This window comes from Aedes aegypti, chromosome 1 (genome assembly GCF_002204515.2).
Source record: "Aedes aegypti strain LVP_AGWG chromosome 1, AaegL5.0 Primary Assembly, whole genome shotgun sequence".
Classification (NCBI taxonomy): Eukaryota; Metazoa; Arthropoda; class Insecta; order Diptera; family Culicidae; genus Aedes; species Aedes aegypti.
The window spans coordinates 157,453,683-157,516,296 of NC_035107.1; the positions used below are offsets into that span (position 1 = coordinate 157,453,683).

The following is a 62,614-nucleotide window of genomic DNA, read 5'->3' on the forward strand; positions in this document are numbered from 1 at the left end:
AAAATTTGCTAACCAAAGCCGAAAAGTTGAAACGTTTCCAGGCCACCATTCCATATGGATTATGGATGGTGCTAGAATACATTGCGACAAAAATATAATTTTGTATCTAAGATCGATTGGAATCTTACCAGTAATTCTTGCCAGCTTATAGTCCAATGTTCAATCCGATAGAAATTATTTTTGGCTTGTGCAAAAAACATATGAAGCGGCATTAGCAGGAAAATAACAAGAAACCGCTTTCCATAACAATTAACGAAACTTTTACATTATTCCGAAACTATTTATGTACCGTGCACCCCCGCTAATTTGAACGGTACCTCATGCAAACCATCGGGGTTCATTTTTAATTTGAACATCTAGTCACCCTAGAAACGTGTTTCTGGTTACCTCTTTCACTGTTTTGTTTTGATTCTGCGTTCCGTTCCACGGCGTTCCATCTCACTTCACTCCGTTCCATGAGCTAAATGACGTTTGAACCATTTTTAATCTGAACGATATATTTATGCAAATTAGCGGGGTACCTACATGTCTGCAGACTAAAATGTGTTCAGATTAAATGAGGTCAAACTAACGGGGGTACCCGGTATTACCATTTTCTCCGTGTGGTTGCGTGTTTTGTGTCAATTGACGGCATCGTCGTCATAAACGCAAAAAAAAAAGAAAAAATACAACAACAACACAACCGTCACTCCCTGTTTTCGCCAATGAAAATATTCTTGATACAGCAGCGATTTTTTGATACTCGTCAATTATAAGCAAAAGATTAGTGATTTACTGTGAAAAAACTACTTCGAAAGGATATTCCTTTGCCCGTTGGCGTCCGGGTTCGATATCGGTTCGGAATTCGTGTGAAACTAGCCGTATACGCCCACCAATAATTGCCCTGCAAAAACGATTTCCGTGGGTGAGTATTTTTTTTTTTGGTGTTTGATGGAAAATCGTCTGAGAAGGAATAATGAAAATTTCTTTGTGGCACAAAAAAAAAAAGAACGGGTCAGACCTCTATGGTGTACCAATTAACTGTTTTGTCCCCTCTTGGGCGATTTGCGATGACTATTAGCAAAGAGATAAATCGGAAAACGTGCGTCAGACGATTTTCTACATTAATTATTACAATTAGGGCGGTCAAATTGTAAGAAACCCCCTCCCATCTCTGACCTGCTAAATGGAAGTCTTGTTTTATTTGGTTAGGTGTCGTTCATAGAAATTTTTGTTTCAAATGTTGAGATTTTAAATTTCGGCTTGCAAATACCTATGTCCTCCGGGACCACCTGGCAAGAAGGGATTCCGTTTAAATGAGCAACTTTGTATTCAAAATTCGTCAACTATCTATTACAGTGGTTTTCCACCTTTTTCGTTTCCAGTACCTTTTTTTTTATTTTCTTAACCTACCGAAATTACATTGATTTTTTTTTGTAAATTTCAAGATTGATATTTTTGTGGTACTTGTTCGCTTGACAAATTGAATGATACTAATTGGTTGCCTAGCACGGCCTACTAAGCGATAAGCTAAACTACCACATATCCTATTCCATAGCAAGAAATAACCTTGTTTGACATAGTATCTATTTTTTCATCAATAATTAACGATGTGTTTTCCTGTTGTCCTTCTTTGTACAGATTTTCATCTGTCTTGGAAACGTCTTCCTCCCATGAGGCAAGACATTACCGTTTTCTCTAGCCGGATTTTCATCCGCAAAGCATCACTATTCAGGCAAAAATTTTCGCTTTTCCTCTGGTCTGATCCGATCAGATGTCATCCTTTGGAATTTCAGACGTTTTACCATTGATTTGAGATCTACTCAGATCCACCTTCCAAGTTGGAAGTTCCAACTGCTTTTCCGCAGTGTGGGTTCTTGATCGTCGCCAATGTGGTACTACTTGTTCGCTTGACAGATTGAATAATACTAATCGGTTTGCTTAGTATGGCCTACTCAGTGATATGCTAAACTGCACCACTGTATTTTTGAATTTTTGTCTTGGCATAGTGAAACGTGAAACTTGGTTTTCATGGCTACCTCGCCGAAAGTAGCCGAATGCAATTCCGTTCGAGTGACATTCGTGTTTGAGTGCTGATGAGCGTTCACTGACTGGCAATCCTCACCACGGAATGATTCAGTGAATGGGAATCCGCTCAGTCAGTTCAATGCATTCGGCGAATAGATGCTAAATGCATTCGTTCGTGCCTCGCAGATACAAGTGTATTGGTATTCACTTCTCTTCGTGTTCTTTCCGATTCTCGCTTTTACACTATCGGTAATCGGTTTCGAAGCTTTCATGATACACTTCACCCAGTACGGTTCAGCTATCACTGATTGTTCGATAGCAGCAGATTATTTGCTATTTTTTTTATCGGTGGCGTTCGGGTGAGTGAGTGAATTTTCCCATGCTTGCATGTGAGTTGATTTCATCTGCTGATACGAGAAAAAACTTGCAATTTACTTAACCTAGGGTGCCGGTACCAATGGTTGTAATGTACCAGTAGATTGGACTATGGAATAAAACGAACATTTTTCGATAAAAATGACATGTGCTATTTTTGGTGGATAGATCGTCTCTAGTTTAGTTGATTTGCCAAATTTCAGCTCTTTATTTTTTCAAAAATCATATACATAATTGAGTTGATGCAAAAAAATGGCTACCTTGCACCAGTAGTAGCCGTCGTGTTCCAGTAGTGGATCAACGGATGAAATCAGTTTTTAAAATGGATGTATAAAAATGAAGAAAAGCCCTAGATATGATCTTCATGCTTCATTCGAAAGATATTAATTGCTGTTCCGAGGGAAAAATGTTAAACTTGTGTAAACATTTACCATTTTGTTTAAAATTCCTTGTATCATTCCCGAACGTCTACTACTGGAGCACTAGCGCAACTACTGGAACACGTGTACCAATAGTGGCTCAAGCGATTTTATGTTAAAATATAAGTTTTATAACTCTTTTTATATTTTTCCCATATATTAGAAGTTGAAATCTTTCTGTTGACGTAAAAAGATCTCTTTTACGACTTTTCGTTATTTTGTTATGATTTTTTATAGCTTAGGTAGTCCACTGATGGCACCGGCACCCTAGATATATAACGCATTACTCATGGTAATTGTCTAATGCTACGTTCAGACTATAGCTGATATTACGTACTATTGGCTATCTTGATATAAAACATCATATTTCTTATTTCCAGTGAAAACTAGATATCAACAGATCAAGAGAGCCTATATTACATAATATCAGCTTTAGTCTGAACGTAGCATACAGTTATTAATTATAATAAATCTTCGAGCTGTTTAGTAGAATACCTGTCACGGTGCTTCAATTACCGTTATTATTAAATAAATTATACCATCAAAACGGTAGCCAGCAGTTGATTCCTGACGTTGCTCTGCACCTCTGGGCCGAATTTAAAAAAAATCCTTAGTCAGAATTTTGAGTTACGCTCTTTTGAAGTTTATATGATAAAAATCACATGAAATAGGCCACTTTAACTTGTTTCAAAAAACAGATTATACAGTGAAACCTCCATGAGTCGATATTGAAGGGACCATCGACTCATGGAAATATCGAGTCCTTTGGAAAGCTGCTTTTAGGGACCATCATAGTAACCATGAAATTTTGTTTTTAGTATGGTTCCATGAGTCGATATCGAGTCATGGAACATCGACTCATGGAGGTATCACTGTAATTAAATTTTATAGTTTTATTTTTTTATTTGGTTTTAGATATTGAATAACAAATTTTCCTAAAATTTCTCTAGACCAACATTTGAAAAGGGCCAATTCTATGGTTAGTTATTACTAATTAGCCAATAGACGAAAAATGATATCTACCAATCTAACGCCTGATAGTGATTTTAGGAAATTGTCCAAAGCATTCACATATGTATGAATAAATTCTTGGGCAGGATATGCAGATACGCCCTTTTGAAGTGTATGGAAAGAATATTGCATGGTGAATTCCATTCAATCTATAATCAACGCTTTGGTGCTTTACATACTCATTACACCTTTGCTGTTGTTCTTATTTCATTCAATTTAGCAAGTTAAAATAAAATTTTGACGTGCAAATATTGTCTAGACTGACATTATAAAAGGGCCAGAGTATAATTGAAATACATACAAATCAATATAGCTGAACAATGACTGTATCAAAGTTGATCGAAAAACTCGAACATCACATGTCTCTATCTTGATTATATATCTGTAATCTATTAAATTCTATTTAATTCTTTTCTATTCTAGTCTGTTCTATTCTATTCAATTCTACTCCACTTAAATTTATTATATTCTGATCCACCCTACTTGTTCTGATACATATTTTTACTAATGCCAATGTTGTAATCAACAACTGCGCGCAAATCATTTGAACGGTACAATTTCGATGTTTGTACGACTTTATAGCACTGACATGTTTGCGATAAAGCGCTATGCACAGACTCCGACACCTGCTCATTATTTTAGCCTAGTTCTCGACCAGTCGCCTTGCAGAAGTTCTCTACATGAAACTTGATGATATGATATTTCGGAGATTTCGGCAGACTCAGCTCTTCCCAGCTCTCGACAAACTTGTTCAAATTACCTTCAAAACTGAGATTTAGCTCGAATGCCAAGCATTTAATACAAAATGCTACAATTCCTTAAACCCTTATTTGAACTTACAGTGAAATAACCATTCAAATCTTCATTTTCTTGGAGCATATGAGAAGCATGGATTAGGAGTCAGAGACTGTGCATAGCAATTTTTCACAGACCTGGGAGCGCTATAAAGCCGTACAAACATCGAAAGTGTACCGTTCAAATATTTTGCGCGCAGTTGTTAATTAATACAGTGTCCATTTATTATTATTATTAGCTTTATTAGGGAGATTTTCAGCCCGTGGCTGGTTCATCTCCATATGGAAAAGTGTCCATTTGTGAAAATATGTATAAGAACAAGTAGAGTGGTTCGGAATAAATTTAAGTAGAGTAGAATTGAATAGAATAGAACAGACTAGAGAAGAAAAGAGTTAAATAGAATTGAATAAAATACACATATATAATATAGATAGATGTGATGTTTGAGTGTTTCGATCAACTTTGATGCAGTCATTGTTCAGCTATATTGATTTGTACACTGGAGCGTTGCAGTTGAAAATACTATATTAGAGGGTTAAATTAAATACACAACGCCATTTGATTTGTGCAGACTAAATTTGCATTTATTTCAAATATTTTGTGCATTCAATTTTACCATGGTACCATTTCGACAGTCAAAATTACTATATCATGGTTAAAAACTGGCAGCAAGCCTGAATCGAACCGAGGATCTTGCGATTGTCAAGCGCGAACGCTTACCGCTCGGCTATCGATGCGGATGGATTGAGAGGGACCAAAACGCAAATAAAAGACGATCTTGATAGCTCAATCGTGATTGGAATAGTAAATTTAAAAACTTGTTCATGGTTCTCATTACTTCAACGCTTGTTTCAGTGTATATATTTAAATTATACTTTGGACCTTTTGTAATGGCAGTCTAGACAATATGTGTATGTGTAAATTCAATATTAGCAACTTGCTAAATTGAAAGAATAATAACAACCGCATACACTCAATAAGATCCGCAAAGGTGCATGCACCTAACCGTTGATTATAGATGGAACGGAATTCAACGTACAATATTCTTTCCATACATTTCAAAAGGGCGTATCTGTATATCCTGCCCTAGAATTTATTCATATAATATATGTGAATGCTTTGGACAATTTCTTAAAATCACTATCAGGCGTTAAACTGGTAGATATCATTTTTCGAGTATTGGCTAATTAATAATAACCAAACATATCATTGGCCCTTTTCAAATGTTGGTCTAGAAACAAATTAGAAAAATATATTTTTTAATATCCAAAACCAGATATAAAACTACAAAATTGTATTATAATCTGTTTGTTTTAACTCAAAATTCTGACTAAGGATTTTTTCAAATTCGGCCCAGAGGTGCAGAACAATGTCAGAAATCAACTGCCGACTGCCGTTTGGATGGTATATATTTTTTTGATAATAACGGTAATTCGAGCACGGTGCTGTAAGTAGATGAAAAAAAAACGAATTTCGTACTATACCATTTAATTCCACTAGAGTTTGTATCCTTTGACTGTCCTTTGGTTCAGAAAGGGGTATGGGCGCGTTCTGCCAACTCGGTCGAGGCAGATTTCTTGTGTGAACAAGTTACAACATGGACGTTCTAAAGTTCCAGAATGAAGTGTTGTGCTTGTGGGGAGCACTTGAAGATGGGATGGAAGGTCATTACTTTGCGTTCAAGGTGCTTTACTTCTGCTTATCTAAAAAGTTATATACAATAACCGACCCTTAGCTTAACTATCTAAATTAACAGTTGCATATACAATAATCGTTCCGAACTTACTAACATGTCGTCGCGTTAATTTCATCATAATGATCTTTTATCTACATCCGTCGAACCATTCTGAATGGCCGTTGTGAGAATATCACCAAAAATTTCTCACATGCAATAAAGCTGGATTGTCCTACATTGGAACTTCAAGGATTTCACTCTTTCGGATTCATTTTTTGTTGGTTATCATTAGTTTCAGGGATTGTTATCGTGGGAATCCAAAGAGCGAATTCTGTATGACTTCAATGTAGGCCAATACTGCAATAAAGCATGTAACAATCACTAACATTCCTTCTCTTTTTATCCTTGTTTTCATATCTAACCCGCCATTAATATGAGGAACACCTTAACGGAGAGGACGAACATCCCTTATCATGGCAGCGTAATGGCCGAAGAAAAAGATGAGTATAAAGTTTTTATAATCATTCTTATTACTAAATTAATGGTAAATCAGACTATCTTATTATTTAAATAATAACACATTTGTTCCACAGAGCGATTTACAAAACACCACACAAAATCCCTCCATTTCCAAATCCTTAGGCAAAACACTTCACTGCCGCTATATGTATGACTGATTCATTTTCTTTTGATTTTGCATCATTCATACGTATAGTGGAAATCTACAGTAGAAGCAAAACTTAAAGAACCTTCTGGTCAAAGATGTTGCGTTGCCTATTTCCCATATTCCAAAATCCCCGGTGTATTATGGAAGGTGTGAGTTTTTAAACTTATGCTAGAGACTTGGCCCCTGACCCCCTTGTACATCAATAAAATAAAATAAAAAATGTTTCAACATTGAATATTCCATGTAACTCATTAGTACTATACCAGGAAGCTTCAGAATCATTTTCAAAACTTTATGTTGGATCCTCTGCATAGCTTTCTTCCTGGTATTACAATAGATAGTCCATATTGGTACAGCACAGAACATGGTTGGCCTGAAAATTTGTTTGGAAATCAAAAGCTTGTGACAGTCTCGATTTTCTATTAATAAGTGGATAAAGAAATTTTATATATTTGTTACATTTGGCTCGAATGCCCTCAATATGATTTTTGAATTTTCAACTTTTATCTAGCATGAACCTAGAAACTTAACTTCATCTGACCAATTTATTGGAACTCGTAACTCATCGTAACAACATGTCTACTTGAAGTTCCGAATAAAAAGCTTTTGGTTTATGTGGGAATATTATAAGTTGAGTTTAGGAAGCATTTCGAGAAATCATTTTTGCAAGTGTGAAGAAAAAATATCCAACCTTTTTTTTGTAAACTGCTATAGATGACACGTAGGCTTCGTCCTTTGGCGGAGAGTGTCATCATCAAACAAAGATTTTTGACATCCCTGAGGTAACTCAGGTAAGTCAGATGTGAAAATATTGTATAAATATGGTCCCAAAATGCTCCCTTGCGGAACACCAGCACGTACAGGAAGTCTTTCAGACTTGGCGTTTTGATAATTACGCGAAGTGTACGATTTGACAGATAACTTTGGATTATTTTAACAATGTATGTTGGTAAATTAGTAGAATTGCCTTCAGATTTGTTGGAACGTATCAAATTTGTTACACGTAACAGTTGGTAAGTGCTCGAATGACCATGTCGGAATCCGAATTGTTCATTGGCAAACATTGAATTTTCGTTGATGTGGACCATCATTCTGTTCAAAATTACCTTTTCAAAAAGTTTACTGATGGAGGAAAGCAAACTGATTGGGCGATAGCTATTAGCTTATGCAGGTTTTTTCTGGTTTTAAAATTGGTACAACTTTGGCATTTTTCCATTTGTCAGCTTGTCAACTGAAAACATTTGTTAAATATATCAACTATTTAACTTTCTGGAAGTTTCTTGATGAGGATTCCGTCATCGCCAAGGGGCTTTCATATTTTTAATTTATTTTTAATAATAGTTTTCACTTCTTTCAAATTATTCTCCCAGGAATTTTCGAAAACGTTCTCTTGATTGAGAATATTTTCGAAGTCCTGAGTACCGTAATCCTGGTTAACATTGATTAGTTTTTGGGATATTTTTATCTAGCTGATACGGGGTAACATTGATCACCCATGTAAACAACGTTCGGTAATATTGAAAATGTCGTTACTTACTTAAACCATGGCCCCTGAAGTCGAATTTCAAGACCAAACTTTTAGATGTCATTTATTTTTTGAGTTATTTTAAAAATTAAAACACTTCGAACCATGGAATACGCCAAAAGGTCGGCAATTTCCCGAGGAAATTCTGAATTCTTAATAGTATTTCGTTAATGTTGAATAAACTTATTAATGATTTGACGACGGAATGGTTTTCGGCGATGGCATAGTCAGTAACAGCCGCTATTTACTTGCTCATACCATTTGCAGAACTCATGTGAGACATGAATCTTTGGTGGTGTCGTCCAAAATGATAAAAATCATTCATTCAAAAATTTGACAGATATACGCATGAATTAAACGCAATTTTCGCAAAAACCCTAATTTTCATTAGCTAATGATTGTTAGAAAGAGAGGTATACCATTCATGCTTTGAAAATGTTCCACCAATAGATGATGATTCGAACTTTTGACGAGAAGGGTCACACCGATCAATGTTACCCCACTGATCAATGTTACCCCGGATTACGGTAACTTGATTTTCTACTGGACTAGAAAGTCCTAAATTTAAATTGTGCACGCTTTCAAACTGCATAGCAAGTTTTTGAGCTTTTCCGCAATTAATTAGTAACAATTTATAGTGACACATATTAAGCTTTTCGGTAATCCACATGTGCTATAAATTCCTTTGTTCTTTTGACTGTCGCGCATCCTGTTTAACAGACTGAGACCCCTCGACTAGTCCTTCGTCGGCGAATAACAAGCTGGTTTTCGTTGATGCCGCAAGACAACGGACCAGAGTATACCTGGATTACCGTTTTGATTCATATTCCGGACAGCTTCAAATTCCGGACTCTCAACTTTGTATGGGAAATGTTTCACTTGAAATGTTCCAATATTTTCCGTTCATAATTTCCCAACTTCCAGGCACGTTTCAATAAGCATTTTCCATAGCAATCCATGAAAATTTATAATGTGCAACTAGTTTTGACTGGGAAGCCTAATTATTAATTTAATTATTTTAGCTTTGCTTTTCGTGAGCTGTCCGGCGTTCGAAACAAAGTGTCCGTAATATGAAGCAAAAGTGAAGTTACGTCCGGAATAAGAATCAAGAAAAATCACTAATTTCTATTTATTTTAAGTAATTCAAGCAGTGGAATCCAAATATTCACCAACCCACAATGGTCGGGCTCCATATAAAGGGGCGGCGAAAACTACCAAAAACTTTTATTTTAGATTTTTATGTTTTTATCATTTCAAAATATACCTCATATATTATATTATTATGATCCTTAATTGACATTGACCTAAAATTTAAATTTCTATGACTTTTATGACGGCAAACTGGCTGAAGTCAAAAAATTGAAAAATGGTACAATAAAATAAAGCACAAAATTCATAATTTAGGAATGTAATATTTCCCCAAAGTTACGCACTAACTGAAAGCTTATGGTTCAACACTTTTATTGAGCATGAGGATGGAAAAAATATTTGGTTGAAGTTTTGATACTATTCAATATTACATTTTAGTAATTTTGATGATTTTTAACATGAGAAACAACTCTTGTTCCCATTTCGAATAGGGAAGGTGTACCAGTATTCGCCATGTTCCAGTTATTCGCCACCCCGGATTATATACCGTTTTACGACATATATGGCTGCCAATTGTTTAGTGTTCGCTAAATTGCTTTAACACTTCAGTCGTCGCGCTGTTGTATTTTGTACAACACTGTTGAAAAAACCTCGCTTTTTGTTCACAACAGCAGCGTGGTGGCTCTGACGGTGGCAAACCGCGTGACGACTGGAAGACGACTGCTCCAGAAACATTCTTGGAAACCGCAAAATTTTCTCAGAAAATAATAGAAAAAAAAACATTTTCCTTAAAATTGATGCTCCTTTGCACCTATTTTTCGCCATGGTGTTCCTGATTCGCCACCCTCCATAAGAAATCAACGTAGGTGGTGAATTTAGGAACCGAAATTGAAATCGTGGCAAATACTGGTGCAAGTGGTCCAGTATTCGCCATCCCCGTTTTTAATACAAAAATAGTTTCTGTTTAGTTTTTATATTTTCCCTACTGAGCTTGGATTGAAAGCTTTCGTTTAATGTATTGATAGTAACCAAAGGTCGTTTGATTTATGTATAAACAATATTTTTCCTTCGCAGAAGCGCGCGAGGCAGCCGTCAGGGGAGGAGCTACCCGGCGGCGCTCGCAAGGCCAGGCGGATATTAACCCCGAAAACCGGCAGAAGTGCCGGAAAATCGGACCCCAGCCAGGCGTCCCGGAAAGCCGAGAAGGGTGGGCCCGAAAAGGCTGGCCTCTCACGGAGTGATGGGAACAGGGGGTTGCGACCTTTGAGAGGTCCTCAATCACCACAGGTTAGGGCGGATCAGGGGGGGGGGGGACGCCCCCTGGACAACCGTAGTGAGAAAGAAGAAGAAGGAGAAGCAGGAAGTTCAGGAGCGCAGGGATACCAGGCCTAAGAAAAGTAGGAGGGTAGGTGCCATGCGCGAAAAGGGTGATGCGATCATCATCAAGACGGAAGAGTCCAAGTACTCGGGAGTCCTGAAGGCGATGCGCAGTGACGCGAAGCTCGCAGATCTTGGAGCCGACGTACGCAGTGTTAGACGCACTCGTTAAGGTGAAATGATTCTCGAGCTTAAGCGCGACAAGGAGCGCAAGGGCGCCGCCTACAAAAGTTTGGCGGAAGAGGTCCTTGGCGAGGGTGTCGAAGTGAGTGCTCTGACGCAGTCAGTGACTCTGAAGGTGATGAACCTTGACGAGATCACCAACGCAGAAGAGCTCGTCACAGCACTGCGGCAACAGTGCGAGATTCAGGTGCCCACCGCTGCCGTTCAGCTACGGAAAGGTCCGGCAGGTACTCAGGTGGCCTTAGTACACCTACCTGTGGCGGACGCAAATAAGTCCGCTAAGGTAGGCAAGATCAAGGTTGGTTGGTCAGTATGCTCACTGAACATACATGAGCAACCGGTGATCTGCTTTAGGTGTAGGGAACCAGGACACAAGTCCTGGGGCTGTAAAGGCCCTGATAGGACCAAGTTGTGTAGGCGTTGTGGTAAGGAAGGTCATAAGGCACTAGGCTGCAAGAACCCTCCCAAGTGCTTGATTTGTTCCGGCAAGTCCGTGAACAACAATCATCCAACGGGAGGCTCAAGGTGCCCGACCTTCAAACGAGCCATTAACGAAAAGTCACAGTGCAGGTAACGCAGCTGAACCTGAACCACTGTGACGCAGCTCAGCAACTGCTGTACCAGGCAGTTGCTGAGTGGGGGACGGACATCGCCATCATATCGGACCCATACCGAGTACCCGCCGGCAACGGCAACTGGGTCGTGGATGGATCCGGAAAAATGGCGGCGATATGGACGACGGGTAAATACCCCGTCCAGGAGTTGGTGTCTACTACCTATGAGGGCTTCGTGATCGCCAAGGTAAACGGGGTCCTCTTTTGTAGCTGCTATGCGCCTCCGAGTTAGTCGACCGAGCGGTTCACGCAGATGCTGGACTGCATGACGACCGTGTTGACAGGGCGAAGGCCAGTAGTAATAGCGGGTGACTTCAATGCCTGGGCCGTGGAATGGGGAAGCCGTATCACGAACCAGCGAGGTCAAATCCTACTAGAGGTACTGGCCGTGCTAGATGTCGATCTGGCTAATGTTGGTACCAAAAGTACCTTCAGCCGAAACGGAGCGGAGTCGATTATCGACGTTACTTTTTGTAGTCCTGGCCTAACGAGTAGTTCGAACTGGAGGGTAGACAATGCCTACACTCACAGCGACCACCTGGCGGTTCGCTACAGTATCGACTACAACAACAGCAGGCAGCGCGTAGAGGAAGCGGCTAGGTCACGGCCAAGCCCTCGTAGGTGGAAGACATCGTACTTCAATGACGAAGTACTTAGGGAGGCGCTCCGTCGTGAGCGTAACCTACTCGGCCTAAGCGGGGACGAACTGGTAGCGGTGCTTTCGCGTGCGTGCGATGCGACCATGCCTAGGAAAGTCCACCCTAGAAATGGGAGACCACCGACGTACTGGTGGACTCAAGCAATTGCGAACGTGCGCCGTGCCTGCCTACGGGCCAGGAGGCGGATGCAGCGAGCACGTACCGAGCAGGAGCGTGAAGAACGACGGGCGCTGTTCACCGCTGCCAAAGTCGCGCTGAAGTCCGAGATAAGGGCAAGCAAAAAGGCCTGCTTTGAGGGACTCTGTCAGAGTGCCAACGCGAACCCGTGGGGTGATGCCTACAGGATCGTTATGGCGAAGACAAGAGGTGCAATTGCTCCTACGGAGCAATCTCCACAGATGCTGGAGGGGATCATCGAGGGGCTCTTTCCGCGCCACAACCCTAGCCCATGGCCTCCTTTTGTAGGACAGCCGGGGATTGGGGCTGGCGATGAGGATAGAGTAACCGATGAGGAACTTGTAGGGATTGCAAAATCCCTAAGCATGGGAAAGGCACCAGGTCCGGACGGAGTTCCAAACCTGGCCCTCAAAGTCGCAATCTTGGAGGCTCCCGGTATATTCAGATCTGCTATGCAGATATGCCTGGACGAGGGAGTATTTCCAGATGCGTGGATGAGGCAGAGTCTGGTACTATTGCCAAAGGCGGGGAAACCACCTGGTGACCCGTCGGCGTATAGACCAATATGCTTGATTGACACGGCGGGGAAGGTGCTCGAGAAGATCATCCTCAACAGACTGTTAAGGTACACTGAGAGTGTAAATGGTCTCTCAAGCAACCAGTTCGGCTTCCGGAAAGGGAAGTCCACCGTAGACGCTATTCTGACGGTTAAGAAAACCGCTGAGATAGCACTCCAGCGTAAGAGGAGAGGGATTCGCTACTGCGCAGTAGTGACTCTGGATGTAAGGAACGCATTTAATAGTGCCAGTTGGGCGGCTATTGCCGATGCGCTCCTGCGTCTGGGGATACCCGAGTACCTGTACAAGATTCTCGGAAGTTACTTCCAGAATCGGGTATTAGTCTATGACACAGAGGTGGGTCGGAAGTGCTTTCACATAACCTCAGGAGTCCCGCAAGGTTCCATCCTGGGTCCGGTGTTATGGAATGTCATGTACGACGAGGTGTTGAGATTAAAATTCCCGGCGGGTGTGGTCATCGTTGGTTTTGCCGACGATATTACGCTGGAGGTCTACGGTGAATCGATCGAAGAAGTGGAATTGACTGCAGCCCACTCGATCGCAATTGTGGAGGAGTGGATGAGCTCCAGGAAACTGGAATTGGCTCACCACAAAACTGAGGCGGTTGTTGTCAACAACCGAAAGTCGGTGCAGCAAGCGGTGATCAGTGTAGGCGACTGCACGATCACTTCGAAGCGCTCCGTCAAACACTTGGGGGTGATGATCCACGATAAGCTTACCTTCGGTAGCCACGTCGATTATGCCTGCAAGAGAGCCTCCACAGCTATTGTGGCACTGTCCCGGATGATGTCCAATAGCTCTGCGGTGTACGCCAGCAAGCGAAAGCTTCTGGCCAGTGTCGCCTCGTCCATACTGAGGTATGGTGGCCCGGCTTGGGGCACGGCTTTAAGTACCAAGAGCTACCTTAGCAAGCTAGAGAGTACTTATAGGCTAATGTGCTTGAGGGTTGGGAGCGCGTACCGTACCGTGTCACACGATGCACTCTGCGTCATCACCGGTATGGTGCATATTGGTATCCTTATTATGGAAGACATAGAGTGCTTCGAAATGCGCGGCACAAGAGGCATACGCAGGACTGCCAGACTGGCCTCCATGGTCAAATGGCAGCGTGCGTGGGACAGTTCCACCAAGGGAGTGTGGACTCACAGGTTGATTCCGAGGTTAGATATCTGGGTCAATAGGCGTCATGGGGAACTAACATTCCACCTGACACAGGTCCTTTCGGGCCATGGTTGCTTTAGACAGTATCTACACCGTTTCGGTCATGCGGGTTCTCCCGAATGTCCAGTTTGTGCAGGTTTAGAGGAAACGGCGGAACACGTTTGGTTCGTGTGCCCGCGTTTCCGCACAATGCGTGACCGCATGTTAGCCACATGCGGTCGGGACACGACTCCGGACAATTTGGTCCAGAGGATGTGTGAAGACGAGTTTGGCTGGAATGCCGTTTCATCGGCTATCACCCACATCGTCTCGGAACTGCAAAGGAGGGGGCGAGTGGACTCGAGGAGTGGCTAGTGCAGACGCTAAACAACAGGTGGTCCAAGGGTTCGCAGTCGGCTACGTAGGTCATACCGGTGCCCTACGGTCGAAATCGAGCCTTACAGCGATTAAGTGGCCGCGGGGAGAACATCCTGGTAGCGCTGCTGTCGTAGCGCCGGCCTACTGGGTTGGTACGAGCCTCTGGTTGTTCGGGGCAGGTGGAGGCCCCTTCGTCAGCAATCCCAGCTGGTGCTAGCTGATAGGGCCTGAGCCTTCAGTAGGTCAAATTTTTTTATTTTTTTTTCTATCTTTGTTAACGAGATTTTTAGCCCTGGGCTAGTTCATCTCGGGACCAACGGCTTTACTTCCCTTCCGAAGGAAGTCGTCACTGAAATTTTTTAGTGACTATCTCGGGGATGGGATTCGATCCCAGGTCCTCGGCGTGAGAGGCGTGTGTTCTAACCACTACACCAGGTCCGTCCCCAGTAGGTCAAATTGCGAAGCCCGCAGTATCAGTTCTTGCGGTGCAGCTGGGCGCGGGCGTAGTGGTCGACCCTGCCCGCTTTCAGCGGACAACGGGAGGTGAGGACCACCTGGGAAGCTGGCAAAGCGCCAGCATGCTACCTTGGTGGACCCCCCTAAGCGTGTCATCGATGTTCGTTGCTGCATGGCTACGCAGCTAACCTGGAGGATGCGATGTGCAATAGCCCCTCTCCGAAGCAATGCCTTCTTGGTGGTCCCGGAGAGACGAAGGGTTTGGCGGCAATGGAAATGGTTTAGTGGGTCGGGGTGTAGTCCTGTTTACTGCTTGAATGTAGTAAATGGTCCCCAACCCCACACGGCGTCTGTTGAGCAGATTATCCCCCCATTGCTTAGAAGAAAAAAAAAAACATTAAAATGCATCCTTAGATCTTACAAAAAACGTTCACATTTTTTGCAGAAATTTGCTGATTTGCAAGTTAGAGCTATTTGAATAATTCAATATTTTCTTATATTTTGAAGATATTTTTCATACAAAGTTTATTTAAAATATATTTCACCACTGTTCATACACATTTTGATCAAACTAGGTCAAATACAAACAAAAAATGTGCTTTCAGTCCAGTTTGATAACATTTCTATAATGAGAAATTTTTTTTTCGAAAAAGTTACGTAATATGTGAATAACCCCTTCTGAAACAATAAAAACGCCAAATAACATATAAGGTTTACATATTTCATCGATTAAGGCAATAAAACTAGTTTTGACCAAACTTATTTTTTTTCCGACCATTGTGCCACCATTCGAAAGTAAAGTGTTTTAGTAGCTTGATAACGCATAGCTATCATACATAATGTTTCAATTGATATGCTTCTCGATCGGTTATACTTCACAGGGGCCTTAAGTGTCCGTTATATGAATCAAAACGGTAAAAACTCTTCTAAAAATTTCTCAAGGGTCTATGAGTTCTTCTAATAACCGTATTCATCAAGGGTGACTTTCAAACTTACACAAGTTTCATCGAAGAATACAGTCGAATTTCGTTCGTTGCACTACGTTTAACTGGCGATGTCTGAGTTAATTTCTGTGGTTATTTTTGCCAAAAACCAAGTTGTGTTTTTGAGATATCTAAAACAAAATTCTTTTACGAATTCCTTAGGAAAATTCTCGAAAGGATTCTATGGGAAAAAATCACTACATGAATTCCTGAGGTTGCCTCGGGCAGCAAATCTCTCAAAAAATGAAATCTATCCATCTATTGCAGCCTGAGTAAATCTTTGGAGTAATATCATCGGAGCATGTACTTTGTTTTCGACGCATTCACCATTAGCCCGACTCTTGTTGATTCGCGTTTAAGGAGGGTGAACAAATCTGCCACCGTTTCAAATTTTCTCCCAATGATAGGATATCCTTCCTTAGCCGAGTGGTTAGAGTCCGCGGCTACAAAGCAAAGCCATGCTGAAGGTGTCTGGGTTCGATTCCCGGTCGGTCCAGGATCTTTTCGTAATGGAAATTTCCTTGACTTCCCTGGGCATAGAGTATAATCGTATCTGCCACACGATACACGAATGCAAAAAGTGGCAACTTTGGCAAAGAAAGCTCTCAGTTAATAAATGTGGAAGTGCTCATAAGAACACTAAGCTGAGATGCAGCCTCTGTCCCAGTGAGGACGTTAATGCCAAGAAGAAGAAGAAGATATCCATGTCGTCCGCGAAGCAGACAACTTGTCCGGATCTCGTAAAAATCGTGCCTCGACTGTTAAGTCCGGCTCTCCGCATGACAGCTTCAAGCGCAATATTGAAGAACAGGCACGAAAGTCCGTCGCCCTGTCGTAGTCCCCGCCGAGACTCGAACGAACTGGAGTGTTCGCTCGAGATCTTCACGCAGTTTTGCACACCGTCCATCGTTGCTCTAATCAATCTTGTGAGCTTTCCGGGAAAGCTGTTCTCGACCATGATCTTCCATAGCTCCACACGGTCAATACTGTCGTATGCCGCCTTGAAATCGATGAACGTAGGGACCTGATACTCACGGCATTTCTGGAGGATTTGCCGCACGGAAAAGATCTGGTCCGTTGTCGAGCGGCCGTCGATGAAACCTGCTTGATAACTTCCCACGAACTCGTTTGCTATAGGTGAGAGACGACGTAAGAGAATCTGGGATAGCTTTTTGTAGGCGGCGTTTAGGATAGTGATTGCACGATAATTTTCACACTCCAGTTTGTCGCCCTTTTTGTATATAGGGCATATAACGCCTTGCCTCCACTCCTCCGGTAGCTGTTCCGTTTCCCAGATTCTGAGTATCAGCCGATGCAGACAAGCGGCCAACCTGCCCGGGCCCATCTTGAAGAGTTCGGCTCCGATACCGATGCCAGCGGCTTTGTTGTTCTTGAACTGTTGAATGGCATCCTTAACTTCCCCCATCGTGGGAGCTGGTTGGTTTCCACTGTCCGCTGTGCTGACGTAGCCATCGCCTTCGCTGTCCTGACTTTCTGTGCCTGTCTTCTTCTTCGTCGAACCAATCGTTTCTTGAGCTCCGTTCCACATATCCGACAAAGCTTTCGGTAGCGTCGCTAATGGCTGCTTTGACTGTCCTCCAGCAGTCCTCAAGAGGGGCCCTGTCGACCTCGCCCTCATCCGGCAACACTGCCTCAAGATACTGCGCGTACGCATTTGCGACATCCGGTTGCTTCAGTCGCGCTAGATTGTACCGAGGCGGGCGTCGGTACCGTACATCGTTGATGACGGATAGTTTTGGGCACAGTTCCACCATCACCAGGTAGTGGTCGGAGTCAATGTTAGCGCCACGATAGGTTCTGACGTCGTTAATGTTGGAGAAGTGTCGTTCATCGATCAAAACGTGGTCGATTTGCGATTCTGTCTGCTGAGGTGATCTCCAGGTGTACCGATACGGGATGCTGTGCTGGAAATAGGTGCTACGAATGGCCATATTCTTGGAGGCGGCAAAATCTATCAGTCGTAGACCGGTCTCGTTCGTCAGCCGGTGGGCGCTGAACTTTCCAATTGTCGGTCTGAATCTCCTCCTGGCCAACCTGAGCGTTCAAATCTCCTATGATGATCTTGTCGTCGTGGCTTGGGCAGCGGTCGTACTCTCGTTCGAGCTGCGCGTAAAATGCGTCCTTGTCATCATCAGTGCTTCCATAGTGTGGGCTATGCACGTTGATTATGCTGAAGTTAAAGAATCGGCCTTTGATTCTTAACTTGCACATTCGTTTATTGATCGGCCACCACCCGATCACGCGCCTTTGCATATCACCCATCATTATGAAATCTGTTCCCAGCTCGCGTGTGTTGCCGCAGCTCTGGTAGATGGTATGATTACCTCTAAACGTTCGCACCGTTGCTCCTGTCCAGCACACCTCCTGCAGCGCTACGATGTCGAAACCGCGGATCTTCAGTACATCGGAGAGTATGCGAGTGCTTCCGATAAGTTGAGAGATTTGCAGTATCGCATACCGAGTTTCCAATCGCTAGTCTATTTCCGTCGCTGTGGTCTATGCCGATGGTTCCGGTCCGTAGGGTAACGGTCGTATTTTGAACTCCTTAAGGAAGTGATTTTGATTTTTTGTCCCAATTAATTAATTGCACAGCGTAATCAAGTCAAAGAACATGCCAAAATGTAGAGAAAAACTTCCCCTACGAGATAAAAATGCCCCTACGATCATGTAGGATCCAAAAAATGTCGAAAATAATTGAATTGTGAAGCACTGTTTTTCATTATTTTGGACACACCAATACATTTTGGACCCTCAAAGTATATATTTTGCACCCCCGGCATTTTTTATCGTTTGGCGACAAAGTCCACGACACTGGTTGTATAATATGCTTGCCCATAGTCTAATCAATCGATTGACAATGGAAAACCGAAGAAATTCTACGCGTTTAGTGCAGAAATTTGAAAAATGTTTTTGTTTACATTTGAAAAATTTCTGACGGTTCCAATTTGTGTGTGTAACGTGTTGTAACGCTTGTATGGATGAACCGATTAAATTAAATTAATTTCAGACAAAATAAACACATTTTCTATATACAAACGGTTGATGCAAGTGCGGAATAGTCCTATCTTTCCAAATGGCATGCGAATTGAGTTGGTCATTCGATTTAAACTGGGAAATTTGCAGGAAAATGGCCCAGGCGGACCAAAATATATAGGGGTCCGAAATATATTGGTTACCCTATTCTCCCGTTGACGTTCCTGTGCTGATGTGTTTTTACGGCTGGCTTGCAGGGCTGACACCAACCCCTAGATTTCCGGAGGACCATTCCCCCTAAATGTTCGGAGGACCATAGTGCGCAGTTTAGCTTAGAGTCCTTCTCTGGCACTCGGACGATGATCAGCCGCCCCTGACATGGGGAACAGACGCTGTTGTGAGCCGCTCCTAACATGGAGTTTGCTACAGGTTTGCAGAAGCAAAAGCAAACACCACCCCCCCACTCTCTTCCCTGTCAGCATACGACTAAAGTTCCCACCGGAGTTGATTACCCGATCTTCTTCAAGGTTACTCGTTCCCCGGCCAGGCTAAGGACCAGGATCGGGCCAGGCTAAGGACCGCACAAAGGGGTCTATTTTATTCCTGCAGGTACGCGAGGTACGCCATGCCCAGCCATTTACCGTGCCAACGTTGTTATTAATAAATTTCAATAATGAAACCTAGAGATGTACCGAATAGCACTATTCGGCTTTCGGCCGAATACCGAATAGTTGAAATATTATTATTCGGCAAAACGAATATTCGGCCAAATAAAACTTTAGAATTTGACCGAATAACATTCATATGTTCAATCAGTTTCTCAAAAATAACAATTTAATTCCTGAACTAGAACAAAAGAACTGTTTTTTTTAAGTAAAAAATTCCACGATGAAGAATTAATCGGAATGATTGTTATGAGCTTTTGAATCCGTTTGAAGAAATTACAAAAATCATAAGTTCTGAGGATTTGTATTTCTTTCTGACTTCTGGAGAGCTTCATATTAATTTGGATCAAATATACTGCAGACTACTGACTAGCATAATAAAGGAAGAACGTGATCGTCGTCGCAATAAAAAAAATAATTATAGAAAGCTCTGACAATCACACTATCAATTCTGGGTCACCTGTGAGGTGGACTTTTATCACCGGAACAGGCATTCCGTAGTGTTCATTCTTGCGGATTGAAATAATCGGTACCGACAAATACCCTATCGGGAAGTGCGATACTGGGTGAAATTGTTCGAATTCATAGCATTTTTTATTTAGAAATTTAAGATCTACAAACATTGTGAACAATTTTCGGCACGTTTGTTAATAAGGTGAATGTTGTCCAAACAGTAATTCAATTAAAATTATAGAACTCATCGTTAAGCAGAAATTCAAATTTTTAAAATTGTTCTCATTTTTCGACAGGGGCTGAGAAAAAAATGATTTTCATTGTTACTGGATATTGAACATATGAGTTCTGTGAATAAAATTTCAGTTCAATTTTTTGTAAGAGAACCAAACTAGAGCATGTCAGAGTTGTCCATTTTGAATGAAAATCGACATACGCAGCTATTTGACACATTCCAGCGTAACGCGACACCACGAGGAACCGACTTTCATTATCAAATTAGGCCTGTTCTCGAAAATATGCCTTGTGACCATGTGATTAAACAGGTTTTATATCTTGCATATTAAATTTACTTGATGTTGTGACATTAATTTTGAAACATAACACTCTATATATGGTAACTAAAAGCAGTTGTATTTCGTAACGCGACACCATCGCTGAAATGCACTTTTTTAAACATCACTCTATATCTGCCTATATCTGCTCTGCTATAATTTTTACAATCCGGGTTTGTTCTAGGCAATCATTCTATGTAATGATAAGAATCAGAGCGTGACTTCAAACTGGAAGGAAATATTGAATAATTGCAGAAATCATTGATTTCATTTTATGAGCGCCGCGTTACGTTTATCTCCCAACAGTGTTCTGCAAATGGTGTCGCGTTACGCAAAAGCATTTTTTATTTTTATTGACAAAATCGGTAGTATTGCTTTCAGGTTTCGGAAAAAATGTATATCTAGTATTGTTATTTGTTTAATACATCCGACGTTCTGCCTCACATTGGAGTAATTTGATCCGATACTGGTTAAAATTAATTTAATGTATCTGTGAAACCTTTTGAGAATGTCGTGCTTTGTCAAAGCGTAGCGCCATCTACGCTTTGACAAAGCACGACATTGTGGTCACCATATACATTTGACTAAATTCTTTGCAATAATATTTAGATGTTTGTGTGATTTTTTAAGAATGTTTCCGGTACAGTGCTTTCGGATGGCGGCGCGAATAATCTTGAGTTTTGACACATGTTAGAATGATTGAATTTGATTGTGAAATAAAATTTTGTAAACCTTCCAACGATGTACTTTCAAAAGTATGCTTTCGGTAAAGTCGACAAGTAGGCGTTTATGATTGTCGGAACTATCCGAAATACAATAACACAGTGGAGTTAAGGTTATTATAGAACGAAGCAACACCTCAAATTTTCAAGAGCACAAGACTTGAGAACCAAACAGCGTTGAAAATCTATCCCATTAGTCACCACCAGCAAGCGAGCAATTTGATTGATTTTCAACGCGAACTGTTGTCAGATTCTCTCGTCTTGTTGAAAATTCAAAGTTTGGCTTCGTTTTATAATCACCTTAATGGATTTGAAAAATGAGTAAAGTTATTAAAAATATTCAATAAATTATTTTAAGAATATTGCTTCCGAAATTTGCAGAAGACCATAAAAGCTCCTAAAAACGAAAAACGAAAAATATGTAGAGCTGCTGTACAGTGGGGTAATTGCACTTTTTTTTGGGTTAAATTTTTTAACCGTTCCTTTGATCTTTTTTGAAGATGATGAAAATATCCGATGTAAATTATATTTTTATAATCTGCTAGTTCAGATATAGCGTGTGCAGGTGTTTATGATTTACTAATGGTGCTCTGCAGGATATAGAATTTTGCGGCACAGGGGTGTAATTGAACCAGATTTTGGGCCAATAATATTTCAACGTAACCATGTAGTATTTTGAGGATCATGTTTTAGCAAAATTGTTAAAGACGTTTATGGTCTCAAAATAGTGATCTGAATATCATGGAATTCTTCCGCAAAGAAGAGTTATTAAATCAGATTATTAGGCGAAACTGTGAAGACATTTTAATTCATAAAATTCAACTCCTCAATTATTCAACCGATTGTTTGAGCTTTCATTGAAAAGAAATAGTTGTACCAGATTTAAGCGTTGGCGCAATGCTTCTGAAACCTTCCACGTTTTTGTGGGCGGTAAATATGTTTCTTTTTTTCTTTTTTGCACATAGCTAATCAAATAGCTCTGGTTTTAGGTCTGGTTTCATGAAGCGACCCAAATATTATCAGAAAGGTGCTAAAGGTGCTGGTCAGCGAAAAGATAGCCTCACACATGTTGGGGACTGCTTGGCTTTAATGGTAAACAACCTGGATCAGTGGAAAATCCGCAATATTCATAAAAATTATCAATTTATAAAATCATCCAATCGGGACTGCCCATGGACCACTACAACTCCCTTTGGAAGATCTGCAAAACTGATCGTAAAAATCATCCTAGACACGCAAAAAATCATAATTATAGAACATATAAAATGTGTAATACACATATAATTAGGGGCCTTCCTTAGATCTTTTCGTAAAGGAAATTTCCTTGACTTCCCTGGGCATAGAGTAGAATCGCACCTGCCACACGATATACGAATGTGAAAATTGCAACTTTGGCAAAGAAAGCTCTCAGTTAATAACTTTGGAAGTGCTCATAAAAATACTAAACTTAGAAGCAGGCTCTGTCCCAGTGAGGACGTAACGCCAGGAAGAAGAAGTATAATTTGTATTGAAATTGAAGACCACCTTGATCACCGAAGATTATTGCAAAATTAATCAAACTCATTATTATACAACGTAAAGGATGAATATCAACATAGACAAATGTCATGACAAGACATCCAGAAGAATTGAAAAAAAAAAACTACGTGATTTTTACGAGATAATGGTCATTTTACGGTTGCTCCAGATCCTCTTAAGAGCTTTATAGTGGCCACCTATATCTAAGAACAATCCCAATCATCCGTTATGTTTAGTAATTGATTTCTGATGTTTTGAAAAAAGCGCAGTACTCTAGGATGATTTTCACGAAATGTCCATTTTTACGGATGTTCCGAATCTTCCAGAGGCCATTATTGTAACCACCTAGCTGCCCATAAAAGCATAACTGTCCCATATGGATTTTTGAACTAACTTCTTTTTTCATCACAACATTCATGTTTTAACATATACTTTACGCTGCATACAAAAATTTACACACTTTGTTTGAAAATGTTGCGGGAAAATATGAAGTTGGTGCAGTCCCATATTGAAAAATAAAGGCATAACAGTCTCTATATGAACTATCAATCCAAATAGCAACTGCAAAACGTGAATTGTGTTTAAGTTTATATTTTTGGTTGATCAATAGAAGCAAAATGAGTTAATTGTGCGGTTCCAAATGAATATAACATGCAAAAAATTACTAGAAAATTATGAAAATTTGTATGAGAAGACAAACTTCAAACTTTGAACGCTTTTTTCTCAATTCCTACTAATTCCATATGGGACAGTTATGCTTTTATGGGCAGCTAGGTCCATAAACAATTCGAATAATCTATTGCGTTTTATAAGGAATTCTGATGAGTTTGCAAGAAAAAAACTGTCTTGAATTATTTTTATGAATTTACCATTTTTACGGATACTCCGGATTATCCACTGGAGAACAACGTTGTTTACCATCGAAGCCAAGTATTCAATAACATGTAAGAGACTATTCCTGCACTAAACGGCACCTGTCTGATATGATTTGGATCACTAGCCAACGAGCTCATTAAAAAAAACAGAGCTACTTGATCAGATTTTAGTGAAAAACAAGAGAAAACAGACATACCCACATCTCACAAAAAACGGGGAGGGTTTCAGCGGGGTGTCACCAACGCTGAAAGCTAGTATAACTATTTCCATCTACTAAAAATCAAAAATTTCGAGTATCGTTGTAGCATTGCTGAGAACGAGTATTTTGAAATTTTTAGTTCCATCCTGAAAATTTACGGTTAAAATTAACGTAACGCGACATCATAATTTTGCACCTATTGTAACTTTTCGAAGAATGGTCCGATTCTGAATCTTTTTTTATGGAAACACGTATCTTAACGAGTAGGAAGAGAATCCAAAATATAAGAGTTCTATAAGAAGTATTTATTTTACAATGTCAAAAATAAGGCAATTTTCGTTACGCGACACCATAATAATGTGGCTATTTGAAAAAATACGTTTTCAAAGAACCAAAATTCGCTTGAAAAAAATAAACCCACACATTACAATGCATCTAATACCCTTCTAGTTAACGGATAAGACAATCATATTACACTTGATAAACTATGGTACAGGGCTTTTATAAAAATGTTGTTAAATGTCTCAATTTCTCACCAATAAATTATATAAACTTTATATAACTTTTCAGGTATGTTTTTTACTGTATTTTCAATCAAATTTATGTTTTTTTATACAATTTAACATATTGTCTTTCATGTTCTGCATAGCTTTGGAAATATTTCAGAGTTTGAATTTTTGATATCTTGGCGTAGATGTGCGTGGAATGTGTCATTTACATATATGTTCTATATACAAAACAATTTTTGACGATAACTATGTTGGATTTTTTACTTTTTCAAATACCGTGAAATATATCTATTAAATTTTCAGCGTAAACGACTGCTTTGTTCTCCAGATATGTGCTCTCAATGTTTTTTTTTTTTGATCGGCTTCGTTCAATATTCACCTTAAGAACTTTTTCGTTTAGTCCCAGAATTTATGCTTTATGTTCATCTTAAACCCCTATCTTCCGAACAAAATTTTTATACAACTTTATGTTTTGAAATAAAATTTACAAAAACTTTTGTTCTTCCTTAAAGTATCCCATTCAATATTTGTTCTGAAAAAAAAACGCCAAGAATAGTTTTAAATGAAGGTATACATATTCTCTTCTCTTGCAGTGCACAATGTTGAGTGGGATCATATTACCGAGGAACTTATGACGGAAATACACGATTGATATCTTAGCTTAGATAATCGCGTATCGCCATATTTGTGACAAATAAACGATGAATACCCATACACTTGGAAGCGATTCTAGCTGCTGCGGACAGCAGTCTGGCAATAGAAGCGATCATGCTCTTTCCTACGACAAAGAATGCTCAATAAAAACTAATACATGGAGCTTGGGTAAAGGATCCCAACAGTTACTATGGAGTCTTTCCAGTAAAAGTAACGTATCTACAATGCAGCGGAATTCCAGCACATTGCATAAACGATTGTCCAGTTCACACAATTCATTAAGCGATTCGGCAACCAAAAAAGTTGACGACTCGATATTCATTACACAAGCTATGTCGCACGATGCCCTAGATGACAACAAAATATTAGATTTTTACAATGTTCCTCTTGACTCGGATATATACTCTGCCCCCATAGACTACATTACAAACCAGTATACCATTGAATCAGTATTGCACAAATCGAAGTCTAGTAAGCCAGGTATGTATTTTGAATGTTTCTATAAGCACGTCATTTTAATCGGAAAACACATAAAATGTATTGTTTGTGTTTTTATGGTTTATTAATCAAGATATTGTTTAAATTCATTTCCTAAATTTGAATGTTTAATAAATATATTATTTTAAGCAACTTTGTGGTTTACCGAAGTGTTCTCTAGAGTTCTGCGAAATAAATAGTTTGATAACTCCGAAAATTTAAAACTACTATTATGATTGGTTTGCATAATTTCAGTTCAACATCATACTCTATTATCACCTTAAGCGGGTCTGGGTCACTTAGCTTAAAGTCATTTGGAATAATGTCATTTGGCATAACACTTTTTGGAATAGAGAACCTTAACCATAATGATCGATTGGCATAACACTTTTTTCATCCATGACGTGTATCTTCTGATAGAAGAGATATAATTTTGGTTTTGCCAATTGGTCATTATGCAAAATGACCGTTATGTCAGAAGATCTTATGTCAAACGACCTTATGTCAAATGGATCGTTCTCTCTCAAATCAGCTCAAATCTACCCATTTGGCTTAACGCTCCTTACGTTGAAACGGGATATAAATCCATCAGAATCTCAACAGTTATTGAGCCGAACGGTCGATTTGTCTCATGCAACCAAAAGTTCAGATCAAATGGTATGCTTTGGCACAAGCAGCTTATTTTTAAGTAATTAACGGAACTTCAGTTCACATAAAGTTCATTTATGTTGCTTAAAGAGAATGATGTTTACCATAAAGTACGGAAAAAGTTGAACTCGAACTTGTTCTGAACTTTCTAGTTGCTGATAAGTTCATGAGTTACTTTTTGGAGAATCAAGTTTTGTTAGTATCCGTGATGTTTCCCTTATTCAGCAATATAGTTCCTTTGGAACTAAAAATCTACTAGAAGTGAACTTTTGAATTCACTGTTTAAGTAAAATCCGAACTTTTGATTGCTTGGGGATTGCCTATCTAATTCACTTTTTTTAGAGTATGCAATAACAACCCCTCTACTAACAGCATCATTTTTTAACGCAAGAAAAAAAAAATAAATCGCGATAACTTTTTTGTTTCTCAGTATTTTTGTACCATTTTTCACAAGTTCTCAAAAAACTTTTCTAGTTTAAGAATCTGTGTTGATATTGATGATTGGTGATCTGGTTTTAACTTTAGTAAGGACCTGGGAGGGAGAAACCAATACAAAATTTCTGTACGTCATAGTGAGCCGAGATTCCGCTGTCACGAACTGTCACTGTGAGCCCAGATCTCAAACATTGGACTAACATGAAAAAAGCGCGTAACTGATTAAAACAAATTTTCGTATTAGCATAGCATAGCATAGCATAGCATAGCATAGACTGTACATGTCAATGGTTGCTACTCCGTGATTGATCGGAACTGGTAATAATTGCACTGCGATCCAAATGAATAAGGGATGGGAGTTTCCGCTTACTCTCGGAGTGCAATTTTAGCAGATCTAATATTATTGATCAATAACGGCGCCGGCCAAGTCCTTACAGTCAGTTGGGATGGGGAAGGAATGTTAGGGTGTAATGATTGTTGCTTCTAGAGACCGAGAATACCTCTGCATCTCCACAATCACCACGGGAAGGGTGTTTATTAGTGAAGAAGGAAAAGATCTGGGAGTCACCTTTGGTCGGTGATGCGATCCATGGATAAGGAGGAAAAACACGATTTATACTTAAAGCTAGTTTTTAGTTTTGTCTCAAAAAGTTTTCGGTAGAAGATTTAAAATAAACGTCAACATCTATAATGTCGAACCATTCAAAAGAAGTTTTTATTAATGGCGAAAAGAGAAAAATATATGCGTATATCTTAAATTATATGGAACAGGAATAATGCCGACACATGTAGTGACGAACCATACATAGTTTGTTTGAAAATTACAACATTTATGCCTCAAGAAGAAATGTCTTTGGTAGAAGTTTTAAAATAAACGTCGAAATTCATAATGCCAAACAATTCAAAAAATATTTTAAAAAATGTCAAAAATTGTATGTTTATTAGAATTGTATAAAACAGGCATAATGCCGACACTTATAGTGACGAACCATACAAAGTTTGATTGCATATTACAAAAAAAGTAACGCTTTAATGAAAAAATGTGTTATCATAAGCATGAAACGAGCTCACCAGTTGGTAATCCATCCTCGACTGAACACGAATATCTTTTCGCACTCACACAGCGCGAACAGCAAAACTTCTCGGCGCCCCGAAAACGAACCGTCTTGCTTGGGCTTTCCAAAACACTGTCCAGCACAACACGCAAACCGAAAACCAAACTCCCGGCGTCCCGAAAACGAAGCGTCTTGTTTGGGCTTTCCAAAACACTGCCCAGCACAACTCGCGAACCGAAAACCAAACTCCCGGCGTCCCGAAAACGAATCGTCTTGCTTGGGCTTTTCAAAACACTGCCCAGCACAACACGCGAAACGAAAACCCAACTCCCGGCGTCCCGAAAACGAAGCGTCTTGCTTGGGCTTTCCAAAACACTGTCCAGCACAACTCACGAACCGAAAACCAAACTCCCGGCGTCCTGAAAACGAATCGTCTAGCTTGGGCTTTCCAAAACACTGCCCAGCACAACTCGCAAACCGAAAACCAAACTCCCGGCGTCCCGAAAACGAAGCGTCTTGTTTGGGCTTTCCAAAACACTGCCCAACACAACTCGCGAACCGAAAACCAAACTCCCGGCGTCCCGAAAACGAATCGTCTTGCTTGGGCTTTTCAAAACACTGCCCAGCACAACACGCGAAACGAAAACCAAACTCCCGGCGTCCCGAAAACGAAGCGTCTTGTTTGGGCTTTCCAAAACACTGTCCAGCACAACTCACGAACCGAAAACCAAACTCCCGGCGTCCTGAAAACGAATCGTCTAGCTTGGGCTTTCCAAAACACTCCTGATTAAAACAAATTTTCGTATTTCTTCAAAAGTGATAAAAATCGAATGAAAATCAATTCATGCACATAACGCAACTAATGTCACGTGAGCACCATTTAATCTGATTGAACATAAAGCATTGAAAAACGCATCGTTCTACTTTTTCCAATGAAAATGAATATTAAGTGCATAGAAAACTGTGGCCCTTTTTTCATGTTTGTCAGGAAAGATCGAAGGTGCACAACAAAATCAAACTACCGATTTTCTCGAAGCCTGCCTTGATTGTTGTTGGCAAGCTGGAGTTGTCTTGCAGTTCAAAATAACGTTGTCTTATATTTCGTGTGTAGTATCGGTGCCTCCCTCCCAGGTAAGGACCTTGGGTCTTTTTCGACCCATTTCAAAATTTAAATCAATGTAACTTTTGATTGAAATAACCTAGCAATTTGAAATTTTCTGACAATTATTTTTTTTGTGGGAAATTTTGATTTCGCGGAAACAAAAGTTTTGAAAAACCCCTAGGGGAGCTTCCATAAAAAAAGTTACAAATTGTGACTTAGGGATCGTTTTCGACCCGAAAATTAAAACAGCTCGCAAAAATCAGTGTGTTGACCTAATTTAGTTTTGTTAGGCTTAAATTGTGGGGCCCAGATAGCCGTAGCGGTAAACGCGCAGCTATTCAACAAGACCAAGCTGAGGGTCGTGGGTTCGAATCCCACCGGTCAAGGATCTTTTCGGGTTGGAAATTTTCTCGACTTCCCTGGGCATAGAGTATCATCGTGCTTGCCACACGATATACGAATGCAAAAATGGTCAATTGGCAAAGTAAGCTCTCAGTTAATAACTGTGGAAGTGCTCATAAGAACACTAAGCTGAGAAGCAGGCTCTGTCCCAGTTGGGACGTAACGCCAGAAAGAAGAAGAAGAAGGCTTAAATGAAAGGCACACATGTCTAGTTTCAGAAACCCTCCTGGAGATTCGGCTTGGTCACTGTGGTCACCGGGAACCTGCTACAGAGTGATCCCATTAAACATTTGACAGTTCAACTGCCGTCTAAGTTGGTTGAAAATCGGTCGATTGTTGCACCGACGCTTATGGAAGATTAACACAGGGATCAACCGAATATCACACGATTTAATAGGCAGGGCCAACGCAAGCTTACTAAATAGGTGGATAATGCGGTATTTTAAGTGAAATCCAAGTAAATTAACCTATTAAACATCAGATTTCCCGGTCACCCGATTTAATCTAGCGATTAATCAGTTGATCGCTGTGTTAAACTTCCATAAGCGTCGGTGCAACAATTGACCGATTTTTCAACCAATTTAGTCGGCTGTTGAACTGTCAAATGTTTAATGGGGGACGTTGATAAGTAATGAAAAAAAATGCTTGTTTAAATCAAGTCAGAAAATGATTCTGTTTAAACTTAATAGTTAATTTGGCAGACCTTGCAGTCGACAGTGAAATTTGAACATACGAAAAGTGACAAGCAATTGTGAGATCACTCGAAGCAAGGACAATTGTGTCCCAATTCACCAGAAGTGGAAACATCCAAATCACTAGGATTTCTAATGGACGGAGAGAATCCATGGAATTTGGCCATAACCAATTCCCAGTTTGTGGAGTATAAAAAATGCTAAGTCTGTGAATTTACATTCATATGGTAGCGTAGAGATGTAGCGATGATCAGATAATTGGGCTTATTCTACGAGTGGTGTGAGGTGAGAATTGTCCGTCTCTTATTGCGAGGTGACAATTGTCGACTCGAGTGAAGTGACTCGCCATGTAAATCAAAAGGAAAGTCACTTCACTCCAGTCGAGAATTGTCACCTCGCAATACGAGACCGACAATTCTCACCTCACGCCACTCGTAGAATAAACCCAAATGATTCATCATCTGATGCATGCCTATTCGTCAACTTGTGACTGATTCTGTTCGAGCAGAGTATTATGACTAACACTTCTTCTGTAGCAGATACCATGAAGGTTGAGCGATTTCCTATAATAAGTGATCCAAGATTTGAACTACTTAAGCATTCCATCAGACTGGAGCTTCTTAAATTGATATTTGAGCTGGTCTAGATGATGTGATTGTCGTGACGCTTAGTTTATTTAAACCAAAGAACACCGGATTAAACAATCCGGTGACAGTATTTCTGAGACTGAAAGTCTCCCACTACAAAAAAACACGTGTAACCGCGCTAACATTTTCCAGTAGACTGATCTGCTTCGTATCATGGCAGCGGTTTCAAACCTTGGCTGCTGGGTACCGACGACGCTCTCGTTTTCTCTTCGTTTCTATTCTAGCGCGCGCCCACTGTCTTCCCGTCCCAGTTTATACACTCTCCTTCCTTCTCACACTCCCATGCGTCGCTTGCTACACATTTCCATTTCGGCGCCGCTAACCACCCGAAGTCGAACACTCACAATTTCGTGTCCGTGCTTCCGCTCATCGCGCAGCGTGCCGACGCATTCGTTTCCATCGAACCCAATCTATGCCCGAAATCACATTCAGACGATCGCTGCTGAGAAAGACTATACCAAAGTCATTTATCGCAACGTCATCGCATTTCCGTTTATGGCATGTTTCGCTACACGCTAGACACGCTAAACTTTTATAACACATGTTTCATTTTTTTATATTTATTACGGAACCTTTATCTACTACAATATTCCCCACCTCTACTCTCTTTGTTTTTTTTGTTAGGCTTAATATATTTGTTTCCAATTTACGTTCCAATTTACGTTCAAATCAAAATCAAATCAAAATCAATCAAATCAATCAAAATCAAATCAAAATCAAATCAAATCAAATCAAAATCAAATCAAAATCAAATCAAAATCAAATCAAATCAAAATCAAATCAAAATCAATCAAATCAAATCAAAATCAAATCAAAATCAAATCAAAATCAAATCAAAATCAAATCAAAATCAAATCAAAATCAAATCAAAATCAAATCAAAATCAAATCAAAATCAAATCAAAATCAAATCAAAATCAAATCAAAATCAAATCAAAATCAAATCAAAATCAAATCAAATCAATCAAAATCAAATCAAATCAAATCAAAATCAAATCAAAATCAAATCAAAATCAAATCAAAATCAAATCAAAATCAAATCAAAATCAAATCAAATCAATCAAAATCAAATCAAAATCAAATCAAAATCAAATCAAAATCAAATCAAAATCAAATCAAAATCAAATCAAAATCAAATCAAAATCAAATCAAAATCAAATCAAAATCAAATCAAAATCAAATCAAAATCAAATCAAAATCAAATCAAAATCAAATCAAAATCAAATCAAAATCAAATCAAAATCAAATCAAAATCAAATCAAAATCAAATCAAAATCAAATCAAAATCAAATCAAAATCAAATCAAAATCAAATCAAAATCAAATCAAAATCAAATCAAAATCAAATCAAAATCAAATCAAAATCAAATCAAAATCAAATCAAAATCAAATCAAAATCAAATCAAAATCAAATCAAAATCAAATCAAAATCAAATCAAAATCAAATCAAAATCAAATCAAAATCAAATCAAAATCAAATCAAAATCAAATCAAAATCAAATCAAAATCAAATCAAAATCAAATCAAAATCAAAATCAATCAAAATCAAATCAAAATCAAATCAAAATCAAATCAAAATCAAATCAAAATCAAATCAAAATCAAATCAAATCAAATCAAATCAAATCAAAATCAAATCAAAATCAAATCAAAATCAAATCAAAATCAAATCAAAATCAAATCAAAATCAAATCAAAATCAAATCAAAATCAAATCAAAATCAAATCAAAATCAAATCAAAATCAAATCAAAATCAAATCAAAATCAAATCAAAATCAAATCAAAATCAAATCAAAATCAAATCAAAATCAAATCAAAATCAAATCAAAATCAAAATCAAATCAAAATCAAATCAAAATCAAATCAAAATCAAATCAAAATCAAATCAAAATCAAATCAAAATCAAATCAAAATCAAATCAAATCAAATCAAATCAAAAATCAAATCAAAATCAAATCAAAATCAAATCAAAATCAAATCAAAATCAAATCAAAATCAAATCAAAATCAAATCAAAATCAAATCAAAATCAAATCAAAATCAAATCAAAATCAAATCAAAATCAAATCAAAATCAAATCAAAATCAAATCAAAATCAAATCAAAATCAAATCAAAATCAAATCAAAATCAAATCAAAATCAAATCAAAATCAAATCAAAATCAAATCAAAATCAAATCAAAATCAAATCAAAATCAAATCAAAATCAAATCAAATCAAATCAAAATCAAATCAAAATCAAAATCATGCTATCCGAATCCAATTAATTCCAAATTTCATCCAATCCAAAGCTCCTATTTTTTCCTACTTGGCCATTTCTTACTCAGGCATGTACAAAATTTCATTTACTTTACTTCGGAGTCCTCTCGCTCCATGTGTTCTTTTTTTCATAGACCCATGGCCTTGGCATTTTATGTTCCTTTTTTTCCGAAATACTCAGGCATGTACAAAATTTCATTTACTTTACTTCGGAGTCCTCTCGCTCCATGTGTTCTTTTTTTTCATAGACCCATGGCCTTGGCATTTTGTGTTCCTTTTTTTCCGAAAAACTCTCGCTTTGGTATTAAAGAATAAACCACGGAGACCTCGCGCTCCGGTCTTAACAAGATTTTTTTTTGCAAGGAGACCTCTCGCTCCATTTTAGTTTCTAGGAGACCTCTCGCTCCCGGTGGCTCTCTCTGCCCTCTTTACAAATTAATTTTATCACAAACCTCTTTTCTGCACTCTTACGCTCACTGTCTGCATTAATATCGAAACCACAAAACTCCAAGCAATGCACGTGGCTTGGGCCAAGATCCGCCATTTTATTGGAACGGTGTTTTATTTTCCCACTTTTAGATTTTTATTTTTAAGTTCTCGCAATTTTCACACCAGATCGCCGAAATACTTACGGGAGCGTACCTACGCCATTGTCGTGACGCTTAGTTTATTTAAACCAAAGAACACCGGATTAAACAATCCGGTGACAGTATTTCTGAGACTGAAAGTCTCCCACTACAAAAAACACGCGCTAACATTTTCCAGTAGACTGATCTGCTTCGTATCATGGCAGCGGTTTCAAACCTTGGCTGCTGGGTACCGACGACGCTCTCGTTTTCTCTTCGTTTCTATTCTAGCGCGCGCCCACTGTCTTCCCGTCCCAGTTTATACACTCTCCTTCCTTCTCACACTCCCATGCGTCGCTTGCTACACATTTCCATTTCGGCGCCGCTAACCACCCGAAGTCGAACACTCACAATTTCGTGTCCGTGCTTCCGCTCATCGCGCAGCGTGCCGACGCATTCGTTTCCACCGAACCCAATCTATGCCCGAAATCACATTCAGACGATCGCTGCTGAGAAAGACTATACCAAAGTCATTTATCGCAACGTCATCGCATTTCCGTTTATGGCATGTTTCGCTACACGCTAGACACGCTAAACTTTTATAACACATGTTTCATTTTTTTATATTTATTACGGAACCTTTATCTACTACAGTGATGACTATTACATCACTGCCCACAATCAGCAGAAAGCCTTTTCATGGGCAGTGTACGCACGAGGCCTGGCACTCGAGTTTGCCATTTCAGGCGACGCGGGAGACTGTGTTATTTTCCCTATCTTTTGTCTCACTCTAACAATTATCTTCAAAACTTTGTGGAAGCAAATCTCGAGTTTTAGTAAACCGATGAAGCTGAAAATTGTTTGGGTTGTGCACTACATATATAGAATCATAGTGATACATTTTCGCATCTATATATGGGGTGGTTCTTGAGATTTGCATGAAATGAATAGGGTGATTATGATGACGTCCCGTGCGGCCTTCATGTATCTGAAAATAGCAAAAAACTGGGTCCACAAGGTTACCTAGATAAAAGTTCCCCTCACAAAAGTAAGGTTTTCGAACTAGCGCCACTTGAGCTGTACGACGGGACAACTGATGGTTTCCTCGCCTTTGGTAGTACCGTAATTTCGGGTGAAATTGATCATTTTTCACGGGTTTTTTAGTCTGTTTTCTATGATGTTAACAATGCCAAACAACTAAATGCAGGAAAACAAGTACGAAGGTGAGCCTCATCGACTTATGTACCGAAATTTTCTAACAAATGTCATTTTAGTGTTAACAAATATCTCTAAAATAAAAAATCAGAGGATCTCATTTCGGGGTGAAATTGATCACTTGGCAATGCCATTATTGTTAGTTTTCAAAACAACTCTACATGATAAATTTAAGCTCCCTGAATCCGAATATGCTTGTCAAATTCTTAACAATGCAATATTTATATAAATAACGAATAGTTAAATTTCAAGAATTACGCGGAAAACGCCTAAATGTATGCAACTTCCTAAGGAATTCAATGATATCTAACAGAAATTCAATTATTTTAACCATATGAGCTAATTGGTACTGGTTTGGGGATATATCTCAAGCATCCTCACAAACTTTCAGGTTTATACCATGTTCAAATCATTGCTTATAAATATAAGTTCATAGATCTTTGTCAATACTGCACCGTGCATGATTTTGAAATTTTACATTATATTCATAGTAATAAACAATTTTTAACGCATTAAACTTCACAACACACAATTTGACAATAGTTACGACAAACAGCGTTGATTTACTACAGCTTACATTGATATTTGTGCTCCATTACGAATAAATAAAATCGTGTGATACGATGATCAATTTCACCCTTCTGATCAATTACACCCGATTTTACGGTACCTACCAATTTCAGTTGCTTCCATACATCGGGGAAGATTCCCGGTCCCGGTGCCTCATTTGACGCGAATGATTTCATGACTTCTGCAAGTTTTTCGTTCGTCACCCTCGCCACATCTTCTCATCTGCCGCCAACGGCGCTGGGGAACTTGTGTGGTGATGTGGGAAGAGTACATGGTCCTACCCATTACCGCTCTGTAGGCGTCACGCCACGAACTCCCGTTGGCACTCTTGCATAGACTATCAAAGTATGCCCGTTTCCGACTGTTTGATTTTTTTTACACTCCAACCTCTTTTTACGACCGTTATTTTACCGACGGTTCTTTTTCCGACCACTTTTTTACGACCGAAATTCAGATTAACGACCGTTTTTATAAATGATCATTATCTTAAAAAATATTCAAATTAGAGGATCTTGATGTTCAGCAAAATTGTTCAGTAGTTCAAGGGCTACCATATGGTGGTCATTGAATTGCGGAATTCTGCCAGTAGGTGGCGTTAGTGAGCATAGAAATTTTGTTTTGCGGATATCTCAGGATCCTGACCACTTAGAAAGATGGCGTCTTCGACAAAGTTGTTCAGTAGCTCAAGGATCATCATTATAAACGCTATGAGGTTCAAAATTTTGCCACCAGGCGGCGCTAGTGAGCATGACACTTTTGTTTTGCGATTATCTTAGGATCCTGGCCACTTAGAAAGATGGCGTCTTCGGCAAAGTTGTTCAGTAGCTCAAGCACTATCATTATAAAAGTTATGAGATTCAAAATTTTGGCACCATGCGGCGCTAGTGAGCATAGAATTTTTGTTTTGCGGGTAGCTCCTGGCCACTAAGAAAGATGGCGTCTTCGGCAAAGTTGTTCAGTAGCTCAAGGACTATCATTATTCTGGCCAAGAGATTCGAGATTTGGCCACCAGGCGGCGCTAGTGAGCATAGATTATTTGTTTGCGGGATAGCTCAGGATCCTAACCATTTGGAAAGATGGCCTCTTCGGCAAAGTTGTTCAGTAGCTCAAGGACTATCATTATGAAAGTTATGATATTCGAAATTTTGCCACCAGGCGGCGCTAGTGAGCATATAATTTTTGTTTTGCGGATAGCTCAGGATCCTGGCCACTTAGAGAGATGGAGCCTTCGGCAGAGTTGTTCAGTAGCTCAAGCGCTATCATTACAAAAGCTATGAGATTCAAAATTTTGGCACCAGGCGGCGCTAGTGAGCATGAAACTTTTGTTTTACGGTTATCTCAGGATCCTGGCCACTTAGAGAGATGGAGCCTTCGGCAGAGTTGTTCAGTAGCTCAAGCGCTATCATTACAAAAGCTATGAGATTCAAAATTTTGGCACCAGGCGGCGCTAGTGAGCATGAAACTTTTGTTTTGCGGTTATCTCAGGATCCTGGCCACTTAGAGAGATGGCGCCTTCGGCAAATTTGTTCAGTAGCTCAAGCGCTATCATTATAAGAGCTATGAGATTCAAAATTCCACCACCAGGCAGCGCTAGTGAGCATATAATTTTTGTTTTCAGGATAGCTCAGGATCCTGGCCACTTAGAAAGATGGCCTCTTCGGCAAAGTTGTTCAGTAGCTCAAGGACTATCATTATAAACGTTATGAGGTTCAAAATTTTGCCACCAGGCGCTGCTAATGAGCATGAAACTTTTGTTTTGCGGATATATCAGGATCCTGGCCACTTAGAGAGATGGCGCCTTCGGCAGAGTTGTTCAGTAGCTCAAGGACTATCATTATAAAAGCTATGAGATTTGAAATTCCGCCACCAGGCGGCGCTAGTAAACACATAATTTTTGTTTTGCGGATAGCTCTGGATTATGACTATTCAGAAAGGTGGCGTCTTCGGCAAAGTTGTTCAGTAGCTCAAGCGCTATCATTATAAAAGCTATGATATTCAAAATTCCGCCACCAGACCTCGCTAGTGACAAGGCTGGTAGCGAGTCACTTTTTAGTGACTTGGTCACTTTTTTGAGGCCAGTCACTTTTAAGTCTCTTTTTTGAAGCCATTTCAACTAAAGTCACTTTTTACGTCAAAAAGTCACTTTTTTCAACTATTTTGAGCTAAATTTTTGGGAGAAAATAATGCACCGGCCTTTTTTAATTTAGGCTAAGAACATCTTCTTGTCGGTATCAAAATAGTGGTTCATGGTTTCCATGTGAAAAAAAACTTGTAAAAAAGTTAATCTTTCATTGAGTTCCAAGTAACTTGTAATGCAGGTCGGACTCGAATATCCGGAGACTCGATTATTCGGTGACTTGATTATCCGGAATTTTAGACTCGATTATCCGGAGTATGTTTTTTACATTCTTGGTGTTCAGTTTTTATGCATATGCATTTGAGATAATTTAGTATTACAATAAACAATATGAACAGTTTAGCTGTTTTGAAACGTTTACCTACGTTTTAAGAGGGTTTTAAGAAGATTATTTTTAGTGTTTTTTTTTTTTATTTTCTTCTCAAGACTCCTGATATTCCTACAAATAATTTCTGGCTACGCCATTGCATCATATAAATAAAACAAATGATTATATTTAAGTTATTTTATCGCAGATATTAATAACAAAGAATAATTATTTAATGTTCTATTTGAGAGTAAAAACTTATCATGCATCCTAGAATAGACTTTATTTGCAAACCAAACTTTTAAAAATGGCCGGATAGATCTAAGCTAGAGCATATCCTAAGGTTTTTTTTACGTCGGTCGACGTCCCGCCTAAAAAAAATGCGTTGTTTCAAAAAACGGCGTAAAACCGAGTTGTTTTTAAAAATGACGTAAAAAAGACTCGTTTTTTTAGACTATTAATTCATCGTCAATTTATCGTTTTCATTGAATCGTTCATGAAATCTTGCATGCATTCTTCAAAGAAATGTGGGGCGTCCTTTTCTGGGTTTTTTTTATTCACTTCGGCAGGAGGTTTTTGAATGCCACAGAGTTTATATTTGACAATAATATGCGCGGTATTGAAGTATTTTTTATTCCAATTTGACCAATTATAACCCCCAATGTCAAGTGAATCATGAAAGTGTCCAAGTAATTTTGATTGAAATATTATTGCTATTAACTACTTTAAAAGAAATATTATTGCTATTAACTACTTTAAAAGAATAACTCAAAAGAACAGCCTGTTAAACCTATCGTCTTTATGCTAAATGTCCATTCAGCCAAACGTACCTCCCATTAAACTTACTGATGGAAAATTTCAATGTCACTTATATCAACCATTTGTTCTTTTTAAGCCGGCGTTTGAAGGACGCGGTTTTGAGAAGTATTTCAATCATATTCGATCTTCTATTATCATTTTTTATTTGAAATATTGATTAATGCGCAAGTATAACATTTTCCGTAATCTTGATCTGATTACATAAAATATTAACCTTATTAGGTAGGAGAGTTTGGATGGAAATGTGAAACGACCAAAATTTTTTTTTTTTTAATTTTCCAAATCGTATTGAAATTTACAAAATAAAATACTTTGGTGATACTTAGACACAACATTTTGAAAAGATTGAAAATTTGCTAAAAAAGGAATATTTATGTAAAAGTAAACTTTTCTGTTTGAAAAATTGTTGGGAATATCTTAAAGTTTTGAAAGTACAATAAAAATTTCCAAATATGGTACTCCACTAGACTTACTACCTGCAGAAGATCATATTGAATATTCCCAATCTATTGGATATTGATAGTAAAACAGTATATTAGAATTGAAATAAAACAGATTTCGGTTGGATTTTCAAGTCAATTTTAGTCACTTTTTCGAGAATCCAAAGTCACTTTTTAGTCACTTTTTTTCTCAAATCTGGTCACTAAAATAACTTTTTTCGGTACCAATTTTTGCTACCAGCCCTGTAGTAAGCATAGAATTTTTGTTTTGCGGATAGCTCTGGATTACGACTATTCAAAAAGGTGGCGTCTACAGCAAAGTTGTTCATCAACTCAAGGACTATCATTATAAAAGCTATAAGATTCAAAATTTTGCCACCAGGCGGCGCTAGTGAGCATGAAACTTTTGTTTTGCGGATATATCAGGATCCCTGGCGTCTTGAGCAAAGTTGAGCTACCCAACAAGTTTACCGAAGACTCCATCTTTCTTAGTGGTCAGGATCCTGAGATATCCGCAAAACAAAAATTTCATACTCACTAGCGCCACTTGGTGGCAACATTTTCAATCTCATGGCTTTTATAATGATAGCGCTTGAACTACTGAACAACTTTGCCCAAGACGCCATCTTTCTAAGTGGTCAGGATCCTGAGATATTCGCAAAAAAACATGCTCACTAGGTCCGCCTGGTGGCAAAATTATAAATCTCATAACTTTTATAATGATACACTGAGAACATTCTACAAGCTGGATCAATGTGTTTCACATGTGAATTGTCACTAATTGTGAATCTCATCAAACGATGGTGTAAAACCAGTCGCTAGAGACTCAAAATTCAAATTTAAAACACGTAAATTTACAATTTATCGTAAACTTTGCAGTAGGATTTATTAGCGATTGCTTGATTTTCTGATTCCAGGCACCCATTACGGGCACCCGGTTTCACCAAAATATAACATGTCTTGTCACGCGTGAACGGCAAATGTGAGTCCTTGTCATGATAGGAAAACTAGTTCTACTAGTGATGGATATCGCCATGGTAAATGTGTAAAAGACTTTGCTATCGAACCAAAGTCAATCCTTCACAGAATCACAAGTTTTACACGTCATTTCACCTTGCAATTCAAAACGACAGATCCACGTTGAAAATAATTAGAATCGAACGTGTGGATTATTTTCAGTGTAGCGCTTGAGCTACTGAACAACTTTGCCGAAGGCGCCATCTTTCTAAGTGGCTAGGATCCTAAGATATCCGCAAAACAAATGTTTCTTGCTTACTAGCGCCACATGGTGGCCAAATCTCGAATCTCTTGGCTAAAATAATGATAGTCCTTGAGCTATTGAACAACTTTGCCGATGACGCCATCTTTCTAAGTGGCCAGGATCCTGAGCTATCCGGAAAACAAAAATTCTATGCTCACTAGCGCCGCCTGATGGCAAAATTTCGAATCTCATAACTTTTATTATGATAGCGTTTGAGCAACTGAACAACTTTGCCGAAGGCGCCATCTTTCTAAGTGGCCAGAATCCTGAGATATCCGCAAAACAAAAGTTTCATGCTCACTAGCGCCACCTGGTGCCAAAATTTTGAACCTCATAGCGTTTATAATGATAGTCCTTGAGCTCTGAGCAACTTTGTCGAATACGCCATCTCTCTAAGTGGTCAGGATCCTGAGCTATCCGCAAAACAAAAGTTCTATGCTCAATAGCGCCGCCTGGTGGCAAAATTTTGAATATCATAGCTTTTATAATGATAGTCCATGAGCTACTGAACAACTTTGCCGAAGAGGCCATCTTTCTAAGTGGTCAGTATCCTGAGATATCCGCAAAACAAAAGTTTCATGCTAACTAGCGCCTCCTGGTGGCAAAAATTTGAATCTCATAGCTTTTATAATGATAGTCCTTGAGCTACTGAACAACTTTGCCGAAGACACCATCTTTCTAAGTGGTCAGGATCCTGAGATATCCGCAAAAAATAGTTGCATGCACACTTGTACTGCCTGGTGGTGCATTTTCACTTAAGCAGTGTTGCCAGCTACGAAAAAAATTTTGAACCCTGCATGAAAAACTAAATTACAGTTGAAGAGTATTGCTATGTTGCTAAGCATTATATTTTTCTGTTCCGCTCAAGTTTTATGGTTTTGATCTTTACTTTATTCATTTTAAACAGTGTTGCCAGCCACATGAAGACTTGTGATTCGGCCGACTGTATGGCACGCAACACTTCCTTCAACTTTGGTGAACATTCGGTATCGTTATCTTTAAATATTTTTGGTATTTTCATATCACACCCCCATAAAATTGGCTCTTTTGATAACAATCGAGCAGTGTTGCCATCTATTACCAAAATATGAAAACTTGAATGGCCATTTTGGAAAGTTCTCAACCCATGCTTCAACTTTGCTGAATATCTCGAATCAGTATTTCCGCATCTAGACGTTGCATTTTTCAAAAACATAATTATAACCCTGATTTTTTTACGACCGATTTTTTTTACGACCCCCCGATTACGGTCGTAAAAAGAGGTTGGGGTGTATAACTAACTTTGCCTCTTTGAATGCTGCACTGCGTTTTCTCTTTGTGCTTCTGTGCGTGCGCGTTGCAATCTTCGTCTAACCGGAAGGCAAATCACTAGAAGATTTGTAATTGATTCGCACTACCAGTACAATAGCGGCTTGTCCTCGCTAGGAAGGGCTTTTCTCGGCATGGAAGCATCACACGCTCGTAATATAACAGCAACTAGTAACTAGTACGCTCGTAATATCATGCCTCAGCGCTTCAGTGAATACTTCGTCGTCGAAGTGCGCTGTTTTCCAACCTCGGACTTGGGTCAAGTTATATCGCACTGCCCTCTGCTCGCAAACATTATACTACAGCGAATCGCTTGATGATCACTATGAATATAGACGTCATCAACGCGCCAGTTCATGGTACCTAGTAGTTTAAGGACTACAGAACGTCACGTCGATAATCGATTCTGCACCGTTTCTGCGGAAGGTACCTACTTAGGTAAGCCTATTACATATCTAGGTTCATTCATTAGGTATAGGTCATTTGCTGTATCGGGACACATAATGCTTTTTGCGTACTGATTTCCTTTTTTTAACGTGACAAAAATTGCATTGTTTGAAATAATTTAAACTCTGTTCTCTTCAGTCCCATTTCAGAAAAACGAATTTAATTTGAAGAGAAGGCAGGGACCCGTACTACAGGAAGCGAACAATAGGAAGCAAGTGATCAACAAGAAAACGCAGTCGTCATACGCTGCAGAACATGAACGAGACCAGAAGAGGCGCACAATTTCCAGCAAAGTTAGCGAGTGCAACAGCAAAAAGAATAACTTTTCGTTCAACTTGAAGCAGAAGCTATGCAACATTTTTCGCATCAGCAAACATCAGCAATATTTAAGAGGCAAAAAATCATTTCTTGACGGTCATGCCAAACAAAATGTTTGCGGCACCAAGTCTAAATCGATAGATGATTACTACAAAAAGTCCAGTGTATCGACGCGTAAACTACCACCACTGCCTATGTCAGGTATGCAGTTAGATAGCGGAACTTTAGTGGGTGTCAAACTAACTAGCTAATTAAATCCATTAAATTTACAGCGGAGAAAGCAACTGTACCAAACGGTATTTCATTGGAAGAAGCAAAGGATTCGAACGAAACGCATAAACAGGATGAGGCTGCGCATATCATGGATTTTACGGCAAGCATTGATAAAGTGAAAGATGTGAGTAGCTACTTTCTTGCTAAGCTTGTATTATGCATTTTCCATTTATTTCGCTCTTCATTTCAGTGCGGCTGGTATTGGGGTCCCATATCCTCAGAAGGAGCCGAAAAGATCCTGTCGAATGAACCCGACGGAAGTTTCCTAGTTCGGGATAGTTCCGATGATCACTACATATTTTCCCTCACGTTCAAGCTGAATGGATCCGTTCGACACGTCAGAATAGATCAAGATCAAGGTAAGTTCTAGTTTTATGCTAAAAATGAGAAATGTGTTGAAATGCAGACTTTGTTTCAATTGGTATGCAATGCTAAGTAAAGCTAGGTATGCTGTTCCGCTCAAGAAAAGTAAAAAAAATGCACAAGAAATTTTCTACAGTGAGCTCCATTTGAATTGCCATTTCTTTTCAACTCTCAAACTCTCCAGGAAGTCCTTGATAACGTTGTTTTTGACGCCACTGTACTTTGTTGTTAATGTTTGCATATACATATATTTCAAGACATCATTGGGGCTACTACTTGCCTGTTGATGTAGTATAAACAAATAAACAAATAACTGTTCCAAAGGCATCGTCAGAAAACGGGCCAAATTATTAGAACAAATTTTTGGTAAAATCCAAATAAAGTGATAGAGCTTGAAAAGATTTTGTCGAAGATTCTGTGAGAATTGTGGTCAAGAATTCGCTAGAATACAGCCCAAGACACTTCTAAAAATTCTGTCCTGAACACTTCCGAGTGAGTATGATGTCCAGGATTTCATAAACACCATTCTCCGAATTCTGTCAATTATTTTTTATGGGAATTTGGCAGAATCTCATCTAGTGTTATTTTAAAAGTCCTGTCCAGGATTTTCTTAAAATGAAAGCCCGGATTTTGCGAGAATGCTGTGAAATTTTTCCTTAGAATACTGCTAGAATCCCACCAGGACTAATGCTCTAGAATATAGCAAAGTCTTCTCATAATTTTGTAATACACTTCTTAAAAAAATTGTCTCAGGACAATATTTCGGATTCGGTGATAGTTAGGATTGTGTGAAATTTCCGTGAAATCTATATGGGAATCCTGTTGTATCAAGAATATTCAAAGGTTAAAATTAAAAATTCTCAGGATCTAATAAGTAGGAATGTTCAAACATCAACAGATAGTGCAGAAAGTAAGGTCCATATATAAGAAGAGTCTTTAAGCTCTTCGCGGGCCGCACAAACTGAAGCTACCTGCCGGATTTGCCTTGCATGTTGTTCGTTGGTCAGGCCTGATATACACTATGGTTTGGTAACTGGCCAAAAACTACAAGAGCGAAATCTTATGGGAAAGTAGTAGACCAACGACGCTTTCGCATATTCATATTTTGAGTTCCTCCACTCAGCATCTCATTTTGGGTTGAATTGCACGACACGCAAAAACGGGTTAACTGCTAGTTTAAGAATGCCATGTGCACTCCGCAGCAAATTGAGCGCTTGAGCTTGAGAGATTGATTGGCCTATCAGACTATCAAACTATCAGCTATCAGACACGCTCTGTGTATTCAAAACTGGCCCATAGTAGACCGGATATACCCCTGTAACTACTGTTCATGCAGGAAGCTATAGGGGTAAGATATTATGGCGGGATATTATGGCGGGAGGCTTACTTTTGATTAGCAGAATGATGGAAGAATGGAAGCGTAGGGAAACGGTTTCTTGCCCCTCTCTGGCTCTTGCGATTGTTATGAACGAATAGTTTAAGTCTGATAGATTAAGAGTACAAGGTAAAAGCAAGTGAAAGGTGCAACTACAAAGTACGAGGGAAGGGACCTATCTGGCATTGAACCCATGACCTTCTGCTTATGAAGCAGAAGCAGTACTCTTTAGAGCATCAACCCTGTCAAAAGATAGCGTGCAAGCCGCATGCAAATTAAATACAAAAATTGAAACAATTGTGTGGCATGGACACTTGATAAGAAGAATCACAGAAGAAAATTGTTTTCCCAAAAAATAAATAGACTATTCTTGTTTATTTTTTGCATTTTTGTCTGCAAATCAGTGCGATTCGTCGACAAGAACATATGTTCATCGAAGTGCTGCCTCCGCTTTTCGATTACCTCAAGTGTAGCCGCCAAGTTATTTACTCCAATTTCGACTCGCAACACAAAGCTATTGCGGGATATGTTGAGCTTCTGGTAAATCTTCCGCGCTTCTTAAGAAAGGCACAGCTACTCCTTCTCGCACTTCGCTTCCTCCATTTACATCTATAACAATCCTTTTGCCGGGTTCCATGCTGCATTCCGTCGACATATTTCCCGACGCTGTCGACGTGTCCGTGCCGAATCTGAAGGTGTATACCAGAAATGTCGATGCCATCTACAGTGAGTTTAACAATTTCCACAACCAACTTGCTGAGATCCTGCGGATGATGAAATGGATAACGACGATCAAGCGTACACAACGAAAAAGGAAACACCTGACACCAAGCCCCAAGTGATCGTCCAGCAGCAATCGCTAAAAGCACCGACACCAACATTCGATGGCCGTAGCGATAATTGGCCAAAATTCAAGGCGATGTTGATAGACGTTATGGACAAGTGCAACGATACTGATGTTGGCTGACCACCGAAAATGAAGATCAATTACACAATCGCAAAAGAAAAGACCACACGAAATAGTGCTAAGGATAGACTATATTCGAAGTTTCTCTTGAAACAGTTCACTTAATACTAAATTATTGTATTAAAACAAACACTCGACTGTGTTGACGTCGTCTCGTTCATGGCAGTGCTGCCAGTTTATCGGGGGCCAGTGAGGGGCGATCACTGCATAATCCCACACTCCACCTCAGTGTGAGCCCCGTCCTTTCTAGCTAATGATCAACATCTACATCTATCACATTATAACCTCCACGTTCAAAGTTTGACTCTCATTCTCTCTTTCTTCCATATGTCTCCTCCTGTCCTTTCAAATCATTCTGGATAACTTTGCTGCACTACTTCCAATCCTACTGAACAAAATACAATCCATTCCTTTTGTTGCGTACTGCTATTACATTGTCTTGCATCATAATTCGGCACTGTTTCGATTCGAAGCTCATATTGAATCCTCTTTCAACTATTCGGTTAACGGATAACAAGTTCCCGACCAGCCCTGGTACTAACAGTATATTTTTCACCGGAATCACTTGTTTTCCTTTTCCTCTGCCAACTGTCAACCGCGCTGTACCCATTGCTCTAGACAACATCGTCCTACCATCTGCCAGAACAATTTTATTCTTGCAAGCCACTAAATCTTCCAAAATCTCCGCTTTCCAGGTCAAGTGCATCAGGAAACCGGAATCCAAACACCAGTCTTCTTCTGTCGGAGCCATCTTATTACGCTCTTCGCCTCCAGTAGCAACGAAACCAGCAGTATGCGCCGCCGCCATCTTTTCGAATCCAACATGTTCTAAGCAACCGTTGGATACTCAAATGCTTTTCAATGCGGATACTCAATTGATCTTGGCTACTGTCAAACCCATTAGGCGGGATAGGGGTTGCCATATACGTGAACGTAACAGACATTACGCTTATCGTGTTTGAGCTGCCGTATCTTTGAGTACTCCGTAGCTGCTTTTGCGTCTTCTTTTTCGTCATCGTCAATTACGTTCAATTAGGGACAGTTTCTCAGTGCGCATCGTACCTTCGTGCTGTGCGTACACGAATTCTCTCTGCTCTTGGAAGTTTTCTTAAAAACTACCTAAAGCAATAAAACAGTACTTTTCAGTGCTACTAAAACAGTACTATTTGTTCTACTATTGATCCCTTTACGATCCTTGTTTGGACCCGTGCCTTCGATTTTTCGTTGGACCCGTTGGCGAAAGCTAGCGGTGGTAATCCTTCTTGGACACCGTCTTGGGAAAAAACCTCTCGAAGGTCACGTCTTCTTTCGTTTATTAACTAAACATGGTATCAACAACTAACAAAAGGAAGGGTGAATCTCTGAATTCACTACTTCCTTCCAAAAAAGTGGGTTTTAAAACTGTCACTACACGTGGCAAGAATGGAAGAAAGGAAGTTTCCCCGGAATGCGAACTTTCTTCCAAGGGTGAAATAAATAATTGTATCGAAATGAGCAATCAGTTCGATGCTCTAGACAAATTTTCCGAACACCAAATCGAAGCAGCCTCTAGCCCAGGCTCTTTGATTCAAGTGAGGAAGCAAAGAGTGCCGCCTATCGTGGTCAGTTGTTCCGAATTTGGGGGATTTAGGCAGGAGATCTTGAACTCCATTAGGGGAATCAAGGTTTCCTTCCAAATCGCAAAGAAAGGAGACTGTCGCGTTTTGCCGGAAACTCTTAAAGATCGTGAACTTCTTCTCAAACTTCTTGAAGAGAAGAAGCACAAATTTTTTACTTATGACGACAAAACTGAACGTTTGTTCAAAGTTGTCTTGAAAGGTCTCTCAAGTGACTATAAATCACCTGAAGAGATCAAAAATGGAATAAATGATATACTTGGATTTTCCCCAGTCCAAGTAATCATTATGAAAAAGAGAACCCAATCTGGCATTGTTCGGAAAGGGCTTTCTCAAGAATTTTATTTAGTTCACTTTAACAAAAAAGAACTAAATAATATTAAAGCTTTAGAAAAAGCAAAACTTTTGTTCGATGTCCGTGTGACATGGGAACATTTCCAGAAACCTGGAGGAAATTACCAGAACCCCACCCAGCCGTCGGTGCCAAAAATGGGGTCATGGTACAAAAAATTGTCGCATGGATGCTAAATGCATGATTTTCATAGGTTCTTCTCACGCCAAAGACGTCTGTCCAGTGAAGGAAGATACCACCAAATTCATATGCTGTAACTGCGGGGCTAACCATAAGTCCAATTTTTGGAATTGTCCTTCACGCAAAAGGGTCATTGAGGCTCGTGCCAAGCAGATGAAAGATAATATCCGTTACGATAACGGTCGTTTCCGGAATTTGCCTGGTAGAGTATCGAACAATGCTCATTTTTCAGTTAACGATCGCTTGATCATGAATCATACCCATCAGGAAGATCATAATCATGCTCATTCACAAACAAATTTTAATCCGTCGGGTAGCCGTTCGAATCTTTCAATTTCGAATATACCTACCCACGGTAAATCCTTTGCCGATATCGTAGCAGGAAATTCGAACTCCTCCCCTGTTCGATCCATGGGTACCCATTCAACTTGTTTCAAATCAAATGGAAAAAACCCTACCGCCACAGGTAACTCCGCTTCTTCATCTACCGAAAATTCTAATGGGAAATCATGTGACATGTCTGCCTCTGATTTTAATTTTCTAACTGAACAATTGAATCTAATGATTGATGCAATGTTCAAAGCCACCACTATGACTGAAGCAGTCCAAGTAGGTGTAAAATTTACAAATCAAATTGTTATTGGATTACGTTTTTCTAATGGATCCAAATAATAATTTAAATATTTTAAATTGGAATGCTCGTTCTCTGAATGGTAAAGAGGACGAGCTGTTTAATTTTCTTACGGTTAATAACGTGCATATAGCAGTTATTACCGAAACGTATTTTCTACATCCTCATCAAGAAACTTCCAGAAAGTAGCTTATCATTTTTAGTTGATATATTTAACAAATGTTTTCAATTAGCATATTTTCCTGACAAATGGAAAAATGCTAAGGTTGTTCCAATTTTGAAACCAGACAAAAATCCTGCAGAAGCTTCTAGCTATCGTCCAATCAGTTTGCTTTCCTCCATCAGTAAACTTTTTGAAAAGGTTATTTTGAACAGAATGATGGTCCACATCAACGAAAATTCAATTTTTGCCAATGAACAGTTCGGATTCCGCCATGGACATTCGACTACTCATCAACTTTTACGTGTAACAAATTTGATCCGTTCCAATAAATCTGAAGGCTATTCTACTGGTCTTGCTCTTCTAGACATAGAAAAAGCATTCGACAGTGTTTGGCATGAAGGTTTGATTGTAAAATTAAAAAAACTTTAATTTTCCAACATACATTGTTAGAATAATTCAAAGTTATCTGTCAAATCGTACACTTCAGGTTAATTATCAGAACTCCAGATCAGAAAGACTTCCTGTAAGAGCTGGTGTTCCTCAAGGCAGCATTTTGGGACCAATATTATACAATATTTTCACATCTGACTTACCTGAGCTACCTCAGGGATGTCAAAAATCTTTGTTTGCGGATGACACAGGCCTCTCCGCCAAAGGACGAAGCCTGCGTGTCATCTGTAGTCGATTGCAAAAAAGTTTGGATATATTTTCTTCATACTTGCAGAAATGGAAGATTTCTCCTAATGCTTCCAAAACTCAACTAATAATATTCCCACATAAACCAAAAGCTCATTATTTGAAACCTTCAAGTAGACATGTTGTCACGATGAGAGGGGTTCCAATAAATTGGTCGGATGAAGTTAAGTATCTAGGGCTCATGCTAGATAAGAATTTAACTTTCAAAAATCACATTGAGGGCATTCAAGCCAAATGTAACAAATATGTAAAATGTCTTTATCCCCTTATTAATAGAAAATCAAAACTTTGTCTTAAGAACAAGCTTTTGATATTCAAACAAATTTTCAGGCCTGCCATGTTGTATGCAGTACCAATATGGACTAGCTGTTGTAATACCAGGAAGAAAGCTCTGCAGAGAATTCAAAATAAAATTTTGAAAATGATTCTGAGGCTTCCTCCCTGGTATAGTACCAATGAGTTACATAGAATATCTAATGTTGAAGCATTGGAACAAATGTCAAATACAATCATTAATAATTTCAGGCAAAAATCGTTACAATCTTCTATTGCCACGATTAATGCGTTATATGTTTAGGTTAAGTTAGGTTAAGTATATTAAAAACGTTTTTTTTCTCTTATAAGCAGGTGAAATCAACTCACCTGTAAAAAAACTGAACTGCTACGGCAAATGGAATGTAATATGTTGTTAACAAAATGTTAATAAAATCTTAAATTTGTTTTACCAAATTAGGATGATAGTGTTGTCTAATAACACAGAACACCTAGATATAAGAAATGAATGTAATGTTTGGAATGATACTAATAAAGAAATTAAAAAAAAAGGGACAGTTTCTCCAAAAATGTCCCAACTTCTGGCAGCAATAGCACTTCTTCTTCATTCTGTCGTCATTGCTGTCACTTCTCGTCCGGGATACTCGGAATTCGCTACGGGCGTGGGATGAAACTTTCAACGCATTGTCGGTGGAGGTGTCGGTTTCCACTTTTTCATATTTCCGCTTCCACTCGTCAAGCAGTTTATCCTTTACGTGACCCTGTTTCAGCTCTTCTACTGGACGACTTTCCAACGCGGTTATGAGCGCGTCGTAGCTTGTCGGAAGGCTTGACAAAATGATGGCAACAATCCAATGTTCCTGCAGTCCTTTGCCCAAAGCCACTAGACGGTGCATCAACTCAGCCACTTTTGTTAGGTGCTCGGCCATACTACCATCTTCCTCCAACTTCAGCGAACAAAGCTTCCGGAAAACGTATATTTTGTTCGTGAGTGAACCACGTTCATGGTAGCTTTTCAATGCTTCCCACATCTCGTACGCCGTTATGGCACCCATTACATGGCACAGCTGGTCGTTCTCCAATGTCAAACCGATCGTCGCCCTAGCTTTGCCGTCTTTCGCAATCCAACCAGCGGGAATCTCTTCCGGCTTTTGCTGCATCGCCACTTCATAAATTTCATCTTTGACCAGTAGCAACTCCATTCGGAACATCCAACTCGCCCAGTTGAAGTTGTTCAGACGCTCGAATTGAATTTTTGCTTTCGCCATTCTGCACTGGCACAATAATTCTAACAACACAAATGTTCTTTCTTTTCGATTTGCTGCAATTTTCTTCTAACTCGCGCCGCGTAACTGGACCCATAACCTGTTGGCTGACCACCGAAAATGAGGATCAATTACACAATCGCAAAAGAAAAGACCACACGAAATAGTGCTACGGATGGAATACATTCGAAGTTTCTCTTGAAACAGTTCACGCACGAGTTCATTAATTTAACGTTTGAGCGATGCCGAATGCACTCGTTGCCATGGTCACGTAAATAACACGGCACCGCTCAAACGTCAAATAGTGAACTCGTGCACTGGTCCATTGTAGAGATGGGCGACTCACTCACGAATCGATCGAAAGAGTCGACTCTCAAAAATGAGTGAACGAATAACGATTCTTTTCAAAAGAGTCACGATTCACAGGAAATGCAATTTCCGGAAGAGAGTACCAGGAATAAGCAACATTTTTAAAGCTGGTTTATCATGATCAAGTGCACTAGACATGTAAACATATTTGAAGTAGCTTCATATATTAAATATGATATCATTCAGAAATAGTCATGTTATGTTTTTTTTTATGTTCATGAATCACTGAATCGATCAAAAGAATCGATTCACTTTTGTGAGTGAGTCACCAACGATTCGCTCGCAAAATCGGACCAAATTGCCCATCTCTAGTCCATTGTATAAAAACAAACACTCGACTGTGTTTATTTCGTCTTGTTCATGGCATTGCTGCCAGTTTATCGAACTATTGAGGGGCGATCACTGCATAATCCCACAACTGACGCCATCAAGTTGTATCACTTGGACAAGGCTCTCGTCGGAGCAGCAGCAGGAATCCTCGATGCCAGAACAATGGTTGAGAACAACTACACTCAGGCGTGGAACATTCTCACAGAGCGATTCGAAAATCGCCGTGTCATCATCGACACAGACATTCGCGGCCTTCTTATCTTGATGAAAATGACAAAGGAGTCCCATCGTGCGTTGCGTCAGGTAGTAGACGATTCTTCTAGGAATGTCGAAAGTCTTCATTACCTGAAGCAGGACCTCTTCGGCGTGTCGGAACTGATCGTGGTGCATTTGTTTGCATCAGCCTTCGATGCCTCTACCAGGGAGCAGTGGGAAGCAACCATCACCCAAGGAACACTTCCGAAATACGACAAAAGGATGAAGTTCCTAAAACAGCAGTGTAACATCCTGGAGAATTGCGAAACATTAGCTCAAGTCCCTCCTCCTCGTGTCGAAAGATCGAACGTGAAAGCCGCAGACCAGTCGAAGTCAAGTCCGAGGTTCAACCCGAAAATCTTAACCGCTAATAGCTGCGGCAGTGCTTTAAGTGAAGAATGCGACTTCTGCGGCGAATCTCACAAGAACTTTCAGTGTGATCAGCTGAAAGACATGAGCTTACCCGAGCGAGTCGAAAAAGCACGTTCCTTAGCCATGTGCTTGAAATGTCGCCAACGTCATCATATTCAGCTTCACGACGATACAAGGTTCATTCAAGCATTCAAGCAGCTCCGACCAAGAAAACCGTTCTCCCATTAACAGCAGTGGTGCAAGTTTATGATTCCTAATTGTTGTCGAGTCTTGCTACACTGTGGGTCCCAATGCAACGAGGTACGCCTACCGTTCATGTTTTGTAAATGTGTTTGTGTGGCTCACAACGCTGCTAGACATCCCGTTTGTTGAGTGTTGAAAAGCATCAGCGTTTGCTGCCTGGCTTGGCCCGCGTTTTCGACCTGTGCTGTTTTGGCCGGCCCGCGTGAGAGATGATTGTTAGGCGAGCTTTGTTCGTAGTTGACAGCCGTACACCCACCCTGTGTAATCCAACCGGGTTTCAATTGACGGATCCAGACTTCAATGTACCTCTAGAAATCGATATACTGATTGGCAATGGGCTCTTCATTAAGATTATCAAGTCCGGTCAGTACCAGTTGGCAGAGTATCTACCAGAGCTGCGTGATATTCATCTTGGTTGGGTATTCACGGGAAAGCTAGAATAAGTGTTCCATCAGGGTCCATCGTATTCCCACACGATTACCGTCGAAAATGTGTACGAAGCTCTGCAACGTTTTTGGAGCGTATAAGAAGTAGCTGATCAAGATATTGTGACATCCGAAAAAGTAGATGGTGCGAAGCATTTCCGCTACACACATGAACGCAGCGATGAAGGGCGATTCGTTGCGCAACTCTCATTGAAAGAAAACGCATCCCAGCTGAGTGACTGCAGGTCGGTCGCTTTGAAGAAATTCCACCTCCTCGAACAACGTATCGTTCGAAATCCGTGTCTCCGTGAGCAGTACGTACAGTTCATCAGGGAATATGAACAGCTCGGCCACTGCAAGCAAGTAAGCGAATGCAAAGATCCTCCCAACGTCAAAAAGTGCTACCTACCGCACCACGCTGTCATCCGCCCAGATAGCTTCTCAACGAAGTGTCGAGTTGTGTTCGATGCTTCTGTTAAGCCATCGCCGAACAGCCTCTCCCTCAACAATGTCCTCAAGGTAGGTGGTACTGTGCAATTCGATATTCTCGATATTGTCCTGCGATTCCACAAGCACAAATATGCTTTCACGGCTGATATAAGCAAAGTATATCGGTAAATCATTGTTGCTGAGACGCATCAGCCACTCCAACAAACTTTTTGGAGCGAAAGTCCCGAACAGCAACTCAATGATGTAAGAGAAGGCCTTTGCCGAAACGACCAATGAGAAGTAGTCTATTTTGACAGGCAATTGGTTTTATTTTGTACTTTGACCTGACACGTCTTGTCTTAGGCTTGGTACGAGCCGTGGACGTCTACAGCGACAAGTCAACATTTCGCCGCCCGATCTACAAATGGTCAGTCCTGCCGATAGAAGACAACAAGGTCTACTTAAATCCATCTCAAGTTTTGAAATAGACATTTCAACGCGGCGGTGAATGTTCCATGTACGGAAGAAGTCTTGTGATGCGTGAACATATTTTGCAATCCTTTTCCTACCATTTCTATCCTGCGCGTGTGGAGACATTTCTTCCACGTCCCACTCACGATCACGCTACGCACGGAGATGTGCAGAGCGAAAACACGTGACGAGTAGGTACAGTCAGTCTTGAAGAAAATGTCGACAGCAACCGAGAAAATTAAAAGTCTCTTGTTTATTAGTTAATTAAAGAGTAGTTAAGTAAAAAAAAAACAATGTTTTAGATCATTCCCCAGTATCCCAGTACTAGTTCCGAAGAAGTGTCCTCCCAAAAGAGCCGTAAAGTGAATCGGCTACAAGACGAAGCGTCCACCGAGGGATCCTTACCCTCTAGCTTCCATAGTCCTCCCAAAAAGTGTTACAGTCCACTTTGCTCGTTCATACTGGGGAGTCGTCGTATGATCGAAGCCCGCAAAAACGATTCCATTATTTTCCTTAATTTTGCATCTCGATTTGTCCAAATTGACATTTGTGTCTATGAACTTCAGGTTTTTCCCTTCACAAGATAGTGATCAGGTGATCAGAGCGTTCTTGGCTTGAGATTCTGTGTGGGATCTCCAGGTGTGGCGATACGACTTATGATTTACATTTAGGTTTGGGCAGCTCACAATGGTCGGAAAAAAGTGAAGTTTGGCCAAAACTATTTTTATCGCCTTAATCGATGAAATGTGTAATCTGAATATGTTATTTGACGTTTTTGTTGTTTCAGAAGGGTTTATTCACAAATAACGTAACTTAAAAAAAAAGATTTTTTAAATTAAAATTGTTATCAAACTGGGTTGAAAGCACAACTTTTGTTTATATTTGATCGAATTTGATCAAAATGTGTATGATTAGTGATTAAATATATTTGAAATAAACTTTGTATGAAAAATATTGTCAACATATATGTTAAATATTGAATTATTCTAATAACTCTAACTTGCAAATCAGCAAATTTCTGCAAAAATTTTAAAGGTTTTTTGTAAGATCTAAGGATGCTTTTTGATGTGCAATATTTGAAATGGCGGCGACATGACGCGACAAGAGTTGTTTTTCATGTCCAAAATCATCAAAATTACTAAAGTGTAATATTGAATAGTATTAAAACTTTAACCAAATATTTTTATCCATCCTCATGCTCGATAGAAGTGTTGAACCATAAGCTTTCAGATAGTGGGTAACTTTGGGGAAATATTGCATTCCTAAATTATAAATTTTGTGCTTTATTTTATTGTTACATTTTTCAATTTTTTGACTTTAGCCGGTTTGCCGACATAAAAGTCATAGAAATTTAAATTTTAGTACAATTTAAATTAAGGATTATAATAATATAACAGGGGCCTTCCTTAGCCGAGCGGTTAGAGTCCGCGGCTACAAAGCAAAGCCATGCTGAAGGTGTCCGGGTTCAATTCCCGGTCGGTCCAGGATCTTTTCGTAAAGGAAATTTCCTTGACTTCCCTGGGCATAGAGTATAATCGTACCTGCCACACGATATACGAATGCGAAAATGGCAACTTTGGCAAAGAAAGCTCTCAGTTAATAACTGTGGAAGTGCTCATAAAGAACACTACGCTGAGAAGCAGGCTTTGTCCCAGTGAGGACGTTAATGCCAAGAAGAAGAAGAAGAAGAATAATATAACACATGAGGTATATTTTAAAATTTAAAAAATCATAAAAATCTCAAAAAAGTTTTTGGTAGTTTTGGCCGCCTCTTTATATGGATATAATAATAATATAATATATAATAATATAACACATGAGGTATATTTTAAAATTTAAAAAATCATAAAAATCTCAAAAAAGTTTTTGGTAGTTTTGGCCGCCCCTTTATATGGAGCCCGACCATTATGTAGCTGTCATATTCGCGTTCGAGAAGCACGTAAAATGCGTCATTATCATCATCAGTGCTTCCGGAATAATGGCAGTGCCCGTTAACCCTTTAATACCCAACGCCACCTTTAGACGGGATACACTTTGGAATTTAGTGTATTTTTTCGTAGCTCATAAATCAAAATGATTTTATTTTCGGCTTAAACCTTGACTCATAACACGCATATAAGAAAAGTTTTTTATGACTTTTGAAATTTGTTTGTATTTTTGAAAATTGTTTGAAAAATTGTACGTAAGGACGCCATTCACCGCTCATGCTCCATTCACCGCTCATTGAATTATTTTGAAAAATCTGAACAAAATTTCGCAATAAAAATCATCAACATGTATTAGTATACCAGGATGGATTGTATCAGAATGAAATTCATATGATTTAATATTATATACTATTTATAAAAAATAATTTTAGACTGTTTAAGGCGGTAAACATGAGTTGAAAAATGTTTTTATTATTGCAGATCGAAATATACTTCTTAGCTGCCACTCTTTAATATGTTGTTGTGCTATAGTACAAAGATAGCAACCATCTAATGAAAGCAAATTAATTCCAACTAATTGTGTATATAGAGCCTCATACTTAGGATGAGCGGTGAATGGCGCCCTACACATGTATCATTGACATACATGCTATTCGGTACCATTATACGTTGTTCACATTTAAACTTCTTTCCTACAAAAACAAATGTTTTATCTTGTGTCTAGCACAAAAAGTTGCGAAAAATATCGAAAAACCGATTTTTGACAGAATTTAATGTGTTGAAATGCTGTTAAATGAGCGGTGAATGGCGTCCTTACGGTATTCTTATATAACCTACAAATGCCTGGGGTTCATTTGACGTGTAATATAAAAAATCGTACCTTTCATATTTTTCTACTATCAATCTGTCACAGAAGAAAAGCTTGGTGGTATTAAAATAATTTCAAACCTGTTTTTCCGTTAATTACACGGAAAATAAAAATATTTCCAAAAAATAATAAAAATTGAATTTTTTTGAAAGTATTGTAAAAAATTGAATTTTTATTATTGCCAAAAATCAGTAACTAGAAGAGGCTTCAAGAAAAAATAAAAGAAGGATAGGGATGTTCAAAAATAAAAATTATAAAAATCAAAAACCAAAATTCATAGATTTGCGAATAAAAATAAATCATTGCCCAAAACGTGTTTAGAATGATTTTAGATAACTTAAAATTATATTTAGATCGAAAATTAAAATTTGGGTATTAGAGGGTTAATTATGTTTGATAATTATGAATGTGCTCTGGCACATTCTCTCGTTGACCGGCCACCATCCGATCACGCAACTCTGCATATCGCTAATCACTTAAAAGCCGTTTTCAGCTCATATGTGTTGCTGTGTTGGTATGGCAATCGTCGGCGCAGTTTTTTGGAAATGGTATTGAATCCTTTCAAATACACCTTCTCTAATTCTACGATGCCAAACCCGCGTTTCTTCAGTACATCGTCGAGTAGGGGTAGTCGGGGCAGTTTGGTCAATGGGGTAGAATGAGCACCCCTTGAAAACTGCATAAATTCTTGAAATTGGAGAACCTTTCTGACATACTCAAGGTTCTTTGCGGATAGTTTGAAATTTCCAATGGGATCAGCAGCTTTTCTAGCAGAATCTATGGATAAAAGCAAAAGCTTGAAGATTCTGAACCAGAATATTAGGATTTCTAACGCATCAACTGCCGCAAAACAACTACAAACATTCTGATATAAAAGCAGTAACATGGAAAGAAGCATAATGAAGCTCTTTTAAATACATCCATATTTTCCGTTCTGTTTCAGGTACATTTTCGTTCGGATCGTGTGCCAAGTTCAAATCTCGAACTATAATGGAATTCATCGAAAACGCTGTGGAGCATTCTAGGAGTGGTAGATATTTGTTTTTTCTACACAGGCGACCAGAACATGGTCCTTTACGCGTGCAATTGACAAAACCGGTGTCCAGATTCAAACACGTACAAAGCTTGCAACATCTTTGCAGGTAACGTCGAATATTCTAGTGTTTTGTACTCGTCGATTCGCTAAATCTATTTTTTTTTCATCGACAGGTTCGTCATCCATAAAACGATAATAAGGAAAGATCTAATTCAGACACTACCATTACCACGGAGATTGCTAGACTACCTTAATTATAAGAATTGCCTTTCGGAACGAGTTGAGGTGGACATGACTTCTCATTTCGGACAATGCGTAGGTGATTTTTAAACTGTATATTATTATTACAATTATTATTATTACCTTATCACTATTATTTATATAAAAAGTAAATGTGAATACTAGCAATCCTATGAAGCGTAATCATGTGTTTGTAAAGTTTAGTCAAAACTGATCGATAGAATTGTGATTTTTTAATGGACGAATAAAGAAAGTATAATAAAATTATACTTTACACGAATATATGGTTGATTTGACTGAATGAAAATGATATCACAATGTCAAGTAACAAGCGTCCTTAGGTGCTCCTCAACCGCAAAAAGTCATCGTATGCATGGCTTTGTTCGGTTTCTCTGTAGGATATCATCTGTGTTAGTCATTCTTCCGGTATACGTGCAACGTGACGAGCTTTACACAGCCTGTTGTGTTTTATACGTTTGAAAATATTTATATTTTTATACACATGTTGTATTGTAAAACTCCTGAATGATACGCTGCCAGATCACACACACTCATCAGCCAGGTTAAGGCCTGGGTGGCCTCTGTGGTACGTAGCAGACGTCTTCATTCGTCTCGGTCCATGGCTGCCCGTAGCCAGCCACGCATTCTGCGAAGGGTCCTCAACTTGATCAACCCATCTTGCTCACTGCTCGTTCCGTCTTCTGTCTGAAATCCGCCGTAAGTGGTCTACAACACATTCCGTTTGAAAACGCCAATGGCGCGTTGATCCTTTGAACGTAGGGTCCATGTTTCGTGCTCATAGAGAAGTACCGGTCTAAACAGCGTCTTGTAGATAGTAAGCTTTACCAGATGCCAGTTTTGTTAGTGTAGAACTAGCCCTCGTGCGTTAAAATACACTCAAATAAAGATTTTAAAAAAAAAAAAAAAAAAAAAAAAAAAAAAAAAAAAAAAAAAAAAAAAGATGCCAGTTTTTAATTTAAGATCAAGTATCAATTTATGTACGAAAACTCCGGCCAACTTCCTTTTCCCCTGCAAAAGCTTCGATCTGGCGCTCAATCGAGGTCACCGTCTCCCGTAGAACCTTGATGTGACTTGTGACTCATGTAAGGATTAACACGCACAATGGGCGTCCTCTCATGAGCTTCGCGTAAAATTCGGTCGGCAATCGTGGTTTTCTCGCGCTCGAATCTTGACGTTCCGCTACTCCAACAAAAGCCTTCTGCTTTGGAAGGCCCTTCGGCTGGGCCTCGATGCGACGATTGAAATCAGTTCTAAAATGCAAAGGTGAAGGGGTTATCGCCGTCCACGACTTGAGGTGCTGTCGAACTGTAGGAGTAGGGGCAATGGGGGCAATATGAACATTAGAGTGATGCAAATTTCGAAATTTTTGCTCCCCTATGCTTAAACGTTTTAAATTATGGTAAAAAGCATCCTCCCAAAATTTGAAATGTTTTGGAAAAAAATTGACTGTGCACACGCCATTTGAAGTTTATATGGAGATTACTATGGAAAACGCCAACCTTTTGTGTTCAGCCCTCTATCTCTTCATCATAATATTTTATGGAAAAGTGAACACTCTCGTCCCATGTGAAATTCTTCCAGCTACAACTTTGCCGAAGACCACTTTTTGATTGGACCTCAGGATAAATTGTTATTCATCATCATAAGGTTGGTTTGCATGTAGTATGCTTCACCAACTGTTCGGCAGGCAACAGTGGTGCTCCTGGCGGGAAGAATAGATAAAAAGAAATCCAGGCTACTATGTTCTACAGCAAAACAGCAGTGTTGCTCTGAAAGTAATTGAATGATCATCTCAGCATGGTTTAGACTTTAGAATCAAGAATAACAAATTATCCTTACGTCCCAACAAAATGTGGTCTTCGGCAAAGTTGTAGCTGGGATGATTTTACATGGGAAGAGTGTGTTTGCTTTTTCATATATTATTATGACGAGCAGATAGAGGACTGAACACAAAAGGTTTGGCTTTTCCATAGTAATTTCCATATAAACTTCCAATGGCGTGTGCACACCCAAATTTCTTCCAAATCACTTCAAATTTTGGGAGAATGATTTTCATCATAATTGACACCGTTTAAGCATAGGGGAGCAAAAACTTCAAAATTTGCATCAGTCTAATGAACATACGGGGCAATATGAGCCACCCCGGTTTTGACCTCAAAAACAGTGTTTTAAAGTCCAGTGTCATTATGATCTGCTAAAGGATGCCTCAAATAGCCACTACAATAAAAACCGTAAGAATATTCGTTTGAACATTCAAGATATTTACAAAAATGTACAAATTTGTCCTTCGTCATGAAAAGCTTATAATTTTGGCAGTTTTTAATTAAACTTATAAGACAATATTATATTTTTAATTCTGGTAAATTTTACCAATCCGTTGAAACTTATGATCATAATGAACAGTTCGTGAGCGAAATTAGATTTATTCGCAAACAAAATTATTGAAAAACAATATATTATTTTTAAGACGAAGGGGCGGGGCAAAATGAGCCACCTAGATTTAAGCAAAACAAACGATGTTTTGAACATAAAAATGCATTGCCTACATATATCACACACTTAGATTATTTTCACGAGCTCGGCTGTGCGAATCTCGGTTTCCCAATTTTAACCGAGACTCAGCTAACAAATTGTCCGGTTGCTTAGTTACGAAGCACGTTTAACTGGAAATTTTCCCAGGAAATTTTTTTGCCGACTACTCTGCCCATACTCGCATAACAGTCCTATTTGAATTTTTATCACTTTTGAGTTAGCTTCATGAATAGCCTTCATTTATAGTGTAGTTTTCAAAATCTTTCTCAAAATTGTATATTTGTATGGACAAAGTACGAAAAAATACCAATTCATGTGCGTCCCATATTGAAAGTACTCGCATAACAGTCCCATCAGTTGAATTCGAAATTGAAGCAAACTCATTTCTATTATGATTTTTTAATTTTCTACAATGATATTCAATTCGTAAGAAGAAGAAATCGTACAATTTACAGTGGTTTTCATAATTTTTATTTGAGAAAAACTTGATATTTTACATGAAAGTTTTCCCAGAATGCCTTCTGTAGCGAATTGTTTTAGAACCTTATGAAGCCTTCTTAGAGTATTGAATATAATCGCTTCCATGAACCAATGCTTACGTTGTTCTACTATTGTCCTTCAGATTAATCTTCGGTAGTCTCATCTTCCATTGATAGAGGGAATGTGAAGGCTTTTTGGGCCACACAGATCTGCACACATCGCCACTGATATCATTGACAAGGTTTTCATGGTAAAACTGAGTGTTTGCGCCATGCAATTTCGAGAAATTAGAATGTTTTAGACACACAGCAGGATTGTTCAAATCAATGGAACCGCCATCAGCTTGTAGGCCAAACCTTGCTTTAAGTTTTACTTTGGTCTGTTTCAAATCCTACACCGACATCCAAATGTTATGCTGCAGGTGGTTGCATTGAACTTTTAATTTTGGCCGGTGCAACAGTCAAATCTTAGCCAAGAAATTGTACATCACTATCACTGTCATCACTATTTTTTTTGAGCATTGAGGGACATTACTACACTTTAAATATGCGAATACTAACAACTGCAAAAGTAATTGGGTTCGGAATCCATCGTAAAGCTAAGTACGCTGTTTCGCTCAAGAAAAGTAAAGAAATTCCTTGACTGAATGGGTCAAGAAATTTCCTACAGAGAGCCCCCTTTGAAGTGACATTTCTTCTCAACTGCGTACTGCGATCAGAAAAATGTGATTTTCTTGACCATTCCTTGGAAGAAATTTTCCACGCATCAAGATAGGCGATTCCTTTTCTTGTCAGTAGCAAACCAGCCTTAAACATGAAAATAAATGTGTCAAGGAGCACGATAACAAAGTAAGCGAGTCTTAAGTAATGGGACTGATATGCGGGTATATTTGTGTTAGACGAGCGAAATACTTGGATATCGAGTCCCATTTGCTAGTATTTTGGATTTGGACATAAAAAACTACCGCTTCAACTTTATTTCAGTAGTTAAAGATTTGTGCATACTTCGATCATAATGTGTTGAGTAATTCTACCAGGATTGACTACTACCAACAGTGGCGAAACGAAAAATTTTACAATTATGTTTAGACGCGTTTTTCTCGACATGATGATTTTCCTAATGGGACTGTATTGCGAGTATGGGCAAATCTCGTTTAAAATTAGCCGAGATTCGGCATTTGAAATTAAGTGTGCAGATTATTTTTTACTGCATAGTCATCTTTATGCACCATTACAAGAGGAACATTTTACTAGAAAATACGTTGAACCAAGTAGGGTGCCGGTGCCATTAGTGGACTACCTAAGGTATAAAAAATCATAACAAATTAACGAAAAGTCAAAACAGAGATCTTTTTGCGTCAACAGAAACCTTTCAACCTCTACTATATGGGAAAAATAAAAAAAGAGTGATAAAACTAATATTTTAACATAAAATCGCTTGGGCCACTATTGGTACACGTGTTCCAGTAGTTGCGCTAGTGCTCCAGTAGTAGACGTTCGGGAATGATACAAGGAATTTCAAACAAAATGGTAAATTTTTACATAGGTTTAACATTCTTCCCTCGAAACAGCAATTAACATCTTTCGAATGAAGCATAAAGATCATCTCTAGGGCTTTTCTTCATTTTTATACATCCATTTTAAAAACTGCTCCCATCCGTTGATCCACTACTGGAACACGATGGCTACTACTGGTGCAAGGGAGCAAATTTTTTGCATAAACCTAATTATTTATATGACTTTTTGATATAATAAAAAGCTGAAATTTGGCAAATCGACTAAACTAGAGACGATCTATCCACCAAAAATAGCACATGTCGTTTTTATCGAAAAATATTTGTTTTATTCCATAGTCCAATCTACTGGTACATTACAACCATTGGTACCGGCACCCTATCGCAATTTAGTACTAGTATAACATGGTCTGTTTACTATGTATTATGTATCTTTAAAAAATAAGCCGCTAAAACCAATAATTTCAAGCAAAGCTAATACAATTTCCTTTCCAATACTGTACTCTTCACCACTAACTCTTCTCTATACAGTTTTAAATAAAAATCATTCGATTGAATGAGGTGGCTCATACTGCCCCGTAGGGTGGCTCATAATG

The 62,614-nt window shown here is 39.1% G+C and overlaps 1 protein-coding gene across 3 annotated transcripts; it reads left to right on the plus strand.

Annotated features, from left to right (window-relative positions):
* Positions 1 to 670: 670 nt before the first annotated feature.
* LOC5568536 (suppressor of cytokine signaling 7) lies at positions 671 to 57,748 on the plus strand. Of its 3 annotated transcripts, XM_021852030.1 has the most exons (7): positions 671 to 904; positions 25,192 to 25,732; positions 42,173 to 42,553; positions 42,625 to 42,749; positions 42,816 to 42,984; positions 57,140 to 57,338; positions 57,406 to 57,748. In XM_021852030.1, the coding sequence occupies exons 2-7, from the start codon at positions 25,300 to 25,302 to the stop codon at positions 57,560 to 57,562; spliced, it is 1,464 nt and encodes a 487-aa protein (XP_021707722.1). In that variant the 5' UTR covers positions 671 to 904; positions 25,192 to 25,299; the 3' UTR covers positions 57,563 to 57,748. The 3 variants fall into 3 exon arrangements, with proteins under 3 accessions (XP_021707722.1, XP_021707727.1, XP_021707731.1); XM_021852035.1 differs by lacking the exon at positions 25,192 to 25,732 and having other exon boundaries at positions 673 to 904; XM_021852039.1 differs by lacking the exons at positions 671 to 904; positions 25,192 to 25,732 and adding an exon at positions 41,986 to 42,025.
* Positions 57,749 to 62,614: the final 4,866 nt, after the last annotated feature.

What these genes read in the sequence shown, in the direction of transcription:
- LOC5568536 (XM_021852030.1), top strand. Translation starts at nt 25,300, where the DNA reads ATGAATACCCATACACTTGGAAGCGATTCTAGCTGCTGCGGACAGCAG. An exon ending in ATCGAAGTCTAGTAAGCCAG is followed by an intron (nt 25,733 to 42,172) that starts GTATGTATTTTG and finishes TGTTCTCTTCAG; the next exon opens with TCCCATTTCAGAAAAACGAA. An exon ending in AGCTTGCAACATCTTTGCAG is followed by an intron (nt 57,339 to 57,405) that starts GTAACGTCGAAT and finishes TTTCATCGACAG; the next exon opens with GTTCGTCATCCATAAAACGA.